Source organism: Pyxicephalus adspersus, chromosome 4 (genome assembly GCF_032062135.1).
Source record: "Pyxicephalus adspersus chromosome 4, UCB_Pads_2.0, whole genome shotgun sequence".
Classification (NCBI taxonomy): Eukaryota; Metazoa; Chordata; class Amphibia; order Anura; family Pyxicephalidae; genus Pyxicephalus; species Pyxicephalus adspersus.
In genome coordinates, this window is record NC_092861.1 from 59,066,928 (window position 1) to 59,139,016 (window position 72,089).

The 72,089-nt window shown below is 36.1% G+C and overlaps 1 protein-coding gene across 1 annotated transcript; it reads left to right on the forward strand.

Moving 5' to 3' along the window:
• The first annotated feature begins 5,982 nt into the window (after positions 1-5,982).
• On the forward strand, positions 5,983-42,512 carry NMUR1 (neuromedin U receptor 1). The gene is made up of 4 exons (XM_072408321.1): positions 5,983-6,103; positions 19,769-20,151; positions 20,473-21,415; positions 41,517-42,512. Exons 3-4 carry the CDS (start codon positions 20,503-20,505, stop codon positions 41,912-41,914), a joined length of 1,311 nt encoding a protein of 436 aa, XP_072264422.1. The 5' UTR covers positions 5,983-6,103; positions 19,769-20,151; positions 20,473-20,502; the 3' UTR covers positions 41,915-42,512.
• The last annotated feature ends 29,577 nt before the right edge of the window (positions 42,513-72,089 follow it).

Genomic DNA, 72,089 nt, shown 5'->3' on the forward strand with positions numbered 1-72,089 from the left:
ATCTAAATTAGTTTGCAGTGTTGCAAGCAAACAAAAAAGTATCAAAACAGTGCAACAAATGTAACAATAAATGAATCAATTTTGTGAATGAGTATAATATAACATAAAAATGTAGCACTTACCCAAAAGAAGATGAAGCATTAAAGATTCTAATTGACGTGTAATGGACTGTAGATGCGCACAGAACAGAGAGCAGGTATGCGCTAATTAATTGCTATGATCTCACCATTGACAGAGCTTAACAGATCATCCTGAATCGTGCAGCTGCAAACTATACGCCTTAATTGGCGGATTCTCCACCTCTATAGCTCATTTATCAAGGCAGGAATCTGGCTGGCAAGTGAAGGCGAGTGTACTAGCACTCGGCTCTGGCTCCAACTCGCGGAAATACGCCTCGTATATCGACTATATACGCGCAGCGAGCTTACGCACACTTGCTTGACAGATCAGGGCCATTGTCACAATTGCCTGTTTTGTTCTTTCTTATAGTTACATTTGCCTGTTATTTCCCTTTTGTCACAGTTGCCTATTATTTACCCACATAGTCCTGTTTTTGCATTTGCAACCAACATATTGTCACCTAAAACAATGTTTTCTGCCCGTGTATTACAATGGTTGCCTGTCTACATGTTAAAACTTTTGATTGATTACTGCCTGTCTATTGTATACGGCTATCACAGCTGTTTAGAAGATCATATTTCTATCATTTAAGTCCCAGTAGGCCTGTTACTATGAAAGCATGTCACTATTATCCTTATATTTCAGCACTGTGTGCAAATTAAGGTGTTATTAAAATCATCAATTTTATTTCATTTAGCACACTGTTATAGTGTATCTGAAGGGGGAAGGGGTGTTATAAAAAAATTAGCCCTGGGTGTCAGTTGCTAGGTATGTCACTGCCTCCAGGGTAAAAAGGTTAAAAAAAAAACAGTTTTCTGTCTTCCATATTGCCTGCATGAAAAAGTCACCATAATAAAAGTTTTCATACATGGCAGTCTTAAAGGCATGGTGATAAAAACAGCTGCCTTTCCTCTGTAAAAAGTACAAGCAGGAACTTTGTAGATGAGTTGCATGATGATATTAGCATTTAAGTTTACTGAGGGCTGGGGTTGTCAATATAACTGACACCAGTGATTGACAATATGAATTTCACGCATCAATGGTATGCATTATGCATTAACTAAAACACAAGAGCTTTGCAGTTGTAACTTACAGACACCTTTTCACTGACAGAATAAATTGACAACCTATAATGCAATGAGTGGAAAATAAAGATAAATAACCTTCACTTTTACATTGACTTCACTTTTAAATTTGAATAACATTAAATATAATTGTGTACTGTAAAATACACCAAATGCCACAGAAAAAATCTTTCTCCAAGAGCCTCCTATGTGGTAATATTGTTCAAATAGAAAGTGTGTACTATCAATAATCCTTTCAGACTCCTGCCGACCTTCACTTATCCAAGCTTGTCATCTCAACATCAAAATCTTAGAACGCTGAATCATACCAATGACAGAAACCATCACTACACCTGTTCCTATGATTTCAGAAATGACACTGCAAAGATGTGCATCTCATCACCTCTAGTTCACACTGCACTTGGTCGATCTCTGGTGTATTATAAATCTATAGCATATCTTTGAGCCATTCAGTATTATGCACTTCTTCTTTTTTTGTCACTTCCATTATTTATCATGATATTTGTAGGCAACAAATGATAAAGTCCATCAAATGGTTATTATTTGTATGGCTGTACTGTCTTCAGAATGGTCTCATAGAACTCCAGACAGTTGCAAAGAATTTACGTTTACCATACCTAGTAGACTATTTGTATTAGTTGCAAGGTAATATAGGGATCAGGGAATAACCCACATTAGAGAAAATGAGTCCTGAGCAAATATGAAGTAGGGGTCCTGAATGCCCAGCATTCCAGCTCTCTGCACCCCTGACATTCTGACAATTAGGGCTCTGAAGAAATTGGAGGCCCTGGAGAAATTTCCTAATCTGTGTTACCCTGACGCCAGGCATGGTTGGAGCTCATGGTTTATCAGACAGCTTCACTTGAGGGGGATGCTCCAAGATTCTGAAAAACCCACGCCATTGCAACTAATGCCATTTTACTGCCATGTGTGGATTTGTTATGACAAAATCAAAGTTTTTGGGGTATGATTTCTACATATTTCATAGTCTTCAAACCCTTCTATTCTGTTTCTTTTAATTTGTTTTGTTGTTCTCTCTGGGTAGACAACTTTCTCTATTCAACCTAGTTGACGCAAACTGATTGGAGCGGGGTGACAGAGAATCCCACAAGTGACACCTACACTGATTAAACTGTACTCTGTTTTAGAGAATTGTTACTTTCTGTGTTTTTAACAATAAACCTTTGCTAATAAAACCAAAAATGTGTTGAGCTTCTGCACTCGGTAAACTTTTACTGAAACCCATTTTTACTAAAGTTTAATAACGTTTGAATATATTCATTGAGGTGATGTTTAAAAATTGTGATGAACCTGAGCCTGAAGAAAATAATCTTGGGTGAATAAGGTGTAGACAGGTTCATTTTACCTTATGTTTAGGTGTGAATTAGACATACTAGGCATTATTTACTGGTGTGAAGTAAGTCAGATAATTTTATTAAAAGCAAAGTGAAGGTGAACACAACTTACTGAAGTGTAATATGAGGTAAGATTTACTTCAAAACCCAATCATATAGCTAAATAATAAATTCTGCATATGCTACACTGTTACACTAAATATCTAACTATAATATTTCTTTCCTTTATTTCACATTACCTAACATTATAGTAAATAAGATCTACCCTGTGATCATTGATCACAGGCTGTATGGCTATGTGCTTAAATGCTCTTGAACAAAAAAGAGAAGAAATCCAGACTTGGCAATCAGTGACATGTCATTAGTCAATGTGGCTCATATATCAGGAACCCAAGTGATAAAGGACACTCATACGTAAACTCTGGATCACAAGAAAATTGCAATTAGCAATTACTCATATTTTAGCATTAATTTTCAAATCTTCTCTAGTAATCTTTTCATCAACCTTTCCTCTTTTTATGTTTGTAATAAAGGGGCAGTGCCACCACTAACTAAACCTAATCATGCCTTATACAAGAACTCCCAAAAGCCTGGTGTTTAGTACCATTGTCAAGTTTACTTTTCTGTTAAATCCCTCAGAGTTTTACCTCTTCATCTTATGCAGCCACTGCTGTTGACCTGCCTGGCTCATTGCTCCATTCTACAGAGTTGGCTCAGGAGTTTACATTGCATTTGCTAGAGGCAGTGTATGCAGCATAAAATAGCACAGGGAACAAAAAAAGTTGTGACATAAGGAACATACAAACAAAAATTCTACCTACTTTTTACACCTACAGACTAAAGTTCTGCTTTTGGTCTCACTGTATTTTAGTGTGTGTTGGATTTGGTAACCACCCTACAAACAAAGCATTTTACCATATGTGCTAATTAATAAACTTTACATGGATATTAAGGGGTAAGGCAAAAAGAACTAATATTGATTCAATTAATTTTATCATAAAGATAAGTGCAGATAACAGTTCACAATGCAGCTATGGTGCAGCATACAAAAATGTAATCATTAGGATTCTATATAATCTGTTCCACATAATTAGTTCCCTCTGGTTGATTTGTTTCAAGAGCCCTGGATCCATAATTTATTAACAACTTGATATATTAAATATTGTTTTATAGTTTATTTTAACATTCTTCATTTTTTAAATGTGTTTTACAGAACAAGATGATCATACCCCTATCCTATCAAACTATATCGCTTTATCACTCATGGGTCATCCACCACTGTCAGTTTGCAGAAAAAATAGCTTAATAAATAATCTCCCACCCCACCTACTTCTACATATTCCCACTGTTCATTTTTGATTCCTTGGTATGTTTCTCTGTTTTTCACTACTGTTTAGGGCTAGTTAATGCAGTCTCTAGATCAGTCATTCTCCACCAGGGGTTCCATGAAATCCTAGGATGTTCATCCAGTGGTTGTTAGGGGTTCTTTGAGCTTTTGCAGATTGACCTCTCATCTAATGGTTCCTGCATAGTTCCAAATTCCCTTTGCAGAGCCAAAAAGAGCCAGTAATCTTTAGGCTTTCTAAAGCGACGGCTCTTCAACTAACAATGTAAAGGAAGCATTTTTCTGATTATCACTATAATATAATATGCTAGCTTTGTGTTACAATACATATAATGCTTTTTCAAATAGTAAATAATGTTTTTTTTTTATCTGCCTGAAGTTCAGCTTTAAAACTTGCAAATCAAAAACTTCCTTTACCAGCTCTCTGTTCCTATGCAATTTATTCTAAAGGTTTCTAGATCAATTCATTTGTCAACAAATCCCCCTAAAGTTCTTCTTTATTAATTTCACCCATGTTAGAAAATTCAGATTTTATAACCCTAGGCCTAAGAAAACATTATTCACTCTTACAATCGATATGATATTTCAATAAAATACTTAACATTGTAAATCATGTCATGGCATTTTTGTACAAAAACCCAAGCTGAAAACTTAAATGATAACTGCTAAAATACCCAGCAAACATGCTTCTATATAGAATGTTTATATATAACGGTGTACCTTTATATTTCAGCAAGCTTTGCCTATTCAGGACCACAGCAGTATTTACATTCACCGTCAAGCATTGACGTATCAGCAGAGGTGTGGAGTGAATGCATACTCCAGAGAAAGGGTCTGTGCCCAGCTGGCCAATATATATCATATACATTCCATAGCCATGCCTTCTTTTCCGAAGAATGCCATAAACTGCAATTGTTTTTTTCCTATTGAAATATATGAATGGAATGGAGACAGGGGAGAAGACAAAGAATGTCCAAAGAATGATGACATCACAGGTAATAATTATGCTGTTTGCTTTATTATTTATAGGTAAAACATAACCATTAGATGGCTTTTTTGGGGAGAGGGAATTTTGACCCCTGAATACAATTTAACCTGTCCTCATTTTTTTTTATAAAGAATATACATTTTAATTAAAAAAATGTAGTCAAAGATACATTTTAAAACAAATGTCACAAAAAAAACTTCCAAATTAAACTCTATGCCATCTGGCTTTAGTTTGCTTTTGGCACGGGAATGCATAACTGCTCAAAGCAGGTCATCTGCAGATCGGAAGGAGGTTAACTGCAGGTCAAATGAACATGTCAATGAATATCTCAAAATCATCTCAAAGTGATGTCATACTGATGTTATTAACATACAGTCATGGGCCTTAAAACTAATTTCTCTTGACATATATCCTAACTGTTGCTGTTTAGGAACTTTGACCTCAGAAATGTTTGACCTCAGAGATTTTTTAGCATCCAACATACTTTAGGCTGCCAAATGTCTGATCTCTTTCTGAGCACTGTGGTTTCTCTGCCTGGACTCAGGGTAACATTGGATCCAGCAGATGATAATAAGGGAAGACGGGTGTCATTCTCCCTAATTGCTACCTACTAATTGTGTAAGAGGCTTGAGCTCCTGAAAACAGCAAAGTTCATTCAGACTTACTGCAAGACAGGGAGTCTTTCTTTTTTGCATTTTTTGGTGATCTATTAGGAGCCCTGAATTATACGGATAACATAAAACCATGTTCATGTACACATAAGCATTAATATTTCAGCAACATGCTGACTTCCTTTTTTACTCATGCATTTTTAACACTTTAGTACCCATTGGTAAGTTACACACACCTTATCATCACAGCTTCATTTTACATTCCTGAACACATTTAAACATAATAATAAAAGAGTAATAAAAATGTTTTCTATGTAGCACAGAAGCAGCTTGCACCTGACATGCTGCTCTACACACAGCAAAGTGAATGGCTGCAGAGATCTGAAAGAACAGCCAGCTAATTGACTGGGGCTGTCCTGTCAGCGCAGCACCGCCCTCTGCTGGAGCTCTGCTATAAAGGTGGAACGGCTGAGAGATGGTCACAGTCAGCTTTGTGTAGAATGTGGATACACTCATCCAGGGGTGTGTAGATGAAGGTGTAATCAAACTGGATAAAGCATGTGAAGAATAATAAGAACAGTTCATTACTACTGTCTCAGGTAAGGTTTCTGAACTTGTCAGTCCTGAATTATTCTGCAGTTGCATCATTTGCTGCATCACTGCACTTTTTGCTTAAAATCTACAATGTACTGCAAATAGTAATTTTATAGTAATGTTACCTAATAATATATAAAATATCAGCTATGTCACTATATAGAAGGTACAGTGTAATGTTTTCATCTGCAATCAAGAGATTCAGTTTTGTTTGTTAAATTCTGCTGCTGAAAGTAAATGGTAGATGATGCAGAAAGTGAGGATTTCTGTATGTGATAAAGTTGTCTGTCCAGAAATATGAATTTCTAGATAGAATCATTGATTGATCAATAGTCTATTCGCATCTATACATTCAGCTTGAGTGAATGTATAGATGTAATGAGTGGAGGATTCAGAAAGTAAGGGTGTCTGGGAAATAAAGTTATTTGTTCATATGTGTGTGGGTAGATCAAAAACCAACAGTGTGATAGGGAGGGAAGGACATAGATAGATAGATAGATAGATAGAGCCTTGTCTTCTACTTGCATAATAAATTTGTGTTTTGTGAGTGTTTGTGACCCATGTATACATGATGCTGCATAATATTTGTACATATTGTATAAAGTCTAGCAGATAATGAAATAAACAGATGTTACCTTTATAAAAAGTTTAAAAGGGAAAGATATTTCCTAAAGTAATCAGAGATTATTTCTTATTAACTTAAGAGGTAGCACTCATCCCCAATAAATAATGTTTGAATGGAGAGAATAATGACTTTTCAGAAACCAAATAATCAGTCTCTTCATTTTTGTAAATATGATCATCTTGTCATTGCATCTTATTTTAGGTTTTTTTTTCTATTTTCTTGCTGAAAATGTAAATAAAATACAGTAACGATGTAAATGTAAAATATTATTAACATCGCCCTTTACACCATCTGAGCAACAAGTTATTTTACATTTTAAGTGCAGAAGATGACCGATTCCTCTACTGTCCTTTCTTAGTATTTGGAATTTGTATTTGTGCCTTGTGTCATCTGCAGCTTCAGAAATATTCAAAGACATAGGCAGTCTTCTTTTTTCAATGTGTTGGTGCAGTGATATGTAATACAAGTGGCAGACACACATCTTGGGAGGAATATATTCATGTCTACCCAAAAAGGCACAGTTTGTATAGTTTAGATGATTTGTACAGGTTCTGATTTATCCATTTAAAGCAGAAAGTTGTTCCTTATGTTATATTGTCTATAGGAAACCTTGGGGACCAGATTGCTATTGTCAACTTTTTATAAAATACCTGGGTAATTTTTGTGCTTTCTTAAACATGGAAATAAACAATAAATCAAAACGTTCTATCTTACTGGATCTTCTTTGATACAAGGACATCTGCCCTGATTATTCACATCTCACGGTTGTGCCAAAACTGATTAAAAGAAATATGACATTTTCATAATCACCTTTGAATTGAAGTAGTGCGTGCACCTCCAAGGAGACAAAACCCTCATTGCACTCAGTGGACTGACAAACTCTTACAGATTTACCATTTTGGATCATTTGTTACTTATCTCAATACAGAAAATTGACAGCTTACTGCACAATACACTATAGTTTGCCCATTGTCCTGCCTTATTGGATAAACCAGTTTGCATTTCAATGCACACATTTTTTCGGTGTTGTAATATTGGCAGTGTGTGTACAGCATCTCAAGATGAGAGAATAGATTTGCAAAGCATACGCCAATAATTTCTCTTAAACTACAGAGAAAAAAAATCATTGTTTAAATGCATAAACAGCTTCTTGTAAGCTTTCAATCTCCAGCAGGCAAAAAATGCATTTACTTAATGTTTAATAAAGTTCTTCAGCATCGTTCATGACAACTGGGTTGCAGAAACAGCTTCTACCTTCCTCCTGCTCTTAATGAAGATGATTAGTAACCTGGTAATGACTGTAAAAGTCATTTTGCCCTAAAGCATATAGCAGGATAGTGGAAGGTTGCTCTCTGAGCGATGTTGTCCTTTAGTACGCAGCTAGAAGAAATCTTCCACCTGTAAGCAGTAATGCTGTCGTCTCATTTGTTCTTATTCCATGGTGTTTCTAGTTTCTGAAAATAGGTGTGGTTGTTTGTGATAAAATATCTTTTTGTCCCTTTCCCTTTTCCCATGTGATATTTTAGGGTGCATCTCTCATCTCTCTATAATTGTCAGTACAATGGAATGACTGTCCTTTCCAGCTTGTTGTACAAGCACAGTTACTGGTCACCACTAGAGGGTGCAATTACAGTCAAAAGTTTCACTCCATTTCAAGAGATTTGCCACACTACCATACCTTCTAATAACAGAATCATTATACGGTTATGATAGGAAGAAGGAATGACCTTTAAAGCTGAAAACACATGCACAGAGTATGCTACTTAAAAAATGGGTGTTGCTAGATTGTGCTGGAAATCAGATGTTAAAAAATGAGAACATAGTTAAATGGGATAAAAGGAGAGTTGGGGAGGAGCTGAAGAAGGGCGAGCCATGGGGGTAGAACCCAGGAGGGGAGAAAAGGGGGGCAAGGGAGTGTAAGAGAGAGGGAGAAAATTAGTGTAATAGACAACATGGGAGGAAAAGTAAAGATTTAAGTAAGTGACAGCAATGACAGAGAGAAAGGAAAAAAAAGGAGAGTGGGCGAGAGAAGGGTAAGGACAAAGGGGACAAAAACTAGGAGAGGAATCAGAGTAAAAAAGAAAAGGGAAACTAAAAGAGAAAAATAGCAAAAAAGAGGTCTCAAACTTAGGATATGTCCATGCTTTACCTTCTGGTGAATCTGGTGAAGCGGTAAATCTGTTACTTACCACTGGGGTATTATATGGTCAGTCACAGGTATCATGTGTTGCTCCATCCCTGCTGGAGACTGGTATCAGTATACCCCAGTCTAACTTTATCTGACAGAACATGGGCTATTGGGAGATGTACCAGGACATAACGTGGATCCATGGAATAGCAGGATTTTGTTAAAACTCTAGGACAAGCCTGTGTTTTATATGTTTTTCAAATCTGTGCAGTATTCCATTGTGAAGCTTTTTCCTTTGTGCAAGAGCTTCCTCTCTCGTTGCAGGCACCCTTTAATGGGTGGACCTACTGAGAACCTTCCACAGCTTTGATCTCTGCACAAGCTATATGCAGTATAGTGATATCAGTGTTATTTTTACAAGCTAGTATGATTTTCAAAAGCATTTGGTGCACACCAAGTGGATTTATATTTTAATGGCTATTGAGAAATACATTAAAAAATGTTTGCATCTGAAGTTCTGCTTTATGGTGTAAGTAGTCAGTGGGCAAAGGAAGGATAGCAGACTGAGCTCCAGAAATGTTTTAGAACCTTTAAGTCATCTTTCCCCATCCCACCTCCAGAGCCCTATTTCTCAGTAAGTAGGTAAGTTAGATGTCATTTAGCCTGGTAGGGATCAGCTGTAAGGGTAAAAAGGAATCAATAAGTCCCACTGCTGGAGTGTGAAGAGGGTCAGCAGTGCTTTTTTCAACACAGAGGAGGGAGCACATATGTACATTTGCAAGAGCATTTGCTGTTTCTCCCAGCACAGCTTCAGGTGCCTGGAGGAGATACCAAGGAGAGTTGGAAAAGGCCATAGAGGGACGACAACCCAGCAGCAAGACCGGTATCTGCATCTTTGTGCTCAGAAGAACAGTCATGTGGAACAGAGGAGGTGCTAGCCGTGTGCATATTTTTGATCAAACTTGCAGAAATAAATTCCATAAGGGTGGCATGTGGGCCTGGTGTCCTGTATTGGGACCCAAAGACCTCTACCTGGATTGGTAACTTCCAGAAAACACCAGAGTTGACAGGTTAACTGTTGGCATTCTGTTGTTTTCACAGATGAGAGCAGTCTGGGATACGGACAGAAAAATTCTGGACATTATACCGCCTACAACATCATCCAGCATGACTGATTCGGCAGTGATTCAGTTATATTTTAAGGGGCATAGCCATGAATGCACAGACTTCAACATGCTAACATTACATTACGTTACTAATGCTAGTGTTATTATTCTGTTAAGCACCAAGATGAAACCCTCAGACCCATTGTCAGACCTTATCCTGGTGCAGGGCAATGCCTGGCCTTATGTGGCCAGTATGTGTAGGTAGTTTCTCCTGAATAATGAAGGCATTGATATCATGAGTTCCCTAGATATGAAACCAGTAAAGACCATCTGGGACATGGATCAGTGCATTTGATTCCCCACGTAATGCTACAGACTGTCCAGGAGCTCACTTATACCCTAATCCAGGTCTGGGAGAAGATCCCAGGGGCATCATCCGCCATCTCATCAGAAGCATGTCCTGAAATATGTTCATGTTAGGGCCATACACACTATAGAGCCACATTAGGAGTTCGCATTCTGCGATTGAAATTTTTATACTTTGATTTGCAGTGTGATTTTTGAATCCAGCTCTCACTGACATATGACAGAGGATTATCAGAGTTCTCTAGGTTAGCCAAAGATAAAGTGCGGTGACATAGTGGTAGCTCCCCGCATTTTTTTTTTTTTTTATTCATCAATCTGCACAGAAATTGGGGGGGGGGGGGGAGGGGCAGGAAATACAGGCACCACAACTGTCAACAGATAACAGGCAGATACTTGAGAATCGGTGTAAAACCATAGAACATACCCATTACATTCTGCTTCGGTATTGGCACACATCTGAGATATTCTGAAGTGGTAATATACTGAATCCAATAAAACCACGTCTTTCTAAATTTCTCAGATCTCCCATCTTGTGATGTAATGAGATCCTCCATAGACATAATGTCATTAATTCTCCCGAACCACTGATGCACAGTAGGAGGAGTAGTGCTTTTCCTGAGTACTGGAATACACGCCTCTGCCACCTTGAGTAAATGCTGAAGTAGAGAGTTATGATACTTTTTTTTTAGAGAAAGTGGAAACATGCAGCAGCACAAGTTCTGGTTTACAATGGATTAAGAGATCAGTTAGCTCCTGAATGATGTCCGCCACCCTGGACCAAAAGGGTGCCAGGACCGGACACACCCAAAATATGTGGAGCAAACTGTCGGGATTGTTCTTACATCTCCAGCAAGTCCCGTCTCTGACCATAATAAAATATCAATAAAAACCACTATAACCTAAAGAAAATCCATAATCTCACATATAGGTTCACATATTTCTATCAGAGGATAAAAATGATGTTTAATGTTTTTTTTCCCATTGGCACTAGATATGCACATGTTTGTCTATAAATCTGCATAAATCTGTGTTCTGTCCAATATCTTTACCTTTCTATATCAGCACCTCTCTTCAATGTTCTATCTTTTGTGCATACTTATCTAGCTTACCAGCCCACAAATGTCTCCCTGAACAACACTTTATGATTATCAATGTACACAGACCTGACATCTCTGTCTTGTACCGAGAGTTACAGTTCCACAGTTTTATTTGAAATACACAGTTACCTACCTCTCTTACCAAATTGCATTATATTTTTATTTCAGTTAAGTATATATTTATATATATATATATATATATATATATATTATTTGTAGGGTAGGGAATAATGATTACAATTATTATCTGCGGTGAAAGATTTCAGCTCTCCTTTTTCTGACAGTCATAGTAGGTGAATTTACCCAGTGAGGTCACTGCCTGTTTTACCTATCACAACTAATTGAGGTTTGTATTATAATTGTTCGAAGGGGAAACATTGTAATGTAGAGCAGATGTCAATATCTGTTTTTTACTATGTACTACAATGTACATCAAAGCTTGAGTTTCAGGACCTACTCATGAAATGTAGATTGCAGTGGGGAGCCAGTGCTGTCCCATGTAATTCTGCCTGCTGCCTTTATGCAGGGAAAAAATAAAAACTACCCTTTCAATGAGATGCCTTCTGTACTGCAAAGGTAAATGTGTTTATAGGTCCTGGAGTGTAGTAAATAGGACTTACCTAATCCCTCGCTCATGCAAACCTAATCTTTTGTGGGAACGGTTCCCTGAAACATCTTCTCTACGGTGCTCCATCCAATGGTCTCAGACTCTGATGTCTTTCTTTACAATTCAGGACCTGCATTGTAAGCAAAGAGCAACAACCTGTAGCTTTGGAGAGAAGAGGAGGTTGCTAAGGAAGTATAGGATAAGATAAGTAATTGTTCTTTTTTTAAATGATTCCTGCTAATTGGCTTTAGGTCTGCATAGAGAACTGATAGGAATATATTTTGTTTTCAACTCTTTCATTCACAAGAAGGTTTTGGTCTTCCACTAACCACATTTCTATATCTGATCCCTGTGCATTTTAAATATACAGTATACCCTTATTTTTTTTAATAAATCAACTCTATAGCTACCGTACCAAATGGCAATATTTCTGCTTTATAAGTAAAAAAATAACAATAAACAGTATTTCAGGCAACTACTATATTTTCAAGTCTTTCTTTTTAATACACAACACACATACAATTTAGCACTACCATTTAGCATGTACTCCATTAGCTTAGTTGTCTCTTCCAAAGTCACGTTATCCCAAAATTGTTTAACTATATATTATGAACACCTAATTTGTTTTAGTCATAGGGGTGGAAGCATTGGAAGCAGTCAACCATGTTTGTCAGGTTTGAGATACGATTCATTTGCTGCTGACAGTAAATTAACTGAACAATAGAACAAAAAAAATAACTACCTGTCAATAGTAAGTGTCCTGGTTTTTACCTTGACAGATTTTGGAATGTTCTGTTCAGTTTTTAGACCATTGTTCGGGGTCTCAGAAACTTGGAAATAGGATGTCAGAGCAAATTATAGGAGGTGACAGAGGGTTACAGAAAAGAGAAGGTGAATTAAATGTTAACTTCATTCTCAATTAAGGTAGTTTTCTCGTTACCAGTCAGAGCAGCTTATTGTATTTGCCTTTCTATTTTTATAGATAGATTGTAGGATAAAGTGGTAAAATTATGTTATTGTATTTTTAGCACACTGAATAAATACTGTGGGACATCTTTAGAATAATTGTATAGTGTTTTTCAACCAATTTTAGTTTCTTCCATTCTTCCATACTTTATGTCTTTCACGGTGAGTGTGTTGCCTCCTGAAACTCACTTCCATGGTGAATAACTGGTATGTGGGCACTACTGATGTCACCTCCTGGGATGTAGATGCTACATTAGCCATTTCTATGAGAGCGAGTGATGCGAGAGGATAATACATAATAATAAAATTGATAAATACCAGTATTTTCTTAATGCAATGTAATGCAATCATATATAATGTTATATATCTACCTTCTCTTCTTTCTTTGATCTTGTCTTTGCCATTGCCATTTTGGTGAAGGCAGTAAACAAGACAAGAAGTAACATTGACAGTAAAACCTCTGGTACATGACACACAATCTACCTGGTCATACTTCAGCAATGCAGTGGGTGACCAAGCAAAACACTTTTCTTAATTTCAACCCTCCAGAATTGCAGACTGAAACGGAATGCAGAGGGTTGGGGGGGATACATTGACATACTGTGTTTTGTTACAGATGGCTCACATGAAGAGAAAAGAATGAGCTATAGGAACTACTTACTCTATTTTTTAGATGGTTGATCTGGAGACTGGTAAAACAGGGCTTCTAGACACTCACTTTGTTGTTTATTGCAGATAACTTCAGATTTGAGGGGGATTGAGTTGGAATGCTGCATGCTCAGCATTCACTCTGCTATTTGTTATAGACAAAACACAGAAAAAAATCTTGTCTGCTGCATATGATCTAATGAAATAATGTGTATAGTAGCATACCGCACACTCCCCATATTCATGTAAAAGCCGGCATCTATTCTCCCTAAAGCAGTGTTTTTCACCCTTTTTCGAGCCACGGCACATTTTTTACATTGAAAAAAACCTGCGGCACACCACAAATCAAAAATGTTACAAAATGACACTCTGTAGCTAATTATCTTGTCTCTAAGAATAAACAAGGCAATTAAGCTACCTACTGCCACCCACTGACATGGCACACTAGTTTGCCGTAACACAGTGGTTGAAAATCACTGCCCTATTGGACTGTGGCTTCCAGTACATATTGTACTCATCCTCTTTCCCAGATCTTTTTATAAAAGAAAATACAAGTCCATCAAGATTTGATTTGCGCTATCTAAAATTAATTACCCCTTCTATTCTCCTTTGGTATACAACTCAACAATACATTATGAGTGTTCTATCATCTGCCTGCCATCATCAACATAATGAGGTTAATCATTTACCAGCTGATTCTGCTCCAAGTTTTCTTTACCAAAATTATGCAGGATGCCATTCCAGAGTGTGGAAGCAGATGTCAGAACACGAGGCAGGCCTCCTGATCTTCCTCTCTCAACAAGGAAGGAAAACAGAAAGGTCTAACATGCTACAAGCCTAGACTCATACTTTATCTCCACTAGTGGGGTAAAACAGCTCTCAGTGTGCCTGTCTGTGATAAACTTGGTTGACCTAGAACCAACAAAATGTTAGACTTGACATGTGTGCAGTCTGTAATTTTTTTTTTATTGTGCATGGATATTTAGAGATTTTGGAACTTTTAGTCAAGTCTCCACCTGCTGGCTTCAAAGCTGCCAACTGTGTACAGAGAAGCTGTACAACTGTTTATCACTGAGGGTTCCTCATGCTAGACTTAGCCCTGCAAGGCATCACAGTATGGTTGCATTTTTTGAATAGTTATTTTAATTAAATATGTAATTTATTTATTTACAATATTTTGCTAATGTATTATTAGATGATTTTTTAAGCCGTTTAAAAGAGTTTCAGTTCTGTTTAAGCTTAGTTAACAGAAGCTGAAACCCAATGTCCCAATTGCAGTATGGCCCCAATCAGCACACATTTTGTCCATGTCTATTGAATCCCAAAATTCTTAGTGGTGACTGTTTCTTTATTAGTTGCTCTTATAAGGGCAGCAGTTCAGTTTTTCAGAGAAGACTGGAACGGATTACTAGAGTAGGCATGATCAGCTTTGGTGCAGGCATCTGTATATTTGTTTGGGTTGCACATATGAAAGCCCCCTTTGTAACTGGTTGATGTGGACACTGACTTATTTTATTAGATGGAAATAGTTTGTATTGGGGTGGTAATGGTTGGGTGCACTTATGACTAAAATAGAGGCATCTGCTCAACATACATCCAATTGTTTGTTCTAATGTAAAATACATCACCCTATACTTTACAAAGTCCAAGCTCTCAACTAAGTGCATTATTCAAAGAAAAAAAAGATTACAGTAAATGGGTGACCCTGTGACATTGCTGTGCTCAGTGTTTATAATTTTGTGCACAGGATGTAAATTGATAACAGTGTGCATTAAAGATAGGAGAGATGGCTGTGTACATTACAGGGAGCAGGAGACAGAGATATGCACTAATCAAATATATACCTTGAGTATAAGTTGTCTGTCGGTATAAATCAGCCTTTATTTGAAAAACATGAGGTCTTCATTAAAATATAATTTTAAATACAAGTGTTGTGTTAGGACTGATGTTGCACAGACTATTAAACTCCATAATAAACAACTACTAACTTACAAAATCTCTCCTTTATAATTAAAAATATATATATATAAAAATATAATAATATAATATAATTAAAAATATAATTACATTAAATAATTAGCTCACAAAGTCAGATTGTTACATACAGGACAGTGACATAGTAATCAAATGACACAAAAGTACAACTGCCTGCAGCACATTATTTATATTACCTGTATTATACCTATATTGTCAGCTGAGAGAGAAGACTAGTTAAAGAAATCTTGTATACTATTGGAGATATGTTAGAAGTACTGCAGCAAAACAAACAAGAAAGAAAAAAAGCCAAGCAGTTAGAATTGTACAGCATCACAAGTATATCAAGCAGTAAAGCTTTCTGTTTCAATGGACAGTAAGATGTAGGTTTGTGTGCTTCAATAGCAGAATGTGAATAGGACATAACTTGCTGCTGTTACAAGTGTAATTTGCTAAACTAACTGAAAGTCACAAATAATACCAGAGAGAATACCTGGAGTTTTTCTTCTTTTTCACATTGATTATGAAACTAACTGTCAAATAGTATACATAATAAGCTTACATACCAAAACAACAGATTCACCAAATAATAAAAGCACAGTGACAAGCTGGAAGACATTTTTAAAGGAGAAGGTGCATTACCAGTATATTATGATTTAAAAGCGCAAAATTAATAGGTTGCTGCTGAATATATAAATCTTTATTTGTAAATAGAAATCATTTGTTAATGCAGTTGTCACTTTGATTTGCAGCCTGCTGTTTTATTTCAGAATAGATGGAAAATGTTTGTAATAAGTCATAACTTCTGTATAGCACAGCAGATGCAGCCTACTTGGAAGCTCCATTTAAGCAATCGTTACCCGCTTATGTAATTGAATTTAATCTTGAGCTATAGAGTTCTCTACTGCCTTCTCTCAACAAGAAGCCTAATGAGAACCTGTTAACAGGAGAAATGGAGCATAAAGCTTCACCTGCTGGCACAAAAGGATAACATGCAAAATATAAATGTTCAATATTGTATAATAAATGTACACATAGCCCAAATGTTTTTGTTTATGATAGCATAGATAGAGGTTGCAAGTCAGTTTATTTTTTGCTGTCTGTAAAACTTTGGCAGATTTCCAAATTTAAAAAAAACCTTTGGACTAGAGATGCATATTTAAAGCAAAACTCCAGCCTTACGTTCAGTTTTGTACAATTGTTCAAGCTTCTCTCCTCTATTTAAATAGCTTATTCTGTATTTATCACACACTGACAGCTGTAGAAAGTCAGATATTGACCATCTTTTTTCCTGGCTCTTTGATATATATCTTCATCTAGCCCAGTGTTTCTCAACTGGGGTTCTACCAGAAGTTGCTAAGGGTTCCTTGAGCAATGAGTGGTTTGTGCCTTTCAGGTCAGTTTAAGTGACACCAATGATCTTTTTGGCTATCTGTAGGGGTGACATTCTTCCTATTGGCCAGCAATGTAGGAGGCATTCTTCCCACCGACCACCACACTAATATACTGTGAGCTATGGATATAGGAATTATAGAAGCGTTTCTATGAAAGTTATTTCAAAGGTTCCTCATGGATTCCTAGCCATACTGCCCCTGGTCCAAAAAATGTATGTATTGAAAATAAAATTTTTGTTTAAAAATGTAATTAGCGTGTTGATAGAGGGGTGAAAAGTGATAAAATAGTAGAACAGGGAGATTGGCTATTTTCAGTTTACAGTTTGGCTATTTCAGGTATAACAGCATAGACTGGAATTACTTGATTCAAAAATTGAATAAAGTGAAGTATATCCAGCAAATCACATCCAGTGCAAGACTTTGGTCAAAGAAAAGTTAATTAGAACCCGAACAGACTAATATACTGTGTTGGATGTGTTATTGACCCTAAGGCAATAGAAGGCACAGTATGAAATTCACCCTACAGCTATACAAGCCCTAAGGAAAAATCAATAATGAAGTTCTTACGAACTGAAAAGGCAATTCTAATCCCTACGCAATTTTACAAAAGCTATAATGAAGCAGCATCTTTTCTTTTTTCTTTGACAGCAGAGAGCTATACGGTACGCAGGTATTTATATATTTGTATATTATAGTGACATCAGCTATTAACCATTGTAAGAAAAATTCATTGTTAGGCATCATGAAACTACAAAATAATTTAAAAAACTAACTGGCCTAAATTGTATTTATAGCTTCTGCATACAAATACATAACTAGCTAACTGGTTAAGGCTAATAGAAATGGTGTATTTAAAATTACATTTTAAGTGTTCTGCTGGGTGACTTTGTGACTGCTGTACTGCACTGCATGAAAATGAAGTAAATGTAAGCGGGTCCACGGACTGCAGTTACTTCAATAACAATAAACTTCTGCAGCTTTTTATAGGTGAACATTAATACTAATATTCTGTCTAACTTATTTAATTCTCATTCATGTAAATTAATAGCAAAGCCTGCAGTCAGTCACCAGACAGTTGTAGTTGCATGACTCAGGTAGCCAGGCGGTTCGCCCATACACACCACATTTATCCTGCTCCCCTCTCACTAACCTCAAACACTCATTTTCCTATCATCATGACACCACTTCATTTTTGTGAGAAAATTGCCGTAAGGCCGCTTTATTATAAACACCTAATAACTTTTAAACATTTACAACAAAATCTTTGAAAGTCATAACTGTAAAACTTTAACAATAAATAACAACAATGATAATAAATAACAATAACCCTTAATAACAACAACAATTACACCTTTTGTGAACTACTTGACCTTTTACCTTACATGTACCCTTTCAACAACTACTACTACTTCCTGGTTGTGAGCCCTCAGAGACACTGCTTACCACACCATACTACCCGGAGGAGCTGCCCAAACCATCACTTTTGTTCCCGGCCACAAAGCACCACTGGCTCGAGAACGAATACACTACCCGCACCCCCTCCTTAAACCACCTTAAAGGTAGTTGCAATTAACCATAACAATTTTGGGGAGCCCACACCTATGATGTTTCTCCCCTCAGCCACACTTGTTTAAAGATGTCCTCCAAGGACCCCAACCTCCAGCTCCCTCAACACCCTACTACCTCAAGGGTAGGCAGGAGGGAAGCTTGCTCCCTCTTCTTTCTAAAATTCCCCATTCTCCTTTTTCTGCCTTTGAACCCTTTCCTTCTCCCTCCTTTTTTGCTCTATCTCTTCACCTCTCTCTTTGCCCTATCACAACCTCCCTTCCATTCTACCTCCTCTATTCTTCCCCTGGCCCCCCGGTCATGTTTGCCTTCTTCCCATTTCCCTTTGCTCGGCAGCTCCAGGCAGTTCTGTACATGGAAAGAATCCTTGCATGGCGGAGTCCTGTGAATTATTATGCCATTAATTAAAGGAATTCTGCTTATTATAACTACAATAATGAGGTTTATGTACTTCATTGATTTTTTAGTTCTACGAGGTTTACACATTACTCTAAACACTGTAGTTTAATTATGCAATTTGTTTATAAAAAGTCAATAGTTAGGTGTCTTGTGTCTTTAATAAAATGTACTACTTGCTAAATGATTTGGTGATAAAGACTTTATTCAGAGTCTGCATGACATGTATGTATATATATATATATATATATATATATATATATATATATATAATGTGTGTGTGTGTGTATTTGTGTATGTGGTTTGCCTGCAGCATTCCCTTGAGCTAGATGTGCTGTACGACCATTATAAGGTAATAGGGAATAGGGCAGACACAACCAAGCAGAACAGCACAATGTGGGCCACAGGCAGATTTTAGGTTTTCAGTGATGGGCAAATAAAAATATGAGTATATAGCTGTTCTGGAACAAGCAAGCAGGATGAGGTAAAGCAACCATGATTGTCAAAGACTACAATAAAAGTAGGTGCAAAAATTCAACCATTGCAAATGTGATAAAATTGCAGTCCAATATATACCAGTTTATTTTTTATTTACTGTTCAGCCATGCTGTAAAGGTGCAGAACAGTGAGTCACAACTGTTGTTAATAACAGCCTAATCAGTGTAGATGACAGCATCAAAAGCAATGTCTAGCATTAACATAAATACTTTTTATCTTTTGCAAATATTATGCACAAGACGACAGCTTTTTGTCATAAAAGTGTTCATTTACTTTATGTTTTGTTTCCTTATATGTAGATACCATTATATCAACTGTCAAGCTCTCGGTGACATCATACAAGGATTGAAAGAAAATAGTCCTGCCGGGTAATCTACACCCAAAAGTGACTTCCTTTATCAGCATCAACCATAGAAGAAAAGAGAAGACGGGAAAATCAAAAGGCATGAAGTCTCATTTCAGAATCACATTGTAAAGAGCTTCTTGATGACATGTTGTCTTGATGTGATGGCATAAGTAACACTGCAGTTTAGCACACCATGAATACAATACACAATATATCCATTTGGCAAATTCTCAGCTGCAGCAGAAACTAATGAAATGTAGCAGTTTCTCATTGAATATGACAAGGCAACAGAAACTATTAGGAAGCAGTTGCAAGTGTCAAGGAATATCATAATCTGTATGTACCATATGCATGCAAATATATCTCATACATTTTTGCAGAACAGATTATTACCCATTAAATATTTGTTCTTACATGTCCTCAGTCACAGACAATATTTGCTCTTGTGACATGTATCCAGGTAGCCAAAGCAATGTGTTTGTTTTATATGTAATAAAAACAGTCCCCTTACTTTTTTTAATCTTTTTTTCTTTTATAATGTCTTCAAATGTTCTGTGGCTCTAAGAAAACAGAAATTCCTAAAAAGAAAAAAATACAAAACACCCTCACCCTAAAAAAGCTGATATATGTCCACCTTTTTGTTTCTTTTCTTTACAGGCTGGTCTATTTCCTATACCATTCTTAAAGATGGCCCTAAGCAATTACTCTAATTTGGAACTTCCTCAGCATCACAAAGATGTTCCTCGCAGCCTTGATACTATTGATAGCTATAACCAAACTGGAATAAACCACAGTATGGGATTTTGTGATGTAAACCCATTGGAATGTAACTTGACATTAGAAGAATTGCTTTTCAAGTACCTGGGACCTCGTAGATCCAACTATTTCACTCCAATTTGCATCATCTACCTTACTATCTTTGCAGTTGGAGCCATTGGAAATACTTTAACTTGTATTGTAATCATTAAACACAAGATTATGAGAACTCCTACAAATTACTACCTTTTCAGTCTTGCCATCTCAGATTTGTTGGTTCTGCTTTTGGGAATGCCTTTGGAACTTTATGAACTTTGGAGTAATTATCCATTTCTTTTTGGGAACGGTGGATGTTCATTTAAAACTTTGCTATTTGAGACAGTTTGTTTTGCTTCCATTCTAAATGTGACAGCACTCAGCGTGGAAAGGTACATAGCAGTGGTTCATCCTCTTCGTGCCAAGTATGTTGTGACAAGGAACCATGCCAAGAGAGTCATCATCTCTGTCTGGGTTCTGTCTATTCTGTGCTCCGTACCAAACACCAGCCTTATCGGCATTCAGAATCTATATATAATTGGTTATGGAACAATACCTAATTCTGCCATATGCACTTTGGTTCGTCCTAGGTGGATTTACAATCTTGTTATTCAGATTACTACCATTTTTTTCTTTTTCCTACCAATGTGTACTATAAGTGTCCTGTATCTGCTCATTGGTCTGCAACTTAAAAAGGAGAAGATGCTTCAAGTACTAGAAGCTAAATCTGGTGGAGATGGAGATAGTTATCAAAATGTTAGACTACAGCAAGAGAAAAGTCGAAGAAGACAGGTCACTAAGATGTTATGTAAGTTCTATTACTTTCTTCTAAATTGTTAATGTCTGAGAAATCACTAATTTGCTAGTTTAATATTAAAATATTTGTATGTTTGAATCATTTACTTTTTAGACGATTGTCACTGGAACAGGTATCCATATTAGAAGATTTCCCCTAACCTCTTGCACTAGTGCCAAGTTTCGGATTTTTAATTTCCCTTCACTTTCTTTCAATGTGATAATGACCACCAGTTCAGATGGGGTGAAGTTCAAGGGCTGGGGTGAAGTTCCATGATTGGGAACACAGATAGCATAAAAACTAAACAAATAAGTTAACTCTTCCTCACTCTAAATAAAACTAAACTAAAAAACATTAACTCTTCCTCACTCTAAATAAAACTAAACTAAAAAACATTAAAGTATCTTGCCTTACCAACTCTTCAATCTGTTTTGATCCCCACTAAACATTATATGCAACAAATGACAGTCTTTTTCTGTCATCAGTAATTAACCATTTCATTGCAAATATGCATGTATAGAACTATATATTGATTTACCTAGTGTTATATTATGAATTTGTGTTCATTTGTCTAGACTAAGAAAAAAAATTGATTGATGTTTCGATACAGGACAGTCTGAGTATGTTTCTAGATTCCTTAAAACTTGTGGTTATATAGAAAAATATATTATGTTTATGCAAGTGGAATTAGCTGATGTCCAACTTTTATGTAAATATATGTCATAATTTTATTTAACTAGGAAACGTTTATGAATTTCAGGGTTTGCAAATAGCCCTGTTTTTTAAGTGAAGTGCCGCTTCCATCATCTAGCTCTAGGAGAAATAGAACTGATAACACCAATCAAAAAAACTGGAATATATAGAACAGATCAAGTGAATCCAGTGATCTGCACTGTCAATTTAACTGACTACCTTGAAAAGGCAGTAACAATAGCAATACCAAGCTTGGTCCTTGTATTGAAGCTCAAAAAAATTAAATGGAAATAAAATTGAGGGGTTTCTGCATCACCAGTTTGCAAGGCAGGTTTACATTTTGTTTGCTGTGAGTAAAGTACTTGGCCTTTGTTACATCTGTATATAAATCAAGTTTTTTTTTTTTTTTTTTAAACGTAATATTTAAGTCAATAAAAAAGTGACCTAAAACATGGTACATGACAAAGCAACAAAGTATTTTTAGACTTCCTTGCATGTATTCTTTGCAAAGTGAACTATCAGCAAATTTACTAAGCTAAGTGAATTATTCCTTGCAAGATATTTGATGATAATTCATCATGGCATGTGAACAGTCTATATTTCCTCACCACCCAATTCCTCATAATGGTAGAATAAAAAGGTGTCAGCCTGATAGGAAAAAAAAGAGACTAATTGTCTACAGATGAAAAGGAAAGGAAATACTTGTAAATTTTATTAGCTGAAGATGAAGAATTGAGACTGATTAGAGTGAATTTACTTTTACATTTCAGCCATTCTGTGTTGTAGCAACTGCCAAGCAATTACAAACCCTTAAACAAGGAGCATATAGTTAAACAAATGGTGTGTTGCTTATTACTACATTTTTATGAGCTTCACCAGGTAAAAGAGATTTGTCAGGATATCAGCTTGCAAAACAGTTTTGTATTGCATTTTAATTTATTGCATCAATTGGAAGACTGAGTGCACGAAAAAAAAATATATATTTACGATTGCTTAACATGTTTTACCAAGAAATTTGTTCAGCTTACAAATCACAAGTCTCGTGGAAGTTCCATGAAAAAAAAATTCACTGAAAAGTTGTCTAATGCATATAAAAAAGTGGCAAACGTTTGCCCTTCAGAGCAAATTCACTTTGCAGTGATGTCTATGACAACTAAATGTGATATTTTCCTGTAAGTTAAAATGTGAAAGGGAAAGCATGAGGACTTGTGCCTCAATCTGGTCCCCCACAGCTAAAGGTGCGTACACACTTCCAATTTTTATCGTTCCAATCGAACGACGAACGATCGATTGGGCAAAAAATCGTTCGTAAAAAAGTAACCAACGACGCCGACGAACGAGGAAAGTCGCTGGAAACGAACGACCGGACCGGCGGATCGGATTGGACGACGATCGTTGAACATCGTTCGTGTGTACGGTCGTTCGTTGATCGTCCATGTTCAGAGCATGCGTGATGAACGAACGTCCGTTCACTTTCCTGTCGTGCACATAGTTCCTCTATCGCTTAAACGATCGTATCTATTGTGTGTACAATATCTACGAACGATCGTGTCGTTACCTCTATGTGCAGGATCGGTGCTATACGATCGTTCATATATATCGTGCAGGAACGTTCGTCGTTCGTTTTCCGACGATAATAATTGGAAGTGTGTACGTAGCTTAAGAGTGCCTGGTATAGAGAGGAGGGGTGAACCACTAGCTGACTCTATTCCCAGTCACCATGCCTGGAGAAAGGTCTGATTTCAATAGAAGGAGAACCTATACTAATTTTTGTAATAAATAAAAAAGAAACACACACAACACTCATTGCAGTAATTTGAGTGAATTTTAAATTAACTTGTTTGAGTGTTTTCCAGAAAATGTTTCCAAAATACAGCAGTTTTTTAGTAGGTTTTAACCCATACATTGGGACAAAGATCAACATATTGTAATGCTAATTAGTTAAATTCCAATACTAATTAAACCCAAGGTGAGACATTTTTTATTGCTAACATGTTCCCACTTACATTCCTAAGTGGGATTTGGTGAGCAGCTTTATACATTTTTACAAGCTATACTTTAACTATGGTTTATGAAAAAAAATGCTTTTTCTTAAATGTATTAATTGAACCATGTTGCCACATGCCCTTCTGACCACCCATTTTCCTTCATCTAGCCACTTTGGTACAATATAATGTTCAGGGGCGTCAGCCATAGGCATTAATAGATACTACAAACATTTTAGCTTTTTTGCAAAAATACATATCTCAACTTCACTTATTACTACTTAAGTAAGTATTCCTGTAAAATCCATAAATTCCTCTTTGTGTGGTTTCTATGGTATGGATAAAATGGAACTGGGAAAATTTAATGTACACCAAACTTAACAATTAGTTTTTGCTTAACAAAATAAATGCCTAACAAAATAAAATGTGTTAAAATTGGTTGGTAAAAGGTTGTAAACTGTTAAAGTGTAATTAAATGTAAAATAAAATATTCTAAGCAGGGACAGGTGCCTTCTGCAATAAAATAAACGTACCTGCCTGTTAGTCTTTCCTTTTATGAAGTTGCACATGTGCAGCTCAGTGTACAATGCTGGGTATCCCGGCATACCAATGACTGCTAGGAATAAATGAACTCCAGTGCATCTTACAGCCTGGCCAATCAAAATGTCTAAAGATCCTGAACCCGGATGGAAATTGGGTGAAGATGTTGACATCTGATTGTGAAGCGAGGAGTGGTGAGTGTAAATAAAAAATTGTGATAAGGTGGGTACATTTAATTTATTGCAGATGGGACACAGTCTGTCCCTTCTGCAATTAACAACTGGCCTACTTACAATTTTTTTAACAATTTAAAGCGGAACTAATTTAAAATTTAAAAAAATCACACTTACCTTTAATCGCGCAGATTACTCAATGGCACTGGTCCTTCCCATGATCCAGTCTCGCACCACCATCTTCTATCTTCTCCTCTGTCTTTTTCTTGTTTTCTTGCTATGTCAACCAATCTCGCACTGTGCAGGTGCGAAATCAGGTGACGTAGCCGCTATTAAGGGGAAAAGAAAGAGAGCCGATCTCACTGCACTGTGTGAGATTGGCATCTCTTTTCCCTTGGTGGAAAAAATGCCTCTTTTGTGAATACCTGAGATCAGGCAGGTGCAGAAGGAGCAGCCAGAGCCTAAAAAAATACATTTTTTTACTTTAGAAGGAGTGTATACCTTTCTATGTAAAATAAAAATGTTGAGTTTAGGTTTGCTTCAAATTATTTCCACTTTAAGCAAAATTTGTTTTTCAGCTAGGCTGGTCATTGAGGGCAAAACCTTGTTACCCATTTAATGGGAGCTATAATGGGTTGACTTGGATTTTCTGTCTTGCTAATAGTAAAGATGTTACTGGGAATGTCTGAAATGCAGTAAAAATACAACATTACCAGCTGGGGCAACAACAGTATTGTTATTTAGTAAAAGGCATAAGTCATAAACATTAATGATTAAGTTAAAAGCATATTTGGTTAACCTTTTAGCCTTTTTTTTGCAATATACCAAAATTGCAAATTCTCTGCTATTAGCTTCTATATTAGCTAAAAAAGTATTTGTTCAAAAAAGGAATTCATGTATTTTTTTTTTATAAATAAACAAATACAGCTTATTTAGGGAGAATACAAATGACAATAGAGATGTACTTGGTGCAGTAATCTATAACAAAGAATGATTGCCTAAACATACCATGAGTATGTCACTGTTACAATGTATACACATAATATGAAATGGCTTGAGATAAAGGTATGTTATATAATTAATATTTAGGGAAAGTCTTACAGACAATAGAATCTCAGATACTGAAAATGATTTCTTCAATGAAACCAATTGTCTCCTTTACTCCTGTCATAAAGTGCTTTGTTATTGTGTTCCTTCAAAGAACATTAACATATTTTTAATTAGCTATGGGTTCTTAATAATACACCGGAGTCTCTGCAAAGATATTAGGCATAATATATTTTTATCTGGAGATAAAATAGGAAATAACACAACAATAGTAATCAGAGCAGCGAACAAATCCAGATCTCTGGCTTTAGGAGATGATTATTCTTTTGAGACATCTGTTCCCATACTAGAGAGTGCATGGCCAATCTATTTATTAAGTCTGCACAATCACACCAAGAATTATGAGTCGTGACTGATATACTATGGAGGACTTGAAAGAAAAGTTTCACAAATTAATTTGGTAACTTCTTCATCATCACTTGCAGTCCTAGAACTTAATTTTTGAATGCCACCAATGTACTGAAATACAGACATACATTGATCTACTAAAGTATAGATACACTCTTAATCTTTTAGTTTTTTGGCTTTTTGCAAATTAGGGGGACAACACTTCTTCTGAATTTTCTTCTTTTCAATAAGATAAGTGTGATAAACATCATGAAGCAATGTTAATACTCCCGAGGGTTGATCCACATGCTCTTTTCAATAGTTGGGTATAGTCTTCAGTTTGAAAGCCTATTGGCACTGTTTTTGGCTACATTACTGCACTTTTCACATATAACACAGTTATCGTTTTATTTATTTACATTTTTGGAAAACTGAATAAAATTTCTCAATTAAAAATGTAGATGTGTTATCATTCCGTGATGGTATAAATATACCATATACACAAAAAGACCATAAAGTTGTGTGGGATCCTTACACTCCTATTTATTTGGAATCAGGTGTCCTGTTCCTTCTTTATTCTATCCTTAACTAAAAATGTTTCAGCTTGGGTCCTTCCTCTTGGTTGAGGTATTCCCAATCCCAATATTAACCTCCTGGGCGTTACACTGATGTCTAGAGATCTGTACCAAAAGCGTTACACTGTTTTTCATGAAATTTTTTTTTTTACATTTTAGACCTGTAAGTTACAGAAATATGTCCGAACAAGGGTCTAGTAGATATCATGAATATAAAAAAAAGTTTAGATTACATTGTACTCTGCTTTTAAATTTCCCTCCCTGACACACCCCCATACATCACCAATCACATCACCCGGAAGATGACTCATCCTCCGGGTGATGTGAGGGGGGGGGGATTTCCCTGCGTGCCTCACACAGAGACAGAGACGGACGCTGGATGCTGGAAGCTGCTGGTATCTCCGGAGAGATGCACAGTACAATGTAAGATTTCTGCATTGTGCTATACATCTCACTACAGATGCCAGCAAGAGGAGCTGCGGACACTGGGTAAGTATTTCCTTTCAGTTGTAATCCGATTGTCATACAATGTATGACAAACGGATTGCAACATAACATTTGTTTACATTTAACCACCTGGTGACAAAAACTCGGGGTTAACCATAATTGCAAAAGTTTTTAGCGTTTAACGGCAAGGTGGTTAATCCCAATATTCCAACACAGAGTTTATCACTTTTAGTTTGTAAAGTGGGTGTTAAATTGGGCTCTGCAATTGTTTTTATATAAACATTAAGGCCATGATTTAATAAAGCTCTACAAGGCTGGAGAGAATACACTTTCACTAGTGAAGCTGGGTGATCCAACAAACCTGGGATGGATCTAGTTCAGGATTCAAAGCATTTGCTAACAAATAACAAATGACATTGAAGAAATACATTCCAGGTTTGCTGGATCACCCAGCTTCACTGATGAAAGTGTATCCTCTCCAGACTTGGAGAGCTTTAATAAATCAGGCCCTAAGAGTAAACATATGGTATAGTTATACAGTGAGTTAGGTTAAAAAAAGGACATAAGTCTATCAAGTACAACCACTAGGGAAATAAACCTGTCCCAGATAAAAACCCTATAGACATAGTTGATTCAGATGAAGGCAGAAAAAAACCCTGGTACAAGGTTGGAAAAAATATGCTTCATGATCCCATAAGGCAATTGGATGTTCTCTGGATCAACAGTTTCTGTTATGCCTATTTGTAAACTTTATTATGTGCTAGAAAAGCATCCAGCTTTTTCTTAAAGCAATCTATAGTAGTTGTTGAAACTACTTCCTGAGGGAGCCGATTCCACATTTTCACAGACCTTACAGTGAAGAATCCCTTCCATATCCAGAGCTTAAACTTCTTTTCCTCCAGACGCAAAAAGTGCCCCCTTATCCTGTATAATGACCTTAAAATGAATAATCGGGAAGAGAGTTCTCTGTATGGACGATTTATATATATATACAGGGTGATCAGTATTTCTGTACATTATATTCTGAACAAAATGTTCAAGCAAAGCAACTTTGCTTCCCCCATACCACTAACAAACAGTGGTTTGCTAATCAAATGAGTGTGACTTAGTTATCTATAACATGTATGTAACATATATGTGGTTTCATGGCCAGGGAAATAATTGATCGAACAATTTTAGATTTTCCATTTAGGATTTGAAGTTTGTAACCAAAGTCCAGAAAATGAATTCTCTGCAGTTCTTGGAATGAATGAAAACATAATTTTTAGATCCATAATAAAGCAGCTGGTAAAAAAGAACCCAAATTATATGCACAAAATAGGTGAACAAACACAAAAGGAGGCAAAGCAAAACTGAGCAACAAGATGAGTTATAATAAAAAGTGAGTGTGGGGAAATCCTTCTGTTCTGTATCCATTTCAGAAGTGTTTATCTTTTCAGCAGAGAAAGCCATGTTCCACTATTAATAATATGCAGAAAACTCAAAAGTTGCATCATATTACTGTAGAGAGCAAAAAGGGGTCTAGATGTGTTGAGTATTAGTAAGGATCTCGCCTTGTATGGAAATGTACTGGCTTAACTGTTTGACAACAACATGTAATAGTTAGATCATTGTACGACTACCAATGTGAGTATCCGTAATGCAGAGTGAAGATTTGATTGCTATAGTAAAGGCAGGCCTGTGGAATACACGGTACAATGTGTACAAAGAATAGCCCGGTGCACAGGTTATCCAACCAGACAGGAGTGTGTCATACCTATATCTGCAGTATGAATTCAAATCAGTGCATAAACAGTTTTGTGACTTTATCTGAGATAGGGGTTGGCACAGGAGTACTTGTTATAATGGGTAATTATGAACAGCAAGTTTGCACGTTATAGTAGACTTACCTCTAAATTTACCCTACCCCGTGTACAAGGAAAGTACATTATTGCTGCTGAGCCACTGGCCCTCTGTGGTGTTTCATTTCCATATAACTAATAATAAAGTAAATTGAGCTAACTTTCTATATGTAGCACAACTAAAATTAGTCACTCACTTATTTGTTTCATTTGGTTCATGTCAATGTTTGTACAAACTAATTAAATGTTTTGCTGTTAGACAAAGGGGATGTGTTTATGACCTTTTTAGGTCTCAGTACTGAGAAGTATTGTCATGTTGTTAAATCTTTATGGGTACTTGAATTAAGTACCCCTAATGAGAGATCCTAATGAGTAATGAGGAATATTCATTCAAATGAATGAATGGTGTTTTTTGTAAATATTTATAATCCAAATGTTATGTATGCATACATTTTTCATGATTCTTGGAGAAATGTACACTGTGTACATATTAATAACTTGTTGCAATGTGTGATTGAATCAAAAACAAACCAAACATCTTAGTTCTAAAATTAGTCTTTGGACTAATATTTTACAAGGTCATTATGACCCATGATACAATTCAGGACAGTTAATGAGAAGCAACACAGAGCAATGATGTTTGTGGAGAAAGACAGTACATAGATCAACACTGTATAAATCAAATGTAGGATAATGTGATGGGATATAAAGTGGCTGATCAAAAACTGACGTATAATATATGTATGTGATGTGTGCAGTTGGATGCTGGGTAATGGGTTATATCTGAATAGTAATTTCCTATCTACATTTTAAAAATATAAAGTTTTTTTCCCTATTTTAAAATGGTTACGGTACATTGAATAATGAAGTTACAAGCTTGTTGAGCTTGCAAAAACAGAATTTAACGACCCAATGACATTGCTTTTTCTTGCATGTATTTGAAAACTAGACAAGACAATTGTGGTTCACCGAGACATCATCCTGAATGGAGTGTTAGCATTGGGTGTGTGACTTTGGTGGAACCGTGATCAGTGCACTACACAGTTGTATAGTCTGAAACAATGTGTTTTATTAAGTGCAAAATAAGCTTTCTTCAGCATAGCAGAAAATGCAACTTTGCTTTTGCATAACATTCAGCAGCAAACCTAAACAAAATTCCAGACTGGTAGAAGGTACGAGATCCTATAACTGGGGGAATTGTAGATTTCACTACTTCCACTACTGTCCCAGAGTCCTGGCTGCAAACTGTGCTAGCATGTTACCACACCTGAGTCCTCACATTGGACGACCATTTGTCAGGTAAGGATTATCTGACTTGTGTGCATGCAGTAGCTTAAGTCTACTGTTATATGTGTGTCTATGTAATTTCCAAGTAGGCTGAAACCAGTTACAGTCATTTCATTTTTTACATAAAGGGTTCACATTGCTTTATGGGGTAAGAAGAACTCACAGTCCTCTCTACAAACATAATGAGAAGAGTTTTTCCTTCTTAGAACAAAATAGTTTTAAATCCATTAGCTTTTTTCATAAATTAAGAATGGAAGAAGTCAGAAAATGTGAAGCATGCAAACAGAGGAAGGACCTAGAAAATCCATGAAGATAGTTTCACAGATACAATTTGAGCCTAAAATCCATACCTACAAAGTAGTGCAAACCACTTGCTATCAGTGGGCATTTGTACTGCAAACTTAAATAAACAGTAAAATTATGACTTGCTTTTCCAGCACAATGATGGATGGCTCCATAGTTTTTAGATGACAATTCAGCCCTATTTTTGGGTGCAGTGAGATGTCTGGCATACAATATAGAAATCTGGCTGTAGGTATTATTAAAAATGCTTGATATTGCCAAAATGCTGCATATTTAGCAACTGATCTTTCTGCTTTATTTACAAGACTGCCTTGTAGTCCCATATAGAATGGTTTTTCTCATTCTTCAGCCACTACCCAGTTGACCCAAATCCATGCTAGCTATAGAGAAGAAAACTGTTTTCTCAGCCAGTGTTGTAATGTATTTTTCCGTTACTCACATGGCCATAGTAATGAAGATGTGCATGGTAACTAGTTGTACATTGTAACAATGTTTTGGGTAATTGCAAAGGGACAATTTATGGTATAAGATAGCAAGATATAAACATTGAGTGAAAAGTATAGCAGTAAGTATTGGTTGTATGTAAGTGGTTTTCTTAAAAAATATCATACATACTGTAGATCGTTTCCTGTTCCACCCCCACCTTCCCATTGCTCATCAATGACACACAAATGTACAAATGTAACAGAACTTGTTAAATGAATCATTGCAGACACTACGGTGAGTTCCTGAATCTCCCCCTTCAGGAAGGCAGCTTTGTCTGTGCTCATTATGAACCTGATAATATGATTCACCTATTCCTAAATGTACTCTGTCAGAAATAAAGATTATAATTTAGGTCCATGATGGTGTCGGAGGAATTATAGTGATGTGTAATGACAGTGTAATAATGTTAGTGAAACATTTGTATTGTGCTGATAGAAAGCCAATTAGACAGTACCTTCTCGATTCAAAGTTGTAATTAAAAAGTACATAGGCTGACATAAAAATTAGTGAATGTTACACCTCTGGGAATTCCCGATTAGAGATCATGGTTCGGCTAGTCAGTTGAAAGAAAAAATATTAAAACACAGAAATTGATAATGACAACTCGTAGGCGTTTTACTGTGGTTCATTGCTTTCAATTTATTTATTACTGGCAAACTAGCATTTATTATCTGGTATGTAAGGTGCTGCTATAGCTACAATTCTTAAAATGTGAGCCAAATGTTAGACACCTATTGAAGCATGTTATTGAAATCAATACCCGCTGCTGAAATCATATCATGGGTAAATGGCACAGTACATACTGATGACCATGCTTAGGTCATAAAAGCCTAGAATCTCATAAATGTCAGTTGACTGTATCATGTCTAGAATGATTGCATTAGTAAAGTGGAACAGTGGCAAAAAGATTGTATTTTTACATAATAGAAAGAGTAAGGAATTAATAAAACCTCTCTGAGGTTTTATACAGATGTCCTTTTAGTTGACGAAGTCTTTGTGAACACACAAAAAGTAAGTGATTTTTCCCGTGTTGACTGGATAACAAAAAAAATCTGACAACAAACAAAATCATACATTCTTATGACACTTATATTTGCACCTCAGTAAAGCAATTTGATGGAAAAAAATATGTTTTCTTGTTGCTGTCAATGTTCCCACTCTAGACGCTGTAATATTATTCAGTTCAAGAGGTTACACAATATATGGTATAAGCTGTAACTCTTATTCAAACTATCTCAACATTTTATAAAATTTGATTTTTAATACTTCCATAATATATCTATTTCGGAAAGTTTCTATCACACCCTGTTTGCAAAACATTTTGCTATGACAACTTAGCAATAGCTGGTCAATTTTGGCACATCTCACCATATGGAGCAATAAGTACAACATAGGTTATCTGTCCTTCTTTTGAATAATTCCGCTGTGCTTTTATAACAGGGAAGAACAACAGGGGCTCAATGTATTATTTACGGCACAGAAGAACAGACGTAGGGAACTTTGAGGCAGTTTCCATCTTGTAGAGAACTTTGAAACTATGTAATAAATAAATTGTTCTTTTCTTGTCTATCATTGACCAAAGTTGATGATTCCAATCTCTATCATATTACCAAAAGGCTATTAGTAGTAGTAGTATGTGTTGTATTACCTGATTACATGGTCTGGGGCCAGGAGAGCTGTATATGTCACTTGATGACTGCAGATAGTCTCTTGTCTACAGTCTGACGGACACTTGTAGACTTATAATGGAATTAGTGAGCATGAAGGCAGGAAGTCTAGATATACCTTGAAAATACAGCTGTATGTTCAGTATTAGAAATATATCGGTTGTATATTACCGTATTTTTCGCCGTATAAGATGCTCTGGAATATAAGACGCACCCAATTTTAAAGGAGGAAAATCTAGAAAAAAAAGATTCTGAAAGATTATTCCCCTTCTGATCACTCATGTGCCATTCATACCGGTATTCCCCTTCTGATCACTCATGTGCCATTGATTGTCCCCTTCTGATCACTCTGTGCCATTCAAATTCCCCTTCTGATCACTCATGTGCCATTCAAATTCCCCTTCTGATCACTCTGTGCCATTCAAATTCCCCTTCTGATCACTCTGTGCCATTCAAATTCCCCTTCTGATCACTCTGTGCCCTTCAAATTCCCCTTCTGATCACTCTGTGCCGTTCAAATTAACCTTCTGATCGCTCTGTGCCGTTCACTTACCTTTTTTTCCACTGTACGGCAGTTAGGGCAGGGATCAGCAGGGGGCGCTGTGCCGGCTTCTTTCACTCTGCACTGCAGGATCGGGTATCGGGTGAGTATCTTATTTTAATTATTTTATAACACGGTATTTGTTGTATAAGACGCACCAACTTTCCCCCCCCCCAGTTTTGGGGAAGAAAAGTGCGTCTTATACGCCAAAAAAATACGGTATATTCTAAGCACAAATACATTTAAAAATGTAAAAAAAAACGTGAGCAGGCACTTTTTTGGCATAAGAGACAGGCAATGTCTTTTCTGTAATAAAACAAACTTACCTGTCTGTTCTCAGTCTTTTGTAGAATGTGCAGTGTACATTCTTGTCATACCTTAGTACCAGGAAGAAGGAACTTCCATGCACATTCACAGGGATAACATGGCCAAATTAAGATGACTGAAGATCCTGAACCCATAAAATCACCAGCTGTAATTGTCGTGCCCGTGAGGTAAATTTTCTTGCACTGTTAATTGATCTCTTTCATGTACAGTATATATAATAAAAATCTAAATCGTTTAAAGATAATACAGTTCCACCTGAAGCACTATACAATGTAACCTTAAGTTAATGAGCTTAACAAATATCTACCGTACTGTACAAGCACAGCATAATTGTACACTTTTTTTGTCTTCTCAAACTATATGGAGAAGTGTAGATCAAGAATTCTACTTTTATTGGTTTTAGGCTCTGTGTGGCCGTATCCCTTTTTTGGGGAAGTTTAGCATGGAAAATCTTTTCGGTTTAGAGACTGGTATGAACTGTTAATTGTTTTCACTAGAATAGTAGCATAGATTAGAACTATATATATTAGTATTAAAGCAGAACTAAAGCTACAGGACTCATCTGTGCACATTCTCTCGCCACCATCTTCCTTTGTTCTACCAGTGAGATCTTCCACCACCTTGATTGCTTACTGGGGTGATGTTCATCCATTCCTGGCTACCAACAGGATTAGGCAGACAAGTCAAGTTATTGCAAAAGGGACATTGCCTCTCTTTTTCTGCAATACCCATCTGCCTGATCCTTTATTTTGTAAAGTAAGACATTAGTTCCACTTTAGTTCCAAGAGTGTGCTGGCCTTAGCACCAACCCAAAATTCATCTGATAAAATAGGGTCATGTTTTCTGATAATTTACTATATAAAGATGCATTTCTTTGAGACATGCATGAAAATGGTTTTATAAGGCAGTTTAGAACCTCTATGTATCCTAAAGAAATATGCTTAGAAGGTGATAAAAATGACTAAAAATGAGAGCATCAAACATACAGAGCCAAATAACTGAACCATAATACAGAGCCATGGATAACCAAATGTCTGTCTGTAAAGCCTTTAACAATCTAATATACTTAAAAGGGTCTGTAAAGCTTTGGTATAAGAGTATGAAGATCTAGCTAATAGTTTCTGTGTTTATACATTACCTTTCACATCATTAAGCCTTTCAGTATTTTGTCAAAGTCACTTGTTCTGTTTGAGGTTATCTCTTTGTATATTCTTTGAGAGCCTTAGAAGTTTTACAACATTAGCTGGTCTGTGTGCTAATAGGCTGATGTTCATAGAGACATCGATAGCCAGGTTGAAAAAACACCATGGAGTTCAACCACAAGGAAAATCAATAAAAATACCAGATATCCTCAATTTTTAGACAGAACCCCATGCACACCATTATACAAGTATAAGCCCAGTTGATCCTGAGGAATGTGAAAAAAAGTCTAGTAAACCATGGTCCTATTTGCTCCAACGGGGGGAAAAAAGGAACAGTCTCTGATGTAATTCTTTCTGTTATTTAATATCCAGTTGTATTCTGTAAACCTGGAAATACATTCATATTTTTCCTAAAACAATCTGGTTAACACGCTATAACTACTTCCTAAAGGAGATAACACCTATACTGTGTATTCAGAGAATGGAATTTTTTGGGCATCAAACAAAATAGTATATAGTAAAAACTTTATTAGTTACAGATTTAAAATCATAACAATATGAAACAACAAATATCAATTCACTGAATAAAATAAACAGATTAAACAAATAAAAATACCTTCCCACAAACAGAGCTAGGTTCCAGTGTCAAACATGTATGTAATACCTTCATAGGCCATATTGGTGATCCAGTATGACTTATGATGTCATTATTTACAGTCAGAACTCCCATTCTGAGTGTTTGTTCTAGGTCAGTGACTCACAAGTTAGTGAAGTCAGAACTAGGATGCAGAAACAGCTCCTATGTGCTTACATTCACAGGTTTCCTTTTAAGTTCACCTGTGCCCAGTCTTTGGATTTTAAAATATTTACATATTCTTAACAAGCAGTGAGACAACCTTCACTTACTTCACTAGCTGCTTTTAGTATGAAGTTACTTTATATCAATGGGTTTTTGATTTTGAATAGCGAGTGAGAGTATTAGAACTCCTGTTAGGGTTTCATTGTTGTCTGTGTCTTTTCTAGAGATATTTTGTTCCGGGGCCATTGTCATGGACTGAAAGGGGGGAATGTATATTGTACATCTATGTAGCCAGCAAAACAAGAACAGAGGTTAAAATTCAGGTTTTAGTTGGTTTCTAACATCCTTAGAAACATCTGTTGTGTGTTGACATTTGAAGACTGGCAGGCTGGAAAGAAAACTAAAAGAACCTGTGATTTCCACACCTCATTTGCAATCATTTAATATTATTATACTGGAATTATATAGCGTTGACATATTACACAGCAATGTACAAAGTCATGTCACTAACTGTCCCTCCTAGGAGCTCACAATCTAACGTCCCTACCTCAGTCATATGTCATTACACAGTCTAAGGTCAGTTTTAAGGGCAAGCCAATTAACTGAACTGTATGTTTTTGGAATGCGTGAGGAAACCAGAGAAACCCATGCAAACATAGGGAGAAGCATGACTCCATGCAGATATTGTCCTGGATGAGATTCAAACCTGGGACCCAGCGCTGCAAAGGCCAGAGTGCTAACCTCTGAGCCACCATCCTGCCCAATTTCTCCGCAATTTCTTTATATACAGAGGTGAGTTAGGGCTTATTTTGAAGTATTTTACTTCTCGTTTAGAATATGCTAATACTTTTATGATAGACTATAACTGAAACACATATATCTGTGTTATGGGAGAAATAACTATTGTAGGACATGCACACATCATTACCAATAAAGATTGTTTTCCTTTATGCACTGAAGTGACTGCATATTGCCAAGCAAATACTATCAGAACCATAATTCGAAGTAGTGTGCAATAAAGATGTTGAGAAACCTGAGAGTAATAGTATTAACAGATCTATTTCTTAGGTTTGCCTTTCACAAAATGAGATACATTATAATAGTATCCTATATTGACTAATGCTTTCAGAGCAAATTCTTGGACATATGGCTCATGCACTTACATTTCTAATGTCTACATGGAAAATCAATTTCTTAATGAATGGTTCCTGGGTTACAACAAGTAATTTTAGGGCACATCTGACTTAACTAATGGAAGCATCAATACATCAATTGGTCTTCTTCCTGTTAAAACCATTTTTCTCAAGAAAAACTAAATCACAATTGTTTCACTTTAAAGTCTGCTGTGCCTTTGTTTCAACAGATAAACCCATAGTGAAGAATTTAATGAGCTCTAAAAAAACAACTCGGTGTATCTTCAGATTTACTTTTTCTCTCTGCAGGATCTACAGTTGTCTCAGTATTATATTGCTTAAGATTAAAAACTTCCATTTAGGCTGTACATCTATTACAAATGTGAAAAAAAATGACTTGCACTCCTTTCATATTAATTCCTTCTAAGGATGAATTCCACTGCGTACCATGAATTTGTCTTGTAGCTTTTATCTTCACATTTCTCCATAAACCCTAATGGAGATTTTGTGAGATAAAACAATGAGATAAATGTAACAGATATCAGCATCAAGTCAGCTTTTTTATTTTCATTTGAAGTCATTTCCTTTATAAAAAGTTTAAAAAAAAAAAAAATCTATCTATATATATATATATATATATATATATATATGTAGCCTTTGCTGTATTTTGTTAGAACTAACTATTTAATGTAGATTCTTTAAATTCTACTGTCTGCTTATAACTATGTAAGACATACAAACATGATTCCCAGATTTAACTGGTACTAGTGTTTTAGGCTTATCACACAAGTAGATCAGCCTGTTAAGGATCCATGCACTAATTGATGCATGTAGTAGCCCTTATAATTTGTTTTCCTTTTAAAACACTTTTCAATTTGAATCCCCACTTTTATAATGCTAAATGTAAAAAAAAAAACATTTTTGAATGGGGCTTTCCTAATAGGGACATTATTATTAGTATGAATAGCCACACTTTTTTGGCAAAACCTAGATGACCTTATGTGTCCTGTGGCCTTTTTAGAAAGTCTTCAAGCTAAGACCTGAGGGCTTCAGAGGTCGAGACCACCATTGCCCTTTTCTACTTTCTTATATATATTCATTTTTGATTGACAGCAACCTTGATGAAAACATGTAATTTTAAAATTGTAATTTTAATTAAAGAAATATTTTTATAACTAATAAAAAAGTAATAATGAAAACAAGAAGAAAGAAAAAGGGTGTTTGTTACAGTCAAGAAACAAAGTAATGGGAAACACTAAGGAGTACACAGGGGCCCAAAAGGAAGAACATAAGTATTAGGCACTGGAACTTAACTGTACAGGGCCTGAGCATGGTACATTTTCAACAGTATGAAAAAAGAAAAACACAATATAAAACAAATTGCATTCTGGAGGATCCAGTTCCACCGAAAGAAGAGTGATAAGGACTTTAATCCTTGTTCAATTCAAGTCTTTATCTTAGTATAGTCCCTTAGGTCGTGTCTTCCATGGATTACCTCAAAAAATTATAATAAAGTTTAGTACCTAAATAAAAATCAATAATGGGAAGAGGAAGGTGAGTGGCAAGGGGGTGTGGGGGTATTGGACTGGAATATGTGAGTAAAATTATTCCAGTCCTTCCATGTTCGATCAAATTTGTCCAGCTTATTGTTTAACAGTTTCAACATTTTCTCTCCAAAGAAGTTAGTCTGAATGAATAATTTGTTCTTTGAAGTTTCCATCATCTTTCAATATATATATATATATATATATATGTCAAGATCTTTTATTCAAACATTAGACAGAAAGCTATCAGAAGCCAAAAAATCAAAAGCAAAAAGGATAATAAAAGGATATTAACATATTTTACTGCTCGATATCTTAAAGTAAAAGGAGTGTATTTTCAATGAGTCCATATATTGAGCTATTACTGTGGCCTTTATTTCATAATTATTTATGTAACATTTATATTACTACATGATTGCTCCTCAATATTGTTTGTATTGTGTAATGATAGCAACTAACCAACATTGCATAACATCTGTTCAATGTCATTACCACCAGATTTCTGGTATATACATTTTGAGCTACTATCATTAGATCACAGATTTTTCTTGTGAGGGAGATCAGTTAATTCCCTGCATAAAAAGTAAACAGTGCACTTTTTATTTGTCAATTCCTTTCATGATTTATTAAGCTATGGATTTAGCATGATGATGGTTATTACATTTTCTTAGGTGTCCCCATAACATTCATGTTCTCTCCAAAGTGCCAGACCTTGCACATTACTGTCTACTGAGCACCATTCTGTAGTCTCCCAGTAGTCTGGGAAATCCACATAGACTTCTAAGAGCCTGACAGCTAGGAAGATGAGACTACTGGTGAACTATAAGGAAGGAAAAATGCAGAGACGACGGATCTGAAGAAGAACATTTTAAAGTTTAGACCACAGAGGTGAATAAAACTACCATCGTACACCCCCTGGCCTTGGATGCTTAGACAGAGAGTTAGTGGCGTTCTTTAAATACTATGGAATGCCTTGTTGAGTATACCAAGTAACGCAAATTCCAAAGCTGCTGTAAAAAAAAAAAAAACTTTATGCTCTTACTGCACTATACACCATACATTATACATTTTTACTGACATCTTTGCCTAGAATAGGATCATCTTTCCCTGACAGGTTGTCATATGGAAAGCAGTATGCTGTCATTGTCTCTGATTGATAGGAACTTCCATGGATTATGTGACCCTGCAGCATGTCCAGGTGATGTTTGTATCCAGCTGGATAGGGCTCTGGGCTCTCTCACTCTTGACAGCTCATGGCTCCTCTTCCCTTTTTAACTGTAGGTGTTTTTTGTCTCAGTTTGTCCTTATTAGGAATTTCACTTTGTGCCTGAAAATTAGATTGCATTTCCCAGCAGGACACTTATTCTAAATTCTGCACTTTTACCTGGACGAGCATTAACCCTTCCCTTCCGAGGGCAGCAGGTATGCTATAATATATCAGCTGACTTAATAAGTAAACATTTTAACAGTGTGAAACACTCTTCTCCAAATGCAGCAGGCTCAACAAGAATAATATTTATCTTTTCACAGAGGAGCTGGGCCATTTTTCAGACAAAATCTTTATATGTATGGCTTTCTTATCCTAGAAACTTCTATGCAAAACCAAATCAGACTAAAATAAAGTCAGTCTCTGTCTTCCAGCAGTTCCTGTTTTATAAAACATTCACTTTACAAAGAAATAATTGTGCCGTGCATTGTAGAAAAGACAATAATATGCACATCATTATCCAGCGTTAGAATGCAGTAGAAATGGGGAAAGTGAATTAGTGCTATTTTGTAAAATGCATTAAAATAGGATCTCACAGTAGTATTAGCAGCTTACTGGATACTTTATATTTTTGAATTCATATATTTAGCTGGCGGGCTGAGATAATTTACAGTGTTTATATCAGATGTAATGCTTTTGCTTCAAACTAAATGGCTGTGCACTGGCAAAAAGGGATTATTCATAGAAATTCAATTGGGAAGCTTTGTTTAAAAAATAAAACATTATATAGAGACAATATAAAATGTACATGCAGTTCAGTCAATGCTGCTTGACAAGGTGAACTCACATGTGTACGTATGCCTAATTTAAGCCTTTGTGTGTATTAAAATCTCTTTATTTCTTTTGACCTTACAAACCTCATACCTTGTTACTATCTGTTTATGGGCAAACAGACAATGAGGATTTAGATTATTTGACAATTTAAAGGACAATTTTTTTATTCCAAGAAAACATTTTAGCCTTGAGTGGACAACTCGAAGATAAACCTCCATTCTTCTTTTTATTTCTCCCGGAAACTCCAGTGGTTAGATTTGTTTGTAGGTTATATCCTTGCCCTGTGGCACAAAGCATTAAAAGGTAGCTAAGGCCAAAATAGTTTTTCTTTATTTCTGAACAGTGTAGGTATGGTTAAACCCCAACAAAGTTGTTCACGTTATATTGTACAAATGTCAAGTCTCCTTTAATCTCCACCTGATATGTAGAGCCAGCCATACTTTATGGGATAATTTCAGTCAATTAGTGGAAAATCTGATCAACATACGATCAACACATTCTTATTTTTCTTTGTATTTTCTATCAATATTTGAAAAAAGTGGCCTGACAAAGGCATTATATTATGCCAATTGGTTTAAAATTGTATTGAAACTGAAAACACTTTTTGTATTAAGATCAGTTTTCAAACATAATTGGTACTTTAAATGTTTGTAGTCAATCTCATGTTCCAGTAAAATTAAAATATTCACTTAAGTGTGAAATTAATAAGTGAAGATTCATTGTTGACATTGGATCAAGTATCACCATTGGTAGATCTACTTACATTCTGTTCCAGTAACAACTGCATGATTTTAGATTCCCCATGACTTTAGAATGCGGATTAATCATCTCAATAGGACGTGATGCCAGTATGTTGTTTGGTAATAGCGTTTTAGGTTGGGAAGAATTACAAAGTGAGGATATTTCACCACTGAGTTGCCAAGAAGTTTAGGGATCCAGCATGCATAGATTTTGAATAAAGGTGGCTTTTCAAAGTGTTAGGTTTCAAAAACAGGTAATTGTTGTATCACTGGGTATATCATATTTGTCCTTTTGATATTATGTGGCAATTGATGGGGATTACATGAGCTATTTATAAACATAATTGTTATTTATTTTCTTCTTATATTGCTAGTTGAGTTTACCTAATAAATATTTTTGTTTTTTACTCCACAGTTATCCTGGTGGTAGTTTTTGGGATCTGCTGGGCACCTTTTCACACTGAACGACTGATGTGGAGCTTCATTAACAACTGGACAGATGAAATGCATCAAATGTTTAGCTTTGTACATGTGATCTCCGGAGTATTATTTTATCTTAGTTCAGCAGTTAATCCAATCCTATACAATTTACTCTCTACACGTTTTCGTGAGATGTTTAAAGAGGTCATGTGCCATGGAAGGAAGAAGAGGCTTGGTTCTCGGAGGTCTTCCCCCAGTGTTACACGTGTCACTACACGGAGCACTGTTTGTGAGCATGTTCCTGGAAATGGACTTCCCTTCGCTGAGGTGGATGAATTTGATGTGTATGAAGAATGTGAGAATGTGGCAAAAAATGAGTCTTCTTTTTCTTGATCTCTTCTGTATAGATCCATCATGCATTTTACACTGGATAGTAAACTATAATGCACCTACTACCCTTGCAGACTGTGGAACTTACACAGAAATTTCCAGTTCAGTCGACCCATAAAACACCATAAAAAGCTAAACGTTTTTCAAATTACAGTCTAGTAGTATGGTGGTCAAGACCCCTTTTCTTTGACTAATGTTCGAAATAAAAATAGTTTTTGTGACATGAGAGTTGTGAAGGTTACTTCAGACTGTCTTCTGAAGATCACAAGACACTTATATGTGATCAGGAAAGTTATATATAGAAAAAAGAGATTGAAGATCTTAGATTTATTATGTATTCTCCAGACTGTTTTCCCCAGAACCTGCTCTTTCTCACTGTAAAATGTTATAAGAAGTAGGAATGACTGGGACTGCATTCCAGAAGCAGGAGCTAGACAGGTTAATAATGTATATGCACTGCATCCTTTCACGCAGCCAGGAATTATAGAAAGCTCACTGTCATTTAGCCCAGTTATAGTCTCATGTAAATAAGAGAAAATGACACTTAGTATGTATGGTATGAAATACAAATTTTTCTTCTTAAACAGTCACCAAACCTAAAATTAAATATAAATAAATAAATATATATAAATATATATATATATATATATATATATATATATATATATATACTGCTGGCTTCTTTTTGGTTCCCATGTTACTACTGGTGACCCACTCTGAAAAGCCTGGTAAAAAGCTTTACAATAGGATAAGCAAACAATAAATCACAGCAGAAAAATTCTGTGACTGACACAATGAAAGGGTAAAAGTGGATGTTTATTCCCCTTGTCACCTGTTAAAGGCCTAACCTCAAACAACTGCAAAGCAATACCAGTGATTAGTGAGATCAATGAGATCCAAAGTGGAATTGGAGATATGCAACTGACTGCGGAACCTAACTGCCACTTGCAAGTCAATTGCTAACCACTTGCCATTTGAGAATTGTTAAAAAGCCCCTTTGCTGCACCACTGTTACACAGACTGCAAAAAAATGCAAAAAATGATTGGATTAATTCCAAATTGTTTTTTCACTAACACTTTTTCATTGTACTGTCCTTTTGAAAAACAGTAGTTTTTTAGTAGTTAAATAAGACAGATGTTACAGAGGCCAAAATATCAAAACAAAAACAGGAACAATTTAGGAGGGATAAGGGGATTTGGTTCCAAAAAAGGAACAGTCGCTCCAAATGAAAGGCAGTTGGGAGCTCTGAAAGTGCATTATAAATCAAGGTGGCCCATGGCCTGACTACCACTCTAGTAGATACGCACTGTATCCACTAGACCAAATACCGTCTGTCCTCTGAACCCAACACCTGCTGGACAGACATTAGGCCGGTAGATGGAATTCAACAAATTGGGGTTAAGTCACATAGCTGTCACAAACTTAACAATATTCAGACAATTTAAAGTCTTCTCTCACTGCTCAAAATGACTTGTGAACATAGACAGGGTCTTATGCTGCTGTACTGAAAAAAGTAAGTGAATAAATTAGTGAAGTGCCTCCCTAGTTCACTGCTTCTTTCTGTGCCATTAATCTGCAAAGATATAGGCAAATTAGGCCACAATCTCTGGTATTCTCTTTCCTGGTGAGCATGGTTCCACAGAATGCTGGGTAAGAAGTAGGCCACAATGTCCTGGCCTCTCTGGTTGTTCCTGAAACCACCATGGTACCCATCAAACCCTAGTCTATATTTCACATCAGTTTTCCTCATGTTCCGCAATATTTTTTGCCTACCAGAACAAGTGCTCCTGGCTCCTGGAATAAATGACTGCTTTGAACGAAACAAAGGAGCGCACACAGTAAAGAAAGCCCCATAATGGGGATAACCTGTGTCTACATTTGTAACAAAATTACTTTACAAACCCTTTAAAAGTGGTAATGTATGAATTACAATCTCATTTTTTTTCAGACAGGTTCAGTAGGGTGGCTTTCGAGACGTTAAAACCAAAAAAAATTGTTACCATATTTTTTTATTGTTAGTATAATATGACAATTTAAAATATTTTAAAACATTTTTATCAGCAGCTGTAAAAGGCATTATGGAAAGGATGCCTTTCATTGCAATGGAGGACCACCAGCCATGGAAAAAATCTAGCCCTGGAATTTCCAACATGTTCACATAAATGAGACCCTAAACCTAGAATGCGGATATCGTCAGATGTCCATTCTTTGGTCTTTTTAAGCCTGTCCATAAATGTACAGTGTATTCTATAAAATTGCAAGGTTCACTCTTTCAACCAAGTAGGTCTATGTCATTACACAGAGCAGAGAGAAAGAGGTGAATAGTGCAGGCAGATTTGCAGGTTCTGCAGACGCCTCGTATCTTGCGAAACAACAGTAGCATTTCGGACATGTTTTCTAACAATCCAGATTAATAACCCACAACACCCCCTCCCCAAGAGGCAGGCATCTGCCTGCAACCACAGACATAACGAGCATTTTCAGACAGACTGGGTGACTGTCATTTCACATGGACTGCTAATTGTGTTTTTTTTCTCCCATTGTTAAAGTATATTCTGCTCTCGTTAAAATTCCTACATTCTTGCAATGACCTTGTCCCAGACACTTTGATGGAGAATTTATCTCCTACAAAACCCAATTAAAGCACAATAAAAAAATTAAGTAGATATTACCTTTATATACTGTAAATTACTTTAGGGGATCATTTAACTACATGGAGGAAAAATACTAGGGGGCATTTACAAACCTGCCCAGTATAGTGTTAAAGCACCTAACCAATCAAAATTGGACTTGAATAACTTAGTGCCACTTCTCACTTACAAGGAGTCTAATTCAGTAAGACAAATCGTAGTTCTCAATTTGCTTTTGTAGTTGTGTTTACACAGACTGTAATGGCCCAAATAAGCCACTATTACTCTGTAAATCTTTGGTTACACTGTAGCTGTAAAGTGTGTTGAAAATCAAAACCCACAAAATTACATAACAGTTACCATTTCCCTTTATTCTTGAAAACGAACAATAGCAGCTTGAATGAACAAAGCTTGAAAGTCATTAGATACTGATGGAAATGACTCTGATTAGATCTGAAATGACAATTATTAAGTTGTTTGTCTCCAAGGAGAAGAACTCAGACTCAGAATATGTCTGTACTTAAATATTCCCATGTGTGACATTGTGTGTACATTCCTATTTATGTACATTAGGTAGACATTTTTAAATATGCACTTCCAGTTATAAGTAGCTTTTTGAAACCACTAATTAGCAAATACAGTCATAAACAGGACTCTTCCTTTCATCAATGTAACATGGCATGAAGTCATAAGAGTGAAAGGGATTTTTTTAATGAATATATAAGAAAATAGGACCCCTGGCTTCTGGCCATGCACATGAAATATTAGAAAACAGATCTTGTGGTAATATGGCATGATTGTGTAAACATGGCTAGAGGGCACATATTATTAGCCCTGTTTCTGAAAATAATAAGGAAACTACTGTCTTTCCTTTCAGTATTCTCCCCAGAAATTCTTTTAAGTTGGGTAGGAAGAAGCTGTAGGTGGGCAGCGACCCCTGTATTGTGATTTAAAATTTTAGTAGCCGGGGTGCATCTGGCTAAAAAGACGCTGGTGAGAACACTGCCTTTAAATTTCACCCGCTGTGCCATGTCACTTCTACAGTTTCCTTCTAGCATGGCACTATTAGGACTATTGCTTCTAAGAGCAAAAAATATTACCTAGCATGCCATTTTTATTTTTAATGAATTAGAGAATAAAAAACAACTCTCATTACAATGGCAAATGATTTCTATTTTGCCATTTTCTTAAAAATGCTGAAAGAAGGCAAAGAACAAGGTATTGCCTGTGGTCTTCCTGCCACTGACCTTTTTTTTTCTTACTAAGATACCATGCCTTGTTATCCCTGGGCTACTGGTGGAGGTGGCCATTTTGGTGAACACAGGACTTCCTCATGTCAGAACCTTCAGCAAAGAGAACAATGAGCAGCACAGAAAGTACGCTGCTACCTTCCATGAAGTACAGACAAAATTCAGACACATTTCTAGGAGTTCATTATAACATAACAAATCTTCATTAGTAAAGGTCCACTGTAAAGCACCCTTTAGGCTTTATAAACTGGGCAACAACACGTTAACAGTAATATTTGTCTTTTCAAGCTTAACACTTCATTAAAATTTGAGGGAACAGAAGGAGAAAGGTACTATGTGCCTGATTTATTAAAGCTCTCCAAGGCTAGAGAGCATACACTTTCATCAGGGAAGCTGGGTGATCCAGCAAACCTGGAATGGATCTGGTCCAAGATTTAAAACATTTGCTAACAAAGAGCAAATTACTCTAAAGAAATCCATTTCAGGTTTGCTAGATCACCCAGCTTCACTGATGAAAGCGTATTCTCCCCAGCCTTGGAGAGCTTTAATGCCTTATGGAAGAGGTAAAGAATAAACCTTACTTTCTTAGGCAATCTACTTAGTTTGCTGGAAAATAACCCCCTACTAACCCAGAAGGGTTATGTGTAGGTCAGAGCCAGGGTCCTGCATCCACCATCTCTCCTTCTATATCCGCCGCTCTAATTACCCTAGAGGGTGTTCTAATTTGAGATAGACTCTATTGCGAATTTCATGAAACTTGTTAACAAACTATACTCAAAATTATTTCAGGTCAACTAACCTTTTAAAGCAGTTGGTGCATTGAAAGTGATTTTTCATTGCAATTAAGATTTTAATTTATTATGTTTGTACAGAACATTGTAGATTTAAATACAAGTCGTATAAATATGTATATTTTATGTTATAATGGCAATTTTTTTTTTTCTCTACTAAAATTTCAGGATTTACAGCAGTAGATGTTTCTAACTTTTGGTGTGATTATACTTTTTACAGACTTCATCTTTATAAACTGAATTAACTATTAATATTTCAGGTTTAATCGCCCTTTAACAAAGTCCTCAGGCTTTACATGTAAATCAAGGTGAGCGCTTACATAGTCCTGAGCAGCAGTCATACGTGGTTTATTGCAGCATATATTTTAAAACTAGTGTATCTTCTCTTTACAGGAGACAGTTTTATAAAAGCACAAAAACTAGGTGATTTATAGCCGGCTGCATCTTATTCTTTGCTTGTTATACTGTAATTCATCAAGATGTAAGAATAACTCTGTAATGTCCTGTCAGGAGGCAGACCATAATAGAATTATCATTATAATGTATGTATTTCTGTGTAATGTGTGTATATAATGTTGACACCTATTTAAGCCATGTAATCATGTACAATTAGTCTGTATATAGAAAAGTGATTCTTTAATTTATGTTGAAACAGATTATTATGTGAATAAAGACAACTCTGAAAACTTTTTTTTAAACATTGAAAAATTATTTTGTGTACAAAGTTTATTTGTACTGACAACACTCTATTGCTGTTCTAGAGGCAGATTTTCTGGTGATTAGCAGATAAAGATAACTATCTTTAAATAAATAACCCCAAAGTGATCATATAGTCTGGAGACAACTAACAGGACTTCTGACCACTGCTCCAAAGTGCCTCATGAAACTGAATCACTAGTTGGGCACGCATGATACATATTACACCAAGAGGTAGTTTAAATATATTAGCAGCAGTGTAAAAATATTCTATTGATAAAGTGTATGTATACGCAAAACTTTTATTTAGTTATCCTTACTTTGCAGAGATTTCCTCTCACTTCTTTTTCCATCACCATGACAGAAAGTGAAAGATAATGTACTTCACTTATCCCAGGAGGCTATAGTGAGAGATCTAGGTGGTATAGGAAGAAGAACCCAGATAAAGATGGTGGGATTGACTGGACTAGGATTGTGGAAGGATCAGCGGCTTTTCAGGAGTTTTTTGTTTTTTTTAATGATGAAGTGTTTCATTCATTGACACTAAAAAGGTTTATTTTTTTATGTACCAATACCAAGATAAAAAAACATCAGACAATAGTATGCTATATTGCATGCATACAGCAAGCATTAAGGTGTTTGTCAGCTAAACCAGACCTTTTTTTGTAGGCTTGTGTAAATTAATTTGTAATTGTGTAAACATCTTCCATCTTGTGAATCCATCTTGCCCTTTTTCTCCTGCTTTTGAGCACATTGTTCTGTAACCCTCAAGTATTTCTGACAGGGAACATTCTTCTTCTTCATGAAAGAGAAGGGGTTGAAACACAAAGGAGGAGAGAGGGAGATAGAGCATCCTCAATGAGGGTGTAAAGCGCAATAAAGGTTCAAAAAACTTCTAGTGCTGCTAGTAGGACAGAGAAAATGTAGTTCTGTAAAGGAGAGATTAGAGGGGAATACAACAAGGAAAAAAGGAAATTGAGCCTGCTTGCTAATGGTGAAGGGTTGCTGACATAAAACAGGGTGTTCTTTTATTTTTAAAAGGCAAGAAAATAGTACTAATGGTCACCTATCTAGAATGTACAAAGACTACATCCTGGTGCTCTTCTTTAAATTAAAACCTACCTAACCTCAATAGAACACACAAGTCTGACAATTACAAAACAAATACTGCAGCTATTGTAAGATGTGGTCTCTTGGTCTATCTATCTATCCATCTATCTATCTATCTCTTTTTATTGTTAACTAACCTAACTACTGTTCTGCACTTTAAAAGTCTTTTTGGAAAGAAGGATCTCTTACCATGCTTTAAAATCATACAATTATTTGCCAAGGAGCATTTGGGAGTCAGGTAAGAAATAAGCTCTAAATCAGCAGCCGCCAACCGGTGGTCCGCGAAAAAACTTTGGTGGTTTGCGGCTTTGGCCGGTCAGGAGCAGGACCCCACTGGGGGGGTGCACCGGCAAAAGCCACAGACCACGTCCCCTGTACAGATCCCAGGCTCGGGGAAGTGGGCGGGCTATGTCCCTGGACACAACCTGCCCACTTTCCCATTGCAGATCTGAGCCTGGGGTTATGGCATCATAACATCACTATGGGGGAGGTTTCCCCTCTTTGAGTGACACCCCGCTCCCCACGCATGCGCGGTCCAAAACCAGTAATTTTAGTGGTCCGCAGGACTGAAAACGTTGGTGACCACTGCTCTATATGGTCAGTAAAGATGTGTAGAGTGAATGTAAATATAGATAAAAGAACAGTAAAATAAAAAAAGAGGTTTCTGCTACCATTTCAAAACTGTGTTGGAAGGTTGATACATTTAGGAAATTAGCTATTAAGGAATGAAATACAGAACCCCTGCAGAAGTAAATCACTTTATTTTGCATTAAAAGCTAATGTGTTGTTAAATTGAAAACACCTTAAGAGAAAAAACTAAGATGCCACTACAATATTCAAGTTAACTAAGCAATTCCAATTCACTCATTATATGAAGTTGCCATCAGTGGATGATTTAATTAACTACTAAAGTAGTGGCAAGAATTTATAAATCCCTACTTAGCATAATAGTTAGAACTTTAAAAATGGATGCACCTTTGTAGAGCCACAACTAAAGAATACTGATGACAAAACTGATAACAAGTTTGTTATAGGCTGAAACATTACAAAGTGACTGCTTGTAACAAAGACAGGTCTCAGGTTACTAATAAGCTACATACGGTAGAAGAGTTTAAAAGTTCAGTTATGCTTTAAAACATATGGTGGTTAATTCTGGGAGACCACACAATGGACTCAATATGCTGTAATATACATTAACACTATTAGCCCATATCCACAGATTCAGCAGCATGTAGAATTGTCTGTTGAAAGAAATCATTGTTATGTATTTTTCTGTTTATACTCATTACACACATTTGCATAATGTATTTAAATATATTAGTTAACATCAAAATAGTTTATTGGTTCAGATGTGTTTAAGTTACATTTATCAGGAACCAACATATGGTGAATCAGCTCACCTTGGTGCTCAGTGAACTCCTTATTACATATGGCTTTGGGTTTGTCCAGTAGCATGCTCGATGGCTTGTGGTCAGTCTCCGGGCTTTTTGACTGGTAATAAGCGTGTCTTCCTTAAGCTGCATACACACGTGCAATAATTATCATTGGAAACGAATGACTAACGACCGTTCTTCCGACAATCGTTAACAAAAAAAGTGCACAATGACAGCGATGAACGAGGAATGTCACTGGAAATGAACGACCGTCCAGGCACGTCTGATTAGGTGATGATCGTTCGCTATCTATTGTGTGTACGGTCGTTCGGTGATCGTGGATGGTTCTGCATGATTCTTTCTCTTTTACATGTCACTCCCTGCATTTAAACAATCGTATCTAGCGTGTGGACATTATTGGTGGATTGAAATTGAACGATCGTATCGTTACAGCATGTACAGAATTGTACACAATACGATCGTTCAAAATAATCGTGCATAATCGTTAGTCGTTCATTTTCTAACGATTAATTATTGCACGTGTGTACCTAGCTTTAGGTCCTGCTGTCTTTTTTGTTCTAATTTGTTGGTTTATTGTTTGACTCTGTTTTGGCACTTGTTTGACTTGACCTTGCTAGCACTCTGCTCTGACCTTTATTGTGTTTCCACATCCCGTATTTATTGCACACTTTGGTGTTGGTAAACTAAACTGGTAACACTAGGGTCAAGCTTTGGCTACTAGACATTCCTAGTTGGTGCAAAGTTTCTGGCATCACTAGAGTACCACACAAATAAATATTGCAAGTAAAGGTAATGATGCCAAGCAGTGGTGTTCTTGTCCTAACAGGGATCAATCCTTACAACTTGGCATTTTATGATTGTGACATTTCTCGTTTGGCCACATTATGGTCTGAAGAACTGTACGACGGCTGAATGCAAAACTTGTTGTGCATGGTGCGGTTTGTCCCCCCTGGGTACACAGCAGCAGTTTGTAGTGTGCCCAAGAACTGTCAGCTGCTCAGTTTCACAACATAGGTCTGAAAAGGTCCTTATACTGGCCGCTCTTTGGTTCCTTACACACATGTAAACATGTACCTGTAGGTTGGAACCAATATATGACAAAACATGTATTTACTACTCTTAATGATAAACGTTACTTTTCTCTGTAGCACAAACCTAGTGAAGTGAATTACACAGCTGCCAGAGCTCTGTATGGTAAGAGGTTCAGAATTCATTTGAAAGGAGAAAAATATAACTTTTATACATTATATATTGCAATGTTCAAAGACTATCACACATAGAAAGTATATGTGTAATTAACTGTGCATATAAAATTAATGGTAAGAAGGATCCATTAGCAAGCTAAGCAGCACTTAAATGAGCTTGTAGTGAAACTGAAAGGAGCTGTCAAATAAAAACCTAAATTAATTAGAAAAGCTGAAAAATACAAAGAAATTGAAATTTTTTTAACAACATACATCATACAGACACGATTATTTAATTACCTCACAGACAAAGCTGGAAAAAGACTCTTGCTGTACCTGAAGAAAAATCATTAGTGTTATTTATTCATTAATATTGCACCACTAAATTGTGGTTCTGTACAGAGCCTATAGTCATCACTAAGAAGTTTATTAAAAATAAAAAAAACGATAATTGAAAGTTAAATCCACCTGTAAACTAGGTAATGAACCACTACGTTATAAGGGATTAATAAGTAAAATAATGCAAGATAAAGAAAGGTTTTGCAATAACACCCCTTAGATGTTGTCACTGCATTAGTTTTCTGTGGTCAGGCTTGTACCCTCTGCACTTATCCTGTCAGTAACACAAAAGGTGTATTAGGACTACAGAACACCTCTCTATTTTTATGGGATATTTACCTGACCAAAAGGGACCAAATATGGGACTTTATTGAATTAAAATTAAATCTGATACATCTGTTTCGAGTTTTTTTTGTTCTGTACAGTAATGTGAAAAAAGTAAAAGGAAGATGTTGATTTGTTGGAACATTAGATCTTCAATCAAACAATGCCCTTGGATAAAGTTGATCTAAATAAAGATAAAAAGCAAGAAAAATCTGCCCACTGTTATTTTGGTTAAACAAATCCATCTTTCATTTATCAAAAGTGCGTTGTTCCTGGAAGCCTTGTCTTTTCCTGTAGGTTCAATGGAAAGGTGTAGTCTTGTTTTATTGAAGTTTTAGTTTTTTCCTGACACACTTCCCATGCAGGATAAATTGGTGTGATCGCTTCCTAACTGTGGATGCATCTAGCACTTTGACATGAAAAGCTGTTATAATTACCTGCAGATCCTATAATGAATTGTGGAGTTGTTATTATTATTATTACTACTAATAATACTAATATATTATGCAGTGTTGTACATTAACATAGGGGCTGCAGATGACAGGCAGATACAAACAATGACACAAGAGGAGGAGAGGAACCTGCCACAGCTTAGTTATGGAGACATGTATTACCATCAGACAACTCTTATGCAGAATATGCTTGGTCTGTCAGTCTTTGACAAATGATAGCAGTTGACTGAAATCAAAACCACTTTTATTTTTCTTATGTTGAAAGGATTGATTTCAAATATGTGGTGATCTTTTTAAATACTTTGTCAGACTCATGGGTATTTGTGGCATTGTTTGCATAATGACACCACACAAAAGAGAGTGTGAAATTTTTCAGATGACAACTTTTTGGTAATTTAGATTATGATAATGGTAATGATGATTATGATAAACATCATGGGAAGTCTGTATGTCGTTTATCCAGGTATATCATCTTATTCTTTAGGTGTTGTTTGAATAAAGAAAGGATTAACATTTTTCAACAAAATGTGACATGATTGTATGTGCTGATAATAACCTCTATTCTCTGTAAAGCCCTCAGTAAGACCTAGCTCATATAGACAACTGAAAGAGGGGACTTAATGGGTATTTTCAAGTGCTGAAAGTTCTCATTCACCCACCATTACTAAGGGATAAAAGGGATAAGTGACTGAATATCCTTCTAGACCAGCCCCCATCCTACTTACACTCAATCTTGTGTAAATAATCCAACAGAGTCTATGAATGCTTTAAATCCCTGAGGAATAAAGTAACTGGGAAGGTAAGTACAAAGAGAATTGGGTTATTGGGGAAAAAAGACAAGCCTAAAACAGTGTTTAATGCAGATTTATTAACAATATTATTTCTGGTATACATAATGGGACGATGATTATATGATGGATATAAATAATTTCCAGTGTTAATGAAAAGCCTAACATTTAATGTAATTTTCATTTTACATGTTAGTTCTACATTGGTTTTAAAAAGTGAAATTTAAGCAGATTCATCAAAAGACATCATTATGATTACAACAAAGACATTGCACCAATATCTCTGTTTTGCTCCTGTAAAAGATGCACTATAACCATAAAATCCTAAAAGCCATTGTCAAGACTCATTAGGTAAACTCATAAAAGATTATAAAGAATGCTGCTGCCATTAAAGGACTATAAATTAAATTTGACATTCCTTAAATCTGAAGCCTTTTGCAGACACAGTCTCTACATCAGCTGACATTGTAAGAATGGCTAATGGGTAGTAATTTTTTGATGAAAAGGTGATAGCATCTAGAAAACCTATAAATCCTGAACTGCTACAAACCTTAAAGGAAGTCAGAAGAATATCATTCTGACAGCAGTCAAGGAAATTTATGAAAGCCCTACTTTCATAAGATTTCAGAGATTTTGGTCACTGCTTAGTTCATTTTTTTCTTGCTTCTCAATGCTTTAATGACCTGCATGTAGCTTCTTCAACATTTCAGATCTGCAGCCTTTTGGGATTGCAATTTTATCTTCCCACATAAACTTTTCAAGCCAGAAGATAAAGCTGTAATCCCAAAAGGTTGCAGATCTGAAATGTGAGAGAAGCTGCATACAACTCATCAGTCAGGCACTTAAAGCTCCAAAGAACAAATAGCAATGTATTGGATTTGTATATCCAGGGACATAAACAAATTTAACTGCAAGGACTGTCTAGAAAACAGACCCGACAGCAACAAAGAGGCTTATTTTTCAACATTTTTACTTAGATAACTCTTTATATAAGGTACAAATTGTTTGTTTAGACTTAATGGTAGCTCAGAGCGTTCTGGGATACCTCTAGCATGCACAGAAGGGGCTTTTCATGCATGCACAGTGAGATGGGAACGTTTCTTTTTTTCTTTACAGCAGGATAAGTCCCCTGATCTTGTGCAGTTCGTAGCCAAATCAAGGAAGAAGATGGCAGGAGAAGCGTCAGGGCAAAGGAAGATTCCAGGACCCAATGGAGAAATTGGGGGCTCTGCAGAAGAAAAAGTAAGTGGTGTTTTTTTATTAAGGATTCTAAAAAATATAACTACAATGCCTTACAAAAGAACTCTCATTGCATCCCCCTCTCATTGCAATCTGAAATTAAGATGAATTTTCATCTGAATTTTATGTAAAAGACTTAGCAATACAGTCTATTTTGTTGAACTAGAATGAAATAAAAATAGCTATTAAATACAAAAATAATTTGGAAAATTGTGAGCATTAATGCTTTCATCCTCTTCACTAGGAACTCCCTTAAATAAGATCTGATCCTACCAACTAACTTCAGAAATTGCTATAAGAAAACATGTTTTGAGTTTCCCAAACAACTTTTTGGTGGATTCCCTAAACACATGGAAGAAAGTGCTCTGGTCAAAAAAAACTAAAATAGAACTTTTTGGCAATCAAGGCAATTTCCACATGTGATACAAATCCAATGTTTCCCACCCCTCCAAGACCACCTTGTCCCACCGTGAAACATTGTGGTGGCAGCATCATGCTGTGGTCATGTTTTTCAGCAGGGACAAGAAAACCAGCCAGAATAAAAGGAAACATGCATGATACTAAAAATAGGAATATAGGAAACTAGAAGTTAAAGTCCTGATTAAATGACAAAATTCTCCTAGATGTGTTGAACTAGTACAGACATACCCCAAGAGTCTTGCAGCTGTAATGCAGCAACAGGGGACTTTACAAAGTATTGACTTAAAGAGGATGAGAATGAACGCTATGTTCTGGTTATTTTTCCTAATCATTTTCTACATTTACCTGTATGGAGTTTGCATGTTCCCCCCATGTTAGGTTTCCACCATGCACTCCAGTTTTCTACATGCTCACAAAAACCTTTATTAAAGTCAGTTGGCTTCCCCAAAAATTGTCTCTGCTATGTGTAGAAAAACAAGCAGCAAACAGCAGAGTGCAGGCTACCAAACTAATGGTCACAACATTGATAATACAATAAAACTAAATAAATACAAATACATTTTAAAAATAAAAAGCCCAATTTTAACCCTATAGGTTATATTGTGAAAAAAACATAACAATCACCGAGTAGGAGGAATACTTTCACAATGCACTCTATAGACTCTATTTTTAATACAGGGAATCTGACATTCCCCTAAACATTGAAACCCATGGACCTACCTGATGATGCCATTATCTCTATCTATAGATTTTTATGTAGATATCATATTTGTAGAACTATTTAACATTTTTGGAATGGTAAAGGGGTTTTATATACTTTTATACTGATATTCCTGGTTAAGAGGGCAGTCTTTAATAAAGGTGGCTTTCAGATTCCAGAAAGGCTTCCCCCAGGCCCTCAGAAACATTTTGGGACACATGTTTTGGGGATAAGGCCCTTTCCCTCAACATGGCACGCCCACTGTTAAGGAGAAATGGGGGTCTAGCATGTTCAGGAAAGAAAAAAAAGATTAGATACAAAATGTCTGCTACACATTAATTTTTAGACTACCATTGAATTATTATAAAACATATCTTTTCAGATCTACTTTAAGGGTGATAGTATTACCAGAGCTCTGATTAATGTTATAGGAATAAATAATACTGGAGAAAAGGGTACTAAAAATGTCAGTATATGGTGAAAGCTATATTTATTTTATTGTATTCTCAATTTGGACACAATAAATAATTACTAGTTACCTATTTGCAGTCACACTCAGCCAGATTCCAAATTAGCTGAGACTAGCAGAAAGTATTAAAACCTTACTGTTCAGCTACAATATAATGTAATGACTATTCAGGTGCCTAGCTACACCATGCTGCATTAACTAAACTGTCTTCAACATTCCTATGCTTATGATTATATACATAGGTACTTTTGATTGAAGAAAATTACGTTTACTTTTGAGTAAGTAGTGTTTCTATTACTTGTCATTTTCCTTTTCTTATACATCTCCACATATTTTACTTTCATTCTGTTTCAGTAGCAGAATTCCATCCTGCCTCCTTATTTTCCTTTTCTTGCTTTAGATCTTAAACCCCACATTAAAAATAATATCACTTTAAATTCAAAATATAAATGTATTTAAATGTTTTAGGTTTAATATGTGATAGACATTTAAAATTCTGTAGACCTTCAATCATGAGACCTTTTAATTTGCTTCAAATGCCAGCAGTTCACTACATCAGATAAACGTGAGTGATATGCTATTGGAACAGTATGTTCCAGCTTTCAGCCTATGATTTTAGGAAACCTTTAAAGCATGTTCTGCAAAAAGGAAGATCTGAAAAGCTAAGGTCTGCTGTATGTATGCTCTAATAAAGCTTAAAGCCTGCCTGAAATTGCAAGTATAGATGTGCAGTGAGTGCATATTTTCAGTCTTATCTCCTCTTTCAGAAGTTCCATAGTATGTCTAAATGTGATTATGCAGTCCAAAGCTTCAGTTCATCATCAATCTGCCACAGCAGGTTAATGAACAGAAGATCAGGAATAAGCACTGTGCAATCCCACGGAGTATAGCCCAGTGGGGTGCTGTGTGTACCCCCCCCCCCCCCCCAACACACACACACACTCTCTAGGGAACAGAGCTGTGCTGCTTTTGGAAACCATCAAAAAATAATATATACAAAGACAATTAATTGATGTCCATCCAATGTCTGTATGAGACTTGATAGGAACCAGATTTAGACAATCAGTAACCTGTGAGACACCCCCTACACACAAAACAAATCTGCATGATATTTGTGATAAGGAGCTTACACATTACTCATCTACTTTACCAAAGACCACTAAAGTGGCAGCGCAGGCAGCAACATATTCACAGTGAAAAGGATATTTTAGGGCATTTCCTGGCAAAAATTATTCAAGCATCATAACACAAGGGGTAACAGGACTGTAAAAAGAAGAAAGACTTCAATGGGCCAATAAGCAGAAATTTGAAAGAAATTAGATTTGAAGTTCATAAAATACAATTTATCCATAATACCATATTATAAATATAAAGAAATGTTTGTATTTTCATCCATGTGTTTTGTCATTATATTTTAAAATTCTGCAATACTAGACTCTTTATTGGTGATGAGTATGAGTCATTTAACAGATAAAGAAAAAAAAAACAAAGATGTTTAGTATTAAATGTAATAAAGTATAAGATGTTTTTTTTTTTCCCCAAAACCAACATGTCTGCAAACCTAATTTTTCTGGTGATACTACAGGTATGCCTTACGCACCTATAATTTGATATACTAATGGTGCAGGTTCAAAGATCGCTATTTTCACTGTGTCTTCATTGCTTTATAGATTTACAAAGGTACATGTGATACATAAATGAAGCTCTTCTAGACAAGGAACAGCAAACATTAGATAAAAATGGAATATTCAGAGGTTCCGAATGAAAAGAAACAAACGATTAGCAGCCTGGAGGTAGTGTTAGTCCTAAAAGCTTCATTTTGTAGCATTGCAAAGTTAAGTTCCAGGTTCCAGTCTCAGCCAGGACATTGTTTGCAAGGTGTTTGTAAGTTCTCCATGTGCTTGCGTGGTTTCCTCTGGGCAAAATAACTGGCTTATACCGTCCATCAGCCCAAGTTGAAAATTTGATTAAAGGTCTGCTTTAAACTTCTATGTCAGATATATTTCTGTTGAGTCAGACTATAATTAGTGACATTATATATAAAAAAATATTTATATATATCCATTGTATTTGTATCTAACGGCAGAATGGTGAGATATATCAACCACAGGCAAATCCTTAGAGTAGCAGGGAGTTTTTATAGGTTTAGAATATAAACTGTCATCATTATAGTATCACTGTTCATGAAGGTGAAAGCTCTTGCGGTGATTACAACTAAATTAATGAAAATGTGCCAGCCGTTTTAAAAAATACTGTGTTAATGTCTTAATGGATGTTTCATAATAGGTAGGATAGGGTAGGCAGTTTATTCAGCAGATGGCTGCCAGTGCAATTCTAAAAAGAATGCTATAAGTGACCATGGACCTTAGGTAGTGGGAGCAATATCCACTCTCAAATGTAAAGCCATGCTTCATTTTGAAGAAAATTGGGAGATTAAGGTTCTAGCAACTATCACTGAACATAAGAAGTGTATCTGTCTGTCATTTGTAACCCCTATTTAATGTACAGCGCTGCGTAATATGTTGGCCCTATATAAATACCGTTGATTAATAACAATTATAATAAGAAGAATATGTGCTGGGGTTGAGAGGCAAAGTAACCATAAGGCCAGTAAATTTTCCCAGAAAAGGCAGCCCTAACATGGGCAAGATCAAGCTTAGATTAAACAAAAATTGTACTTACCTTTACTGGGGAAAAGCCCTTAATCCCTCTGGACACTGAGTCTAGTAGGTCCTGCACCATCACGGCTAATCTGTTCTTTCCAATGCATATGGGACAGAAGTCCATCTTCTTTTTTTCTTCTTCCACTTTCCGGACCAGATCTTGCAATGTGTAACAACCAGGTCAGGTGACATGTCTTCCTGAAAAAGTAAAAGTGCAGATCTCCCTGAGTATGTGTACAGTTCTGGAAAGTCCCTCATGATGATAGCCCGATTTCAGGCCTGTGCAGGAGCAGTCCCTGCCTCTTGGGATATGTGAAGTATGTATCCCAGGAGGCTGTTTCCCCTTCAGTCTTTACCTCCACAGCAAGGCAAGATGGAAAGGTAGGGGATTACCGCAAAAAGCATTTAAGATAAAACAATTTAACCTCCTAAATGGTAACCCCGAGTGTGGCTCGGGGTAAAAAACAACAGCTGATAGCGGCAACCCTGAGCCACCCTCGGGGTAGCTAAAAAAATAAAGAATAAAGACCTACCTGGTCCCGCCGGCGTCCTCCAGTGACCTGCCCTTACGATCCCATCCTCTAGGTGCATACTTTTCCGCTAATCTGTCCCCCGGCAATTGCGCTGACGTTCCCAAGCAGTTCCCGGTGACGTTGGTGCATGCGTTGGTGCATGCGCGGGAGCGTGGCAGGAATTTCAAATTATTTTGTATTGGATTTAATACAAAATAACTATTGAATTCAATACAAAGTAATCATTATAAAATATATATATTATATATGCTACTGTACAGTTATATTACAGGTTTTAGTATTTTTTATTTATTTATGCACACTTGTTTTAACAGTTTTTTTCTTGTAATAAATAAATATTTTCAGTGAGTTATGCCTAAGAATTACAGACCTACAATGTAAAATAAATTTTCATGAAAGACAATGTAGTGCTTTTAGACATATAAATCCAGACAGAAATGAACCACCCATGTAGTTAAAAAAAACCTCATTTTTAAATTATATAAAGGGTTAGCCAACCTTTTGTATAATGTTAAAATGTGGTGTTAGGTCCACTTTACCATTTACTGATAAAGTGCAAATTTACATAAATGTAGCAGTCTATAGCTCTAATTTGCTTTGTTTCATTTGCACATATTTGTGTCAGGTCACTAGTGTCAGGATCAGAGGAAGGCTCTAACTGGTATAAAGTGCTTGAGCTGCAGTGTATGACACCAGCTGTCATCATCTCCTAGATTCACATTCACACTCTTACTTATATTGAAGAACAGATTCTGCTATCTGTAGGACATCACACTGATTACTCCACACTGTGCCATAAAGCCGCAGAGAACACTCTGTAATCAAATGAGAGCTTGGACACAAGACATTGACAGGTCACATATCCAGGCCTTCCTCCTTCTGACACTTTTTTCCCCAGCTCATTAATATGATTTAAAATATCTCCAAATTCACTGGAATTTTTTATGAAACACAATGACAGCAAATCTTTTAAAGTTGTGATCATTATATTTTATTCTATTGATATGACACCTTTCAGCCATACTATCAATGACCAAGTGTGTTTAGCTAAAAAAAAGTATGAAAATATTTTAAATATTCTAATAAATCCTAAATCATGATTCTGGTGGAGACCACAAACAGCTATCATTGGACTACAGAAATATAGATAGACGGTGGGTATAAAGTGCCTGCAGAAGATAAGAAGCAACGAAAAGTAACCAAGTATTAGGAAGATGAAAAATAATAGTTTTTAAATAAAAAAAATATAATACAAACAAATTCATCCTTGCGTTAGGGTTCACAGAAAAATAGCTGTGTTCTACACATATTTATTATATTACTAACTGTAAGAATACAGAATAAAAAAATACTTTTATACCTAGCTATATACAGAGGAAGGACATGAACTTTTAGGTAACTTGAAAGAATAGTAATGCATCAAAAACAACTAGATGCATATTGTTCATGGGGCTGCACAAAAAGTATAAAGAGTAAAAAAAAGTATATTAAAGTAAAGTGTAGTATAGTAAAAAAAAGTATAAATAAGTAAAAAAAAAATATATTAACATCTAATCATATAGAATCATGTAGTTTTTCAGTCTTGACTGGGTGACTGGGTACCATTTTCAAACAATATGTAGATGACAATCATGATGACAAATTTTGAGAAAGTTGTTCAATAGTCAGATAAATTGTAGATTTTTTCAATTTTAATTTATTTTGTATAATAATTTATTAGAAAAATTGTGTTTGTTGTATGGATATGCATGGTGACAATTTTCTTGGATAACGGTCATTATAATATTTGGTGATTATTGGCTTGATTTATTACCTCCTGGGCGGTTAATTTCTGCCGCGCCCCTGTTGACTCATCAGATGCGGAGGACGCCGGCCGGAGGAAGCGAGAGGATGAGGATCGCGAAGAAGGACGCCAGTGGACCTGGTAGGGCTTTATTTACTAATGTTTTACATTGTTTTAGCTACCCTGAACGTGACACGGGGTTACGGCTTTTAGCATCTTTTTTTTACCCTGAGTTACACTCTGGGTTACCGCTGGAGAGGTGAGGTTAAAGCTCTCCAAGGCTAGAGATGATACACTTTCGTCAGTGAACCTGTGTAATTCAGCAAACCTGCAATGTCATTTGCCATTTGATAGCAAATGTTTTCCATCCTGGAGCAGATCCATTCCAGGTTTACTAGATCATCCAGCTTCACTAATGAAAGTGTATCCTCTCCAGCCTTGGAGAGCTTTAATAAATCAGGGCCTTTAAATCTACATAGTCATGTTGATTCAAGTTATTTTTTTTACTATAGGTAGCATCCCTGTAGCAGTTCTGGATCTAGACATGCACTTCAATACTTAGAGGGCACTCTAATAAACAATATATAGGGCATGCATAGTGTGTTTGTATATATATCTTAAATTAGGTTTTTTTTCCCAAGAAATAAAAGATAAAATGATTCATATTAAAGTCAGATAATAAATAACACTTATAATAATAAATACATTTATAAATAAATAAATAAAATATATGTATTGTATTCACATAATAAAAAAATATTTAATTTATTTACAGCCAGCAGATCTATCTATGTTTACCTGTCTATTCTAGGCTATTTCTAATTCTGTTGAAAAAAAATCAATAGCTTGAACTTAAATACAGCCACCAAGCCTATCCCATCCTGCCATCTGTTTTCTAAACAGTTGTCAATCAGAGAGAGAGCTAATCTAAAAGCAAACAGCATATGTTCTGTTCTCCGTTTAGAAAGCCTACAATGATCTGTGACACCAATGCCATGGGTGCACCTTTTATAAAATGATTGTTTGTGAAATAAAGATTAGCAAAAATATAAATTCAATTTAAAAACTAAAAAGTTTAAACAAAATTAAAGTAAATAAAATGTACCAATGACTTTTAGTTATTCTTTAAAGCAGAATTAAACTAAAAATGAAAAAATTACACTTACCTTTAATCCCGCAGATTCCTCGATGGTGCTGGCCTTTCCCAACGATCCGGTCTCACGTCGTACTGAAACTCCTCTTCGTCACCCTGGGCGCCCCCATCTTCTGTCTTCTTCATGTCTTCTTTCTATGTCACCCGATCTGGCACTGGCCTACTAACTCAGGACTGCACTGCCATTGGCTGCTGGGACTTTATATCCCCTCTGCTCTCAGTCACCAGTACCTGTTGTAGCGTATAGCTGGGCTATCTGTGCTGAAGTTTGTTTTCATCTGATTTATTGTTGCTGACCTTGCCTGTTCCTGACAACCCGCTTGAACTCAGCCTGGACCGACGTTTGCCTGTGACCCCGACTCTGTACCTTTTACTTTGTACTTCTTTTGGTGGACTGATCTCATGTGTATGATCTCTGCTCTGTATTCTGGACTTGTCTCTGTTGGAATCATGGTACTGCTTTATTTGTGGGCTCCTGGCTTGCTGCCAGCCCATTCCCAGATACCATTCCTTGCGCAGTAAGTCCTGGGGACAACCAAGTGCAGGGAGAAGTAACCAGTCTCCTGAGGCTGAGCAGGGGCTTACTAAAGGTGAAGACTGCGGTGTTAGATTGGGGGACTGGTGTCTGACCGGGGCCTTATATCTATTTCTTGGGTGGAAAAAATGTCCCTTCTGCGCATGCCCAAGATCAGGCAGCAGCAGCCAGAGCCTCTTCACTCCCATTAAGTCTTGATACGGATACATTAATTACACAGATTTTTTTAACTCTTGTGAATAACCCTGAATATTTGTACTTTACAATATTTGTAACTGGAGTCTGTGTTGTTGATAATATCCCACACAGAAAATCAAAAAATGATAAAACAGGCACAGTCAACCTGGAATTTATCGTTTAAAAGCTATGAGACTGAAGCTTCTAACGTTTTCGGCTGGGAAATAAAAATTACCTTTGAGAATATTTTTAATTCAGTATTGAACAGCCATCTATTTCTACAACTCTATTACCTATTTTAGTGTGATAAGAAATATGTTTTTAATATTTATATAGCTAAAGCCAGTAAGGCCAAATGATGTGGATGACTTCATATCTTCAGTAAAATTGCCTTCTTCAGATTGATGGGATTCTAATGACAGATTTGATCAACTGTTATAAAATAGGAAAGTGTTATTTAAAGAATAAGTGAATTATCTTCCGCTACACAAAATAGAGATATTTATATTCTCTCTGCTACATGCCTTTACACCTTGTCTTTCTGTAGAAATGTGAATATTGTTCTAAGGATATAACATGCCATTATTATCATTGAAGGATGTATATTAGGTTGCACATATCATTATATACTACAGCATTTATACACTGAACTAAAATGTGTTTAGGGAAGCAGTCTGTTTGTGTAATATGTACAAAAGTTAAAAAATGTTTACTTTGGAAAACCTCAAAAGCCAAAAAAAAGGCGTTAAACTGGGTGAGCCATGGTAATTCTTGTTTTGTTCATTCTAGTCACTTTTTTTTTCTATCATAATAGGAGGCAAGAAACTGAACTTCTCTGCCCTTATAATCTTCAGCATTATATTGGTGTGTTCTGAGTTTTAGGGGAAGGTTGGAACTGCTACCATTTATTACAGCTGTCTGGGGTTCTGTTTGAGCTCTTTACCCTCACCCTTTTTTTTTGGTTTGTGAATTGGTACCTGAGGCCTTGACACGTACCCTGAGCTTAAGTTGTCCACCATGCATTTGCAATCTGTCTGGTTTTGGACTCAGAAAGGTCAGGTTTGCCCTATTCTGGTTGTGAGTTTGCTTTGTCAGACCATGGAGGTCTGGTCAAAAGATATCTGTGCTGCTGCAGTGGTTCAGTAAACTTAATAGCTTCTAACTTTAATACCTTTAATAGCTTCTAATTTCAGCAGTGGTAACACATAAACTGTTGGGCAATCTCACTTTGACAGTCCAGGAGCTACAGTGGCTCTATTCTGACTTATTGGTTGGAGTACCTGTGCCTAGTCTTATATACTCACCAGGCTTGAGTGTTTCTTTCTTAGTAAAGAAAATAAAATCAAAACTCTGGTTGAATTATCCAGTCATTGAGTTTATGAGCTCCCTGAGTTTGATGGTTGCCTCCTCCAAGAAAATCCTATTTGCCCAGTTCAATCTGTTCCAACACAACGATTTGACATAGTGAGTTAAGTCCCCAAACAGGCCAGTTTGCTTGTCTTCGAAAACCAGGCATGTCATACCTAGTGGCTCAATATTCTAAATCATCTACAAACTGGACAGGTTTATATCAGAGTATATAGATTCCCTAGTAAAAGCAAAGGATGCCCTAATGGTACTGCAGGACTAGCATACTCTGGTCTATACCCTAATTTTTTTTATATCCTCATCTGTTTTGCAAGATTAGGATTGAGGTCATTCTGGTGACTACCCAGGAAGGTGTATTATGCTGATCTGGTAATGCTTCATGGAAGAGGTTGCTTAAGCTCTACCAGATTATCAGGATCTTCTGTTTTAAGGAACTATTTGCAATCTTGCTTTAAAGTTTTTAAAGGAAATCAGTTTTATCTGGAAATCAATTCTTTTTAAGCTGCTACAGGCCAAGAAGGTTACTTCCTTCAAAGTCATTAACCATATGTCAAAGGTATACTTCATTTGGGGTAAGTCTCAGGGATTCCACCCTTGGACTTACTCTGTGGGTCAAATCACCACTCTTCTGCAGATAGGTCTGAAATTTGTCTTCTATTACTAATAAAGGCCAGAACTCCATTATATCAATGTGTGCAAATAAGTGAGTTAACACCAATTTCCAGAAAAGGGCTTCACTGTTTTTTTTCACCCTCTCAGACATAAATTTATACATTTGTTTACGATAGACATGAGGGCAATTCTTAGATATTTGTGATCCATGATTTTTTTGGTCCATTCTTCCTTTTCATATAGCAATATGTTTATTGTGCACATAATGTATTTTCACCCTGTAAAACCTTTTTAAAAAGAAGGGCTAAAATGGTATTATTTTAGGTAAAATTACAATATTGAGAAATAACAAACTGTTTACTCAGTCAATCAGGAGCCTGCACACTGAGATTTGAAAATCAAGCTGTGAAACACATCTTTGATTTTTTCCTATTAGACTGTTAATGCACAATATTGGATATATTTTCCTTAAAATACTTTTTTCACTTTACTTTTGCTCTCTCCCTATCTGATATAATGCAGAATTATTAATATATACATATTTTATTAATCAAAAGTTATTACTATCATATAATTTTTAAAAAATATTATCTGAACTATAATTATAATATGTATATTTCTATATTATATTTTGTATTATATAAATCTGTGGATAAAAATTAAACAGTAGACATAGAATGCTTGCAAAAAAATCATCCATTAGCCTGGAAAAATTTCATGTAAGCCAGGAGACTGAAATATTTTGGTTGTCATGGGAAGCTTAATAAAGTGGCATCTGAAGATTTTTGAAGATCTGTCAGCTAATGCATATCTCTTTATTCCTCTTCTCTTTATTTTTTGCTCCTTTAAGAAACATACTGATGTCTTGTGACCTCATTTTAAAAATTGCTGTATGCCATGCACCTCTGTACATTCAAATAAAACTCAGAAGACCGAACATTACATATATCACAAGAGTCCAATAAAGTGTGTGATTTAAAATGTAATCAGCATTTTGTTTATTATGTCCCACTGAGGTTCTCAGCTGCTCATACACTGGTTTACACAACCCCATGAGGAGTAAAGTAAAACAACTGAAGTCCAAATGAATGACCTCATTATCGTGTGGAACTCTGAGCGCATTTACTGGGCTAATCCTCATTATTTACACTCCCTAAATTCTTTAACCAAATAGTATTATAACAGCATCAAATAATTTACTTATTCAGCCATCAGACATTAATTATTGACACTGGCAGTTTCCCCATTATTAGAGCTATGTTTTACTTGCTGTGTTTAGACATTATTGCCAAGGCTTTCATGGAAGTTTCAAAAAACAAGCCATAAATTTTCTTGACATAATAATTTATGACATAGTAAGACGTAAGACATAGTATGACATATTAATTTCCAATATATATTTACCCTATGGCTGTAACCAAGTGTTGTCCACGCATTGGCTGGTACCCATGGTAGTAAAACAGTTACTCCTAAATTCTTGTTTTTGGCCATCTGAGAACATGGCAGGTTTACAGGACTGATGAAATAATTCAACTTTACATAATATTAACTTATATGTTACATACTTACATACATTACAACTATCTCTTTGTTCCCCAGTGTAAAATCTAATATTTTTCTGTCTTTGAGCTGTAGACTTCTTTAAATTGCTTGGCTTCTTTTATTATAATTTAGCTTAGTTCCCCCACTATTATCTGCACAAAACCCCCAAAGCATTAACTTGTAGTCCAGTCCTTAGTGCAGATGTACAGGATTATTAGGCTGGACAGATATTTTTCTTATGTGCTGCTGCCTATCCTTAAACCTGTAATGACTTCTGTGGAGTATAGTCAATGAGAAATAATCATACTCAGTGCTAAGTTGATAGTGACACCGGGTAATGTGTACCTATTCTAGGCTACATCTACATCTGGCCTAAAAAATCTTTTGCTGCATTAATGGTACTGAATGTAAAACAGAGCACAACTCAACTGCATGAAAAACAAAGATGCCTGAAAGTAGCACCAAATGCTCTGTTTACAATTACAATTCTTATAATTAGAGGTAGTTATTTGTTATCAGCTCATTAGTCAGTACTGTATGACCTGAACAAGTCCCTGCAAGGAGCTGTCCTTCCAGAATTGCTTGAGATTATTTTATATAATATATCCAAACTAAACTTTGCACTTTTTGTAACAAGGAATTATTTATGTTGATAATTTGTATTTGTCTTGAACTTTAAAACATTTTATGTAATAAGGGGAATCAATGGATTTCACAAAGTTTTTAGCGCTTTGATAAACTGGGACACATGTTTAATACTTTATAGCACCCTAATGTAGAGTATTCTGTGGGTAATAGATAAGCAGTTTGAATTATAACATAATATTGAAGTATTTTTAGTACTTTAGCACTGAGCACTTTTATGGATATAAAACTAAGATCTGATAAAAAATATTAGTTCCTTTTACTAAGTTTGTAATGGATAACGAGTGGTAACGATGTAGCTCCAAAATTATTATTTTTTTTAATTGTAATGGGAGTTGTTGATGCGTGCACCATACTATAGCATGTGTGCTGTAGTCTTATCTCCTATTTTATACTATATTTGTCATACTTGGTAATAGTTGGTAATTATCTACAGAGAGGCCCGTAGCCGTAAGAAGTAGGCACAGGGCCTACATGACCGGGTGCTAGGCCTATCCCAGAGGTGTTAAGGGGTTAAGAAAAAAGGTAGTGATGCTAGAGGGGGCTGGGCTAGTATAGAACGTGGGGTAGGAGGAGATTAGGAATAGGAGACGTTAAAAAGGGCTGGATGATACTGTTGTAATGGTTATGTATTATTAAAAGGGGAATTAAGTTGTTGGTTAATTAAGCTATATTCAATGTAATATGTTAGCATTATATAATCCCGTTTTAATAATAATTATAATAAGAATGGAGTGTTGTGTTAATTTATGTTAATGTAAGCTTATCAAAGTGTAAAATGTAATTTTTATTTTGGCATTTATTTAATTTGGGATATTTGTTTGTTAATTACTTGAAAAGTTAATTTTATTTAATGGTGTTTTAAATAAACGGCTGCTTGCCAGCCAATTTAAAATCCAAGATTTGTGTTGGGGTATTTAATGGGGGGGGAGTGGTTGTTAAGCAGGGGGAGGTTTGGAAGTAGGCGGAGGTTATGACAATGATGTTGATAAAGGATGGGCTAGAATGTCCGAGCTACCCTGGTCAAGTATTATCTGAAAAAAATCTTAGGTGGTGTAATTTTGCCATCATCTAGCAACAGCTTGGTCCTTGCAAATTCTTCTGAATCTTCCTTTGTGCCTCTTGGCATTTAATCACATGACACTAGGAACTGCAGTAGCAATGAAGTAGCAATATAATGCCTAACATGTTTCACTGGCTGCAGGTCATGCCCTGCTTTCTATTAATAACAGTATAAATAGTGAATTTCCAGTGTGGCCCACCCGTTTAACTGTATAGGTACACTTCTGGCTGTATAGGTACACTACTGGCCCAGGGGTCAAATGTTCCCCTGCTTAGTCTTTCCTTGCAGAGCAAAGAATCATTTTGGAGAAATATATATATAGTATATAAGTATAAAGACTTATGCATATATCACTATAAATGCAGTCTCTGCTTGACAGTCATTCTGCATTTCTGCTTTGTGCTGCTATGGGCCCTGAAAGCTAACTCATGGGGATAGAAATACGTGCCATTCCTGTGAATGATTTGGAACAAACATTCAGATGCTGAAGTCTGAACTCATATCCTGCATATTTGTTCCACATTAGTGAGTAATAGGTTTTGCAGTTTTGGAAACGACAATAATGGAGACTTTCATATTTCTATCCTTTAAAAGTTCTCTATCACTAAGTACAGAAATATGAAACACGTACTTGTTTCTATTCAGTTATTTGTGCAACAGACATGATCTTGGTAACTATGCTAATGCTGTGAAATGCCGTTTTAGTCCTAAGGTTACTATTTATCCAATTACTTTGCAGAACTAAGTGATGATGTGAAGGGAGTTTATTATTCAGCCCACATTACTGCATTAGGAGAAAAGTGGGGTAACCGCAGGTTTTGCATCAGGACAAGTGGGTCCTACATTGCTTTCCAGTAAGAGTAAGCCTGCTTGTATCTGATATTCAGGGATTTTTGGAAGAATATGTCATCTTTACAACACAAAACTTATAAGGTAATTTATGCAATGAATTTTAAAATAGCAATGCTCTGAATTCTTTACCAATATATTATTGTATATCTGTTCTCATTCTTGAGCATAATTTATCTTTAAAAGGAATCATTCAGCTTGAATAACTACGTTTGCATAGGTAAATGTCACATCATTTTATAGACAATGACAAATCATTAGTCCAGTCATGTAAAACTATAGGAAAGATGACTGAGAAAGGGCAGACATACAGCTATATTATGTACATGTTACAAATGGAATGTAACAGTAATGTATAAACTGTGTTCAAGATTATTTTAAGATTCAGTGCTGACAAGCTTGACTTGTCTTGTTATTTTCACTCAACAAAATTTTTGCATGGGGACAATAATACTATATCTATTTTTTGTTAGAAACTTAACTAATAAAGCTTTAGGTCTATGTAAATGAAAATGTTTGCAGTAACCTAGTACTTCTGGGATGAGCAAGAAGGCCTCTGACAGTCTCGTGAAAATTTCCTTGAACTTCCGAGGTCCGTCTTTAAACATTATTAGCAAAGCCCCTATGCATGTTAGAACCATCAAATTTGCTAGGTATATGTAGGAGAACAGTGGCAAAAATACAAAAGTTTCAAAAGACCATGTGGTTTTCCAGAAAATGGCAGGCAAAGTGACAGCAGGCAAATAGTATTTTTGCGTGATGGACAGTGTGCAGAAGGCAGCATAAACATTAGGACATTGGGAAAGGGTGGTGCTACACGTGAACTCAACCCACTAGCAGCAGTCTCTGCCATCAAAACAGCAGGAGACTGCATTGCTAGCTGGCATCATGGCCTGGATGACATGTGTAGGAATGCCACCTATAAAGTTGTGGAGAAGTAGCGTTGTGACATGAGGCAAAAGGATGGAGGACCAGAGACAGAGCGTGGGTCAGCGGGAGCAGTAGCAGTGTGTGGCCTCTGGTCAGCTATCGTCGGGAGACCGCATTGATAAGTGTCATGGAGAGCTGGGTGTAGTGCATTGTCAATGCCACCCAGAAGTGTTTAACACAATTTTTGTGAATAGAGTACTGACAGGCGCCAGCAACAGGAGGAGACGGTGGGCCCTGAGAAGGAGCAGGAACCGCATTGGTAACTGGCATCTGGAGCTGGATGTAGTCCATTGTCAGAAATTTACCTGTGCCAATCGATCTTCTTTGGTACAGGTCTTCTTTGGTAAATAGGAAAGAGGTATCAAACACTAAAATATCTGTATTTATTTTACAGTAGGCCAGAAATTTAACTGAACCAAACGGTCTTCAGTGATGAATAGTAACTGCAATTGATTTTTTTAGGTTTAGTGAATGTACAATGTGAAAAAAAGATGACTAACAGTGTCTTCACTAATACACAATATAGATTACACTAAATGTGCTGACTGCTGACAATTTAACAAAACTGACCAGCTATGCGTGGCACTACAAGTAGCAGCAACCACGATTGTACCTTCAGTGAATGTGCAGTCAGTGAACAGCACCTATACACACAATATAACTTGCACTAAATGTGCTGACTGCTGACGATTTAACAAAACTGACTAGCTAGTAGCTCATGTAGAAGTAAATGTCCTATAAAACACTGAACTATGCAGCTAACAATTAACAAGAAGGCTCCTATACTGTCCCTGTCACACTACACGTCTCTCCCTGCGTCTATCCTATACACAGAACACAAGACAGAGTAACTAACCCCTCCCCCCTTCCCTGTATATATATGCCTGTGCTCTGATCTCTCCTGATTGGCTGCTGGGCCTTGCTGTGCATCCTGGGAGCAAATGATTCTCTCCCAGCCTCGATTCCCGCCAAAATTTCCCTGTGTTACCGCCCCCTGCTTTTTCCCTTGTTAGTTGGGCGAGAACACGACCTCATGGTGAATTACAAGGCCATTCTTGCTTACATGTTCGGTAAGTGAAAAAGGCCCGATTCGCCGTGAGATTAAATTTGAAAATCTCGCTCGCTTATCCCTACTTCTGTTACTAGAATGCTCGGGCAAGTTTCCTTTTCTGTGGTTAGTGGTTATTTTCTGTGGTTATTTTCATATGTGCAGTTAGAAGTAAGCTAAAAAATTCCCTTTTACCTTCAGCTTTTTATACATTTTGATCAAAGTTTTTTAACAATATGGGTAAAAAAATGAATGTTTAATATATCCCCATGAATTTTAAAAATAATTGTGTGGCTGGTATTTTCAGCGCTGGCAAGCACCCTCCATACTTTAGATTACCCAGAATGTAGCCTGAATGCACTGAATGAACTTTGTATCCAATAATGTATATATGAACATGGAACTATATATATGATATCATGATATCTGTGGTGCAAAATTGGTAGAGGACATAGCAAAGATGTAATTATTAGTGAGTATCGGTGAGGCAATATTGGGATTTGACAGCAGGCAGTAAAAATGTGCATTATTGTAGGCAGTCCAAACCCTGTTTTAATTGACCAAGTTTTGCCCTGTTTACAACCAAGCCAGCCTCACTAGGTTTTGGTTCCACCCTTGGTTTCATTTGGGTTTGACATGGAAAAAAAAAAGAAAAGAGTCTGTGGGCAGTCAAAATATCTATGGCCCATTTCTGCTAATCTTTAAAAACGTATAATAAACCTAAAGTATCACTAAAAGTTAAAATCCAAACCCATTCGCCCATCTTGGACTTAAATAATCAGAGATTACAAGTAATTTGTATTTCAATGTATTTATTAGGTTTTCAACATAAAGTTTTACAAGCATTTAAACATATAGGCACAAGAATGTCCTTTATGGACAGAAAATTACAATATACAAAAATGTAAACTCCTGAGTAAGAGAAAACTAAACACAAATGTTAACAAACAAACAATACAGGGGCAGACAATATAATAACAACTATCAACTTGGGCTTTTTATTCCAATTTTGGTGAGCCGCATCTCTTGATCTTTGCTCAAATATCCTAAAGTCATAAAGTTTACAAAACGGGCTGGGATGGACTTCTAGTAATTTTAAGGTTTGAGATTCAACTTAAGGTGCGTACACACTTCCAATTTTTATCGTTCCAATCGAACGACGAACGATCGATTGGGCAAAAAATCATTCGTAAAAAAGTAACCAACGACGCCGACGAACGAGGAAACTCGTTGGAAACGAACGACCGGACCGGCGGATCGGATTGGACGACGATCGTTGAACATCGTTCGTGTGTACGGTCGTTCGTTGATCGTTCATGGTCTGAGCATGCGTAATGAACGAACGTTCGTTCACTTTCCTGTCGTGCACATAGTTCCTCTATCGCTTAAACGATCGTATCTATTGTGTGTACAATATCTACGAACGATCGTGTCGTTATCTCTATGTGCAGGATCGGTGCTATACGATCGTTCGTATATATCGTGCAGGA

Bases quoted from the DNA above. Each gene is read 5' to 3' on its own strand.
- NMUR1 (XM_072408321.1), top strand. From the start codon at position 20,503: ATGGCCCTAAGCAATTACTCTAATTTGGAACTTCCTCAGCATCACAAA. The intron at 21,416-41,516 runs GTAAGTTCTATT...TTTACTCCACAG, and splicing joins ACAGGTCACTAAGATGTTAT to TTATCCTGGTGGTAGTTTTT.